This window comes from Triticum dicoccoides, chromosome 2B (assembly GCF_002162155.2).
Source record: "Triticum dicoccoides isolate Atlit2015 ecotype Zavitan chromosome 2B, WEW_v2.0, whole genome shotgun sequence".
Classification (NCBI taxonomy): domain Eukaryota; kingdom Viridiplantae; phylum Streptophyta; class Magnoliopsida; order Poales; family Poaceae; genus Triticum; species Triticum dicoccoides.
The window spans coordinates 103,897,805-103,969,893 of NC_041383.1; the positions used below are offsets into that span (position 1 = coordinate 103,897,805).

Consider the following 72,089-nt stretch of genomic DNA (forward strand, 5'->3'; position numbering starts at 1 on the left):
GGTCCGAAAATAACTTGTTCAATTTTTGTGATATAGCATGAATAGAATTTGAGTCAAGAAGAGCATAGATAGCTAGAGGAGGTTCTTAGGCATTCTTGTACATACATTTGGCCAATAAAATCCAAGACAGACAAAACAACAAATGGATGTCCTTGAAGAATGGAGAAAATATGCAACCAACATGCTAACAGAATAAAACGTCGAATGAAATATGTGGCGAACATGCACAAACAATTCTAGCATCTATCAAGCAATTGGTGATGACTAGGTCATCTATATATGAGTATATTGACTTAGGAGTCAAATGAGAACATTTGATCATAGGTCACTTTTGTTGGAAATATGCCCTAGAGGCAATAATAAAAGTATTATTACTATATTTCCTTGTTCATGATAATTGTCTTTTATTCATGCTATAACTGTATTATCCGGAAATCGTAATACACGTGTGAATACATAGACCACAATATGTCCCTAGTGAGCCTCTAGTTGACTAGCTCGTTGTGATCAACAGATAGTCATGGTTTCCTGGCTATGGACATTGGATGTCGTTGATAACGGGATCACATCATTAGGAGAATGATGTGATGGACAAGACCCAATCCTAAGACTAGCACAAAAGATCGTGTAGTTCATTTGCTAGAGCTTTGCCAATGTCAAGTATCTCTTCCTTCGACCATGAGAGCGTGTAACTCCTGGATACCGTAGGAGTTCTTTGGGTGTATCAAATGTCACAATGTAACTGGGTGACTATAAAGGTGCACTACAGGTATCTCCGAAAGTATCTATTGTTTTATGCGGATCGAGACTGGGATTTGTCACTCCGTGTAAACGGAGAGGTATCTCTGGGCCCACTCGGTAGGACATCATCATATGCGCAATGTGACCAAGGAGTTGATCACGAGATGATGTGTTACGGAACGAGTAAAGTGACTTGCCGGTAATGAGATTGAACAAGGTATTGGATACCGACGATCGAATCTCGGGCAAGTAACATACCGATAGACAAAGGGAATTGAATACGGGATTGATTAAGTCCTTGACATCGTGGTTCATCCGATGAGATCATCGTGGAACATGTGGGAGCCATCATGGGTATCCAGATCCCGCTGTTGGTTATTAACCGGAGAACGTCTCGGTCATGTCTACATGTCTCCCGAACCCGTAGGGTCTACACACTTAAGGTTCGATGACGCTAGGGTTATAAAGGAAGTTTGTATGTGGTTACCGAATGTTGTTCGGAGTCCCGGATGAGATCCCGGACGTCACGAGGAGTTCCGGAATGGTCCGGAGGTAAAGATTTATATATGGGAAGTCCTATTTTGGCCACCGGAAAATGTTCGGGATTTTTCGGTATTGTACCGGGAAGGTTCTAGAAGGTTCCGAAGTGGGGCCCACCTGCATGGGGGGACCCACATGAACGTGAGTAGTGGGGGAAAGGCCCCACACCCCTGGTCAAGGCGCACCAAGATCCCCCCTTAGAAGGAATAAGATCATATCCCGAAGGGATAAGATCAAGATCCCTAAAAAGGGGGGATAACAATCGGTGGGGAAGGAAATGATGGGATTTCTTTCCTCCCACCTTGGCCAACGCCCCAATGGACTTGGAGGGCAAGAAACTAGCCCCTCCACCCCTATATATAGTGGGGAGGCGCATGGGAGCTTAACACAAGCCAAGGCGCAGCCCCTCCCCTCCCCAACACCTCTCCTCCTCCGTATATGCTTGGCGAAGCCCTGTCGGAGTACTGCTGCACCAACTACACCACGCCGTCGTGCTGCCGTTGGAGCAATCTTCCTCAACCTCTCCTTCCCCCTTGCTGGATCAAGAAGGAGGAGACGTCTCCCGTCCCGTACGTGTGTTGAACGCGGAGGTGCTGTCCGTTCAGCACTTGGACATCGGTGATCCGAATCACGTTCGAGTACGACTCCATCATCACCATCCCCTTGGCTAGCTTCCGCTCGTGATCTACAAGTGGTATGTAGATGCAAACTCTCTCCCTTGACTCGTTGCTTAGATGAACTCATAGATGGATCTTGGTGAAACCGTAGGAAAATTTTTAATTTTCTGCAACGTTCCCCAACAGTGGCATCATGAGCTAGGTCTATGCGTAGTTCTCTTTGCACGAGTAGAACACAATTTTGTTGTGGGCGTGGATTTTGTCATATTACTTGCCTCTACTAGTGTTTTCTTGCTTCGGCGGTATTGTGGGATGAAGCGGCCCGGACCAACCTTACACGTACGCTTACGTGAGACCGGTTCCACCGACTGACATGCACTAGTTGCATAAGGTGGCTGGCGGGTGTCTGTCTCTCCCACTTTAGTTGGAGCGGATTCGATGAAAAGGGCCCTTATGAAGGGTAAATAGAAGTTGACAAAATCACGTTGTGGTTATTCGTAGGTAAGAAAACGTTCTTGCTAGAACCCAATTGCAGCCACGTAAAAGATGCAACAACAATTAGAGGACGTCTAACTTGTTTTTGCAGCGATTGATCATGTGATGTGATATGGCCAGAAGTTGTGATGAATGATGAATTGTGATGTATGAGATCATGTTCTTTGTAATAGGATTCACGACTTGCATGTCGATGAGTATGACAACCGGCAGGAGCCATAGGAGTTGTCTTTATTTTTTGTATGACCTGCGTGTCATTGAATAACGCCATGTAAACTACTTTACTTTATTGCTAAATGTTAGTCATAGAAGTAGAAGTAGTCGTTGGCGTGACAACTTCATGAAGACACGATGATGGAGATCATGGTGTCAAGCCGGTGACAAGATGATCATGGAGCCCCGAAGATGAAGATCAATGGAGCTATATGATATTGGCCATATCATGTCACAACTATATAATTGTGTTGGAAATATGACCTAGAGGCAATAATAAAAGTGTTATTATTATATTTCCTTGTTCATGATAATTGTCTTTTATTCATGCTATAACTGTATTATCCGGAAATCGTAATACACGTATGAATACATAGACCACAATATGTCCCTAGTGTGCCTCTAGTTGACTAGCTCGTTGTGATCAACGGATAGTCATGGTTTCCTGACTATGGACATTGGATGTCGTTGATAACGGGATCACATCATTAGGAGAATGATGTGATGGACAAGACCCAATCCTAAGCATAGCACAAAGATCGTGTAGTTCGTTTGCTAGAGCTTTGCCAATGTCAAGTATCTCTTCCTTTGACCATGAGATCGTGTAACTCCTGGATACCGTAGGAGTGCTTTGGGTGTATCAAACGTCACAACATAACTGGGTGACTATAAAGGTGCACTACGGGTATCTCCGAAAGTATCTATTGTTTTATGCGGATCGAGACTGGGATTTGTCACTCCGTGTAAACGGAGAGGTATCTCTGGGCCCACTCGGTAGGACATCATCATATGCGCAATGTGACCAAGGAGTTGATCACGGGATGATGTGTTACGGAACGAGTAAAGTGACTTGCCGGTAACGAGATTGAACAAGGTATTGGATACCGACGACCGAATCTCGGGCAAGTAACATACCGATAGACAAAGGGAATTGAATACGGGATTGATTAAGTCCTTGACATCGTGGTTCATCCGATGAGATCATCGTGGAACATGTGGGAGCCATCATGGGTATCCAGATCCCGCTGTTGGTTATTGACCGGAGAACGTCTCGGTCATGTCTGCATGTCTCCCGAACCCGTAGGGTCTACACACTTAAGGTTCGATGACGCTAGGGTTATAAAGGAAGTTTGTATGTGGTTACCGAATGTTGTTTGGAGTCCCGGATGAGATCCCGGACGTCACGAGGAGTTCCGGAATGGTCCGGAGGTAAAGATTTATATATGGGAAGTCCTATTTTGGCCACCGGAAAATGTTCGGGATTTTTCGGTATTGTACCGGGAAGGTTCTAGAAGGTTCCGGAGTGGGGCCCACCTGCATGGGGGGACCCACATGAACGTGGGTAGTGGGGGAAAGGCCCCACACCCCTGGTCAAGGCGCACCAAGATCCCCCCTTAGAAGGAATAAGATCATATCCCAAAGGGATAAGATCAAGATCCCTAAAAAGGGGGGATAGCAATCGGTGGGGAAGGAAATGATGGGATTTCTTTCCTCCCACCTTTGCCAACGCCCCAATGGACTTGGAGGGCAAGAAACCAGCCCCCTCCACCCCTATATATAGTGGGGAGGCGAATGGGAGCTTCACCCTTGCCCCTGGCGCAGCCCTCCCTCTCCCAACTACTCCTCCTCTCCCATGGTGCTTGGCGAAGCCCTGCTGGATTGCCACGCTCCTCCACCACCACCACGCCGTTGTGCTGCTGTTGGATGGAGTCTTCCTCAACCTCTCCCTCTCTCCTTGCTGGATCAAGGCGTGGGAGACGTCACCGGGCTGTACGTGTGTTGAACGCGGAGGTGCCGTCCGTTCGGCACTAGGATCATCGGTGATTTGAATCACGACGAGTACGACTCCATCAACCCTGTTCACTTGAACGCTTCCGCTTAGAGATCTACAAGGGTATGTAGATGCACTCTCCTTCTACTCGTAGCTGGTTTCTCCATAGATAGATCTTGGTGACGCGTAGGAAAATTTTAAATTTCTGCTACGTTCCCCAACAGTGGTATCAGAGCTAGGTCTATTGCGTAGATTCTTTGCACGAGTAGAACACAAAGTAGTTGTGGGCGTTGATTTTGTTCAATATGCTTGCCGTTACAAGTCCAATCTTGTTTCGACGGTATTGTGGGATGAAGCGGCCCGGACCGACCTTACACGTACTCTTACGTGAGACAGGTTCCACCGATTGACATGCACTTGGTGCATAAGGTGGCTAGCGGGTGCCAGTCTCTCCCACTTTAGTCGGAACGGATTCGATGAAAAGGGTCCTTATGAAGGGTAAATAGCAATTGGCATATCATGTTGTGGTTTTGCGTAGGTAAGAAACGTTCTTGCTAGAAACCCATAGCAGCCACGTAAAACATGCAACAACAATTAGAGGATGTCTAACTTGTTTTTGCAGGGTATGCTATGTGATGTGATATGGCCAAGAGGAATGTGATGAATGATATGTGATGTATGAGATTGATCATGTTCTTGTAATAGGAATCACGACTTGCATGTCGATGAGTATGACAACCGGCAGGAGCCATAGGAGTTGTCTTTATTTATTGTATGACCTGCGTGTCATTGAAGAACGCCATGTAAATTACTTTACTTTATTGCTAAACGCGTTAGCCATAGAAGTAGAAGTAGTCGTTGGCGTGACAACTTCATGAAGACACGATGATGGAGATCATGATGATGGAGATCATGGTGTCATGCCGGTGACGATGATGATCATGGAGCCCCGAAGATGAAGATCAAAAGGAGCAAAATGATATTGGCCATATCATGTCACTATTTGATTGCATGTGATGTTTATCATGTTTATGCATCTTGTTTACTTAGGACGACGGTAGTAAATAAGATGATCCCTTACAAAATTTCAAGAAGTGTTCTCCCCTAACTGTGCACCGTTGCTACAGTTCGTCGCTTCTAAGCACCACGTGATGATCAGGTGTGATGGATTCTTACGTTTACATACAACGGGTGTAAGACAGTTTTACACAGCGAAAACACTTAGGGTTAACTTGACGAGCCTAGCATGTGCAGACATGGCCTCGGAACACGGAGACCGAAAGGTCGAGCATGAGTCGTATAGTAGATACGATCAACATGAAGATGTTCACCGATGATGACTAGTCCGTCTCACGTGATGATCGGACACGGCCTAGTTGACTCGGATCATGTGATCACTTAGATGACCAGAGGGATATCTATCTAAGTGGGAGTTCATAAGATGAACTTAATTATCCTAAACATAGTCAAAAGACCTTTTACAAATTATGTCGTAGTTCACGCTATAGTTCTACTATTTTAGTTATGTTCCTAGAGAAAATATAGTTGAAAGTTGACAGTAGCGATTATGCGGACACTAGAACGCTTATGTCCTTAATGCACTGCTTAGTGTGCTGAACCCCAAACGTCGTTTGTGGATGTTTCGAACATCGAACATACACGTTTTGATAACTACGTGATAGTTCAGTTAAATGGTTTAAGTAGAGGCACCAAAGACGTTTTCGAAACGTCGCGGAACATATGAGATGTTTCGAGGGCTGAAATTGGGATTTCAGGCTCGTGCCCATGTCAAGAGGTATGAGACCTCCGACAATTTTCTTAGCCTACAAACTAAGGGAGAAAAGCTCAATCGTTGAGCTTGTGCTCAGATTGTCTGAGTGCAACAATCACTTGAATCGAGTGGGAGTTGATCTTCCAAATGAGATAGTGATGTTTCTCCAAAGTCATTGCCACCAAGCTGCTAGAGCTTCGTGATGAACTATAACATATCAGGGATAGATATGATGATCCTTGAAATATTCATGATGTTTGACACCGCGAAAGTAGAAATCAAGAAGGAGCATCAATTGTTGATGGTTGGTGAAACCACTAGTTTCAAGAAGGGCAAGGGAACAAAGGGATACTTCATGAAACGGCAATTCAGCTGCTGCTCTAGTGAAGAAACCCAAGGTTGAACCCAAACCCGAGACTGAGTGCTTCTGTAATAAGGGGAACAACCACTGGAGCAGCATTACCCTAGATACTTGGTAGATGAGAAGGCTGGCAAGGTCGATAGAAGTATATTGGATATACATTATGTTAATGTGTACTTTACTAGTACTCCTAGTAGCACCAGGGTATTGGATACCGGTTCGGTTGCTAAGTGTTAGTAACTCGAAATAAAAGCTACGGAATAAACGGAGACTAGCTAAAGGTGAGCTGACGATATATGTTGGAAGTGTTTCCAAGGTTGATATGATCAAGCATCGCACGCTCCCTCTACCACCGAGATTGGTGTTTGCGTTGAGCATAGACATGATTGGATTATGTCTATCGCAATACGTTTATTCATTTAAGGAGAATAATGGTTACTCTATTTTTTGAATAATACCTTCAATGGTCTTGCACCTAAAGGAATGGTTTATTGAATCTCGGTCGTAGTGATACACATTTTCATGCCAAAAGATATAAGATAGTAATGATAGTACCACTTACTTGTGGCACTGCCATGTAAGTCATAATGGTATAAAACGCATGAAGAAGCTCCATGTTGATGGATCTTTGGACTCACTCATTTTTGAAAAGTTTGAGACATGCGAACCATGTCTATTGGTGTATATGCATGAAGAAACTCCATGCAAATGGACCGTTCGGACTCACTTGATTTTGAATCACTTGAGATATGCAAATCATACCACATAGGCAAGATGACTGAAAAGCCTCGGTTTCAATAAGATGGAACAAGATAGCAACTTGTTGGAAGTAACACATTTTGATGTGTGCAGTCCAATAAATGCTGAGGCATGCAGTGAATATCGTTATGTTCTTACTTCACAGATGATTCGAGTAGATGTTGAGAATATTTACTTGATGAAAGACAACTCTGAATTATTGAATGGTTCAAGTAATTTCAGAGTGAAGTAGAAGATCATTGTGACAAGAGGATAAAATGTCTATGATACGATCATAGAGATGAATATCTGAGTTACGAGTTTTGGCACACAATTAAGACATTGTGGAAATTGTTTCATAATTAATACCGCCTGGAACACCATAGTGTGATGGTGTGTCCGAACATCATAGTTGCACACTATTGGATATGGTGCGTACCATGATGTCTCTTATCGAATTACCACTATCGTTCATGGGTTAGGCATTAGAGACAACCACATTCACTTTAAATAGGGCACCACATAATTCCGATGAGATGACACTGTATGAATTATAGTTTAGAGAAACCTAAGTTGTCGTTTCTTAAAGGTTTGGGGCTGCGACGCTTATGTGAAAAAGTTTCAGGATTAAGCTCGAACCCAAAGCGGATAAAATACATCTTCATAGGACACCCAAAACAGTTGGGTATACCTCCTAATTCAGATCCGAAAGCAATATGAATTGTTTCTAGAATCGGGTCCTTTCTCGAGGAAAGGTTTCTCTCGAAAGAGTTGAGTGGGAGGATGGTGGAGACTTGATGAGGTTATTGAACCGTCTCTTCAACTAGTGTGTGGCAGGGCACAGGAAGTTGTTCCTGTGGCACCTACACCAATTGAAGTGGAAGCTTATGATATTGATCATGAAACTTCGGATCAAGTCACTACCAAACCTCATGGGATGACAAGGATGCGTTCTACTTCAAAGTGGTGCGTAATCCTGTCTTGGAAGTCATGTTGCTGGACAACAATGAACCTACGAGCTATGGAGAAGCGATGGTGGGCCCGGATTCCGATAAATGGCTCGAGGCCATAAAATCCGAGAACGGATCCATGGACTTTGGTGGACTTGCCCGATGATCGGCAAGCCATTAAGATAAATGGATCTTTAAGAAGAAGACGGACGTGGATGGTAATGTCACCGTCCATGAAGCTCGACTTGTGGCGAAAAGTTTTTCACAAGTTCAAGGAGTTGACTACGATGAGATTTTCTCATCCGTAGCGATGCTTAAAGTCCGTCGGATTCATGTTAGCATTACTGTATTTATGAAATCTGGCAGATGGATATCAAAACGAGTTTCCTTACCAGTTTTCGTGAGGAAAGGTTGTATGTAATACAATCAGAAAGTTTTTGTCGATCCTAAGGATGCTAAAAGGTACGCTAGCTCCAGCGATCCTTCTAAGGACTGGAGTGAGCATCTCGGAGTTGGAATGTATGCTTTGATGATGATCAAAGATTTTGGGTTTGTACAAAGTTTATGAGAAACTTGTATTTCCAAAGAAGTGAGTGGGAGCACTATAGAATTTCTGATGAATACATGTTGATCAGAAATGATGTAGAATTTCTGGAAAGCATATGGGGCTATTTTGAAAGTGTTTTTCAATAGAAAGCCTGGATTAAGCTACTTTAACATTGAGCATCAAGATCTATAAGGATAGATCAAAATGCTTAATAATACTTTCAAATGAGCACATACCTTGACATGATCTTGAAGGTGTTCAAGATGGACCAGTCAAAGAAGGAGTTCTTGCCTGAGTTGTAAGGTACGAAGTTAAGACTTAAAGCTCGACCACGGCAGAATAGAGAGAAAGGACGAAGGTCGTCCCCTATGCTTAAGACGTAGGCTCTTCAGTATGCTATGCTGTGTACCGCACCTGAAGTGTGCCTTGCCATGAGTCAGTCAAGGGGTACAAGAGTGATCCAAGAATGGCTCACAGGACAGTGGTCAAAGTTATCCTTAGTAACTAGTGGACTAAGGAATTTTCTCGATTATGGAGGTGGTAAAAGAGTTCGTCGTAAAGGTTACGTCGATGCAAGCTTAACACCTATCCGGATAGCTCTGAGTAGAGAGACCGGATACATATAATGGAGCAATAATTTAGAATAGCTCAAAGTAGAACAGTTATTTGGAATAGCTCCAAATAGAGCGTGGTAGCTGCATCTAGGAGATGACATAGAGATTTGTAAAGCACACACGGATCTGAAAGGTTCAGACCCGTTGACTAAAACCTCTCTCACAAGCAACATGATCAAACATAAAACTCATTGAGTGTTAATCACATAGTGATGTGAACTAGACTACTGACTCTAGTAAACTCTTGGGTATTAGTCACATGGCGATGTGACCTGTGAGTGTTAATCACATGGCGATGTGAACTAGATTATTGACTCTAGTGCAAGTGGGAGACTGTTGGAAATATGCCCTAGAGGCAATAATAAAAGTATTATTACTATATTTCCTTGTTCATGATAATTGTCTTTTATTCATGCTATAACTGTATTATCCGGAAATCGTAATACACGTGTGAATACATAGACCACAATATGTCCCTAGTGAGCCTCTAGTTGACTAGCTCGTTGTGATCAACAGATAGTCATGGTTTCCTGGCTATGGACATTGGATGTCGTTGATAACGGGATCACATCATTAGGAGAATGATGTGATGGACAAGACCCAATCCTAAGACTAGCACAAAAGATCGTGTAGTTCATTTGCTAGAGCTTTGCCAATGTCAAGTATCTCTTCCTTCGACCATGAGAGCGTGTAACTCCTGGATACCGTAGGAGTGCTTTGGGTGTATCAAACGTCACAACGTAACTGGGTGACTATAAAGGTGCACTACAGGTATCTCTGAAAGTATCTATTGTTTTATGCGGATCGAGACTGGGATTTGTCACTCCGTGTAAACGGAGAGGTATCTCTGGGCCCACTCGGTAGGACATCATCATATGCGCAATGTGACCAAGGAGTTGATCACGGGATGATGTGTTACGGAACGAGTAAAGTGACTTGCCGGTAATGAGATTGAACAAGGTATTGGATACCGACGATCGAATCTCGGGCAAGTAACATACCGATAGACAAAGGGAATTGAATACGGGATTGATTAAGTCCTTGACATCGTGGTTCATCCGATGAGATCATCGTGGAACATGTGGGAGCCATCATGGGTATCCAGATCCCGCTGTTGGTTATTGACCGGAGAACGTCTCGGTCATGTCCACATGTCTCCCGAACCCGTAGGGTCTACACACTTAAGGTTCGATGACGCTAGGGTTATAAAGGAAGTTTGTATGTGGTTACCGAATGTTGTTCGGAGTCCCGGATGAGATCCCGGACGTCACGAGGAGTTCCGGAATGGTCCGGAGGTAAAGATTTATATATGGGAAGTCCTATTTTGGCCACCGGAAAATGTTCGGGATTTTTCGGTATTGTACCGGGAAGGTTCTAGAAGGTTCCGGAGTGGGGCCCACCTGCATGGGGGGACCCACATGAACGTGGGTAGTGGGGGAAAGGCCCCACACCCCTGGTCAAGGCGCACCAAGATCCCCCTTAGAAGGAATAAGATCATATCCCAAAGGGATAAGATCAAGATCCCTAAAAAGGGGGGATAGCAATCGGTGGGGAAGGAAATGATGGGATTTCTTTCCTCCCACCTTTGCCAACGCCCCAATGGACTTGGAGGGCAAGAAACCAGCCCCCTCCACCCCTATATATAGTGGGGAGGCGCATGGGAGCTTCACCCTTGCCCCTGGCGCAGCCCTCCCTCTCCCAACTACTCCTCCTCTCCCATGGTGCTTGGCGAAGCCCTGCTGGATTGCCACGCTCCTCCACCACCACCACGCCGTTGTGCTGCTGTTGGATGGAGTCTTCCTCAACCTCTCCCTCTCTCCTTGCTGGATCAAGGCGTGGGAGACGTCACCGGGCTGTACGTGTGTTGAACGCGGAGGTGCCGTCCGTTCGGCACTAGGATCATCGGTGATTTGAATCACGACGAGTACGACTCCATCAACCCTGTTCACTTGAACGCTTCCGCTTAGCGATCTACAAGGGTATGTAGATGCACTCTCCTTCTACTCGTAGCTGGTTTCTCCATAGATAGATCTTGGTGACGCGTAGGAAAATTTTGAATTTCTGCTACGTTCCCCAACAACTTTTACATAAAGCATTAATGTGTTCACACCAATAGAGTTGCTTTAGCTCAGTTTTTAGATCAAAGCTCCCCCTAGATGTGATATCCCCCCAAAGAGGGATAAACTAACCTTGGGTTTTGTCAATGATGACTTCATGTAGATAGTGAAGATGTGGAAGCTCATTGTTGATGTAGATCATTTGGAGCAATCCTTTGGAGTGTTGCACTTTCAATACCTACATGGGTTAGTCCCATAAGGAACATACAAGGATGTCCATAGACATAGAGTGAATTTCATATATGATGATGTTGATGAAAGCATTAGGTTACCTTGTCCCTTGTGTTACCAACAAGAGGGTTTGTGACTCCATGAACTAGTGTAAGATATGAAAGTTGGTTGCACAAGTCCTCGCCAAAATGAAGTGAGTGAAGTATGTTGGCGGAGTCACCCTTAAGAACACTCTAGTTCTTCTACTTTGGGACCCACATCAACCTGATGGGAATCCTTGGAGCTGTAGTTGACCTTCATGAAATAGAGTTTGACGTAGTCTTGTGAACCCACTTGACCATGGCCTTAGGAGCTTCTTCAAATGAGTCAATCTCCTCTTCAAGCTTGTCCTTGCCTTTTAGCTTGAAGTCTTGTGGTGGAAGATCATCTTGAGCTTGTGTTTCCTCAAAATAAGTGGGGTCATACTTCTCTTGTCGAGGAACAAACTTTGTCTTAGGGTATTGATCTTCTTCCCATTCAACTCCATTGGCATTGAACTTTTGTTCAAAACCAACACCTTGATTCTTCTGGTGCCTTCCTTGCTTGCATAGAATTTCCTCAAATTGCTTACTCCCGGCAAAGCTTCTGTAAACACCTTTCTCTATAATTACCTTCGATACGCTATTTTCTTGCTCAAAGTGTAACTTGGCTAAGATAATCATTAGTGGAATCAAGAGAATTACTAGAAGCAACAACATTGGATTTAGCATGGTAATTATTACTGCTAGAAGAAGTATCTTTCTTGCTCTTGTTGCTAGATTTTACTTGTGGCATAAAAGTAGACAAGAGGAGATGTTTAGCAATGTAAGAAGAACTCTTCTTTTAAAGATTATCAATGATTTCTTTTAGGAACTCATGCTCTTGCTCTAAATTTAGCTTCTCAAAGTGTAGCTTCTCATGAGTTCTTAGGATCTCTCTATGATCCTCTTGAGTTGTTTCATGAGCTAACATAAGAGTGTTTAGTTCTTTAGTTAGATGCTCAATCTCCTTATTATCATGTTTGTCCGTTTCATATTGATTAGCATGATTACTAGCAAGTTCATCATAGTTTTCATCACTAGTTTTGTCAACAAGTAAATCATCATCACATAGCAAATCATCTTCATCACTATTGAAATCAAGATACTGACGGTGTGATACCTTGGGGCCTTTAGCCATGAAGCATCTTCCAATTCCTTCATTTGGTGAATCAAATATTTCGTAGGAGTTGGATGGCACTAGTGCAAGACCGGCAACACCTTCTTCTTGAGTATATTCAGAGTCGGAGTGATAGCTTATCTCGGAGTAGTTGTCGGAGTCGGAACCGGAAACCCATTCACCAACATGAGCTCGATGTCTTCTCTAGTGTAGCTCTTTTATGACTTGTCCTTCTTTTCCGAATCTTTGCTTCTTTGACAGGGTCTTTCGTTCAATATGATCATCTCTACTCCTTCTCTCTCTTGGAGGTGATTCATCCTTTCTACTTATCCTTTTTGGTGAGTCTTCTCTTTTCTTGTAGGGAGTCGTACACTCATTGGAGTAGTGTACGGGTCTTCCACAATTGTAGCAGTTTTGATCACGACTAGAAGATCTTTTGTCATTGTAGGACCTTGACTTGGAGCTTCTCACTTTGCTTCTACTCATGTAGAATTTGTTGAAGTTCTTCACCATTTAGCTCGATTCTTCATTGGAGACTATCTTGTCACCTGATGTTGTAGGAGCATCACTTGAAGCTTTGTACGCACCACTTGACTTGGTGTGTAGCTCTTCCTTATCCTTGAGTGACATCTCATGAGCAACAATTCTACCAATGACTTTCGTGGGCTTGAGATCTTTGTAATTGGGCGTCATTTGGATCAATGTCCACAAAGTATCATATTTTCCATCCAAGGCTCTAAGGATCTTCTTGATGATGAATTTGTCGGCATCTCTTCACGTCCTAAGCCGGCAACCTCATTTGTGATGAGAGCAAGCCTAGGGTACATTTCGGCGACTCCTTCACCTTCCTTCATCTTGAACTTGTCAAGTTGACTTTGAAGCACATCCAACTTGGAATCCTTGACGGAATCAGTACCTTCATGCATATCAAGCAGAGTATCCCAAATTTCCTTTGCATTCTCAAGGCGGCTAATTTTGTTGAACTCTTTAGGGCATAATCCATTGAAGAGAATATCACAAGTTTGAGCGTTGTATTGCAACATCTGCAATTCTTCCGCGGACGCTTCATGATCTGGTTCTTTACCATCTTAAAAGTATTCACCTTGCAAACCAATACGAACAATAGCCCAACGGCGGGGTTATGACCAAGAATATGCATTTTCATCTTACGCTTCCAACTAGCAAAATTTGTACCATGAAATTAAGGACCTCTACAATGATTGTTTCCCTTGCTAGACGCCATACTCCCCTAGGTTGTGAAACCAAGGCTATGATCACCAAAGATATGGAAATCATGGCTAATTGAGACCAAAGCTCTTGTACCACTTGTAGGATTGAAAGTATATCTAGAAGGGGTGTGATTAGACTACTTGACCAATTAAAAATCTATCCTTTTCCCAATTATAGTTGTGGCAGATTATAGCAATTATGACAAGTCAAGCAATCAACCTACACGTGCAATTCTAAGAATATAGCATCGGAAAGTAAAACAATGCATATGAAGGTGAAGGGAAGGGTTTGGAGAAGGCAAACACAATGGAGACATGGAGATTTTTGGCTTGGTTCTGATAGGTGGTGCTATTGTACGCCCATGTTGATGGAGACTTCAACCGACGAAGGGTAATGGCTACGCGAGTCCATGAAGGGCTCCACCCATGAAGGGTCCACGAAGAAGCAACCTTGTCTATCCCACCATGGCCTCGCCCACGAAGGACTTGCCTCACCTGGGTAGATCTTCACAAAGTAGGCGATCTCCTTACCCTTACAAACTTCTTGGTTCAACTCCACATCTTGTCGGAGGCTCCCAAGCGACACCTAACCAATCTAGGAGACGCCACTCTCCAAAAGGTAATAGATGGTGTGTTGATGATGGACTCCTTGCTCTTGTGCTTCAAATGATAGTCTCCCCAACACTCAACTCTCTCTCACAAATTTGGCTATGGTGGAAGAAGGATTTGAGTGGAAAGCAACTTGGGGGAGGATAGAAATCAAGGTTTAAATGGTTGGAATGGAATATCTTGATCTCAACACATGAGTAGGTGGTTCTCTCTCAGAAAATGAATGGTGAAAGTGATAGCCCTCTCTCTTAGGCAGAGGGGGTGGAGGGGTATATATAGCCTCCACACAATATCCAACCGTTACACACTTTTGACTCATCTCGATGGCACCGATTAGGGAACTTGGTGGCACCATTCTGTTAAAAAATATGAACATTAGGAATCTCAATGGGACCGATTGGAACAACTTAGTGGGACTGACGTGCTAGGGCTTAGGGAAAACTTCATCTCGATAGTGCCGATTGCATCAACTCAGTGAGACCGAAGTGAAGCAATAAGCAATAGAGAATTTGTCAAGCCAACTCGGTGAGACATATTGCATAAACTCGGTGAGACCGAATTAAATGCAACAAGTCACGGAGCGCTGGCACGACCATCTTAGTGAGACCAAGATCCGTACTGGTGTGACCGAACTGTTAGGGTTTCTGGCAGTGGCTATGTCAAGATGAACTCGGTGGCTCCGGGTAGAAAGTATCAGTGGGGCCAATTTTAGAATTAGGTTTTGGACATATTTGGATGGAGAAAGTGCATGAGGGTTTCGGAGCAATGTCACTAAGCACTTGAGCAAGTAGACCATTAAGCAACACCTCATCCCCTTTTAATAGTATTGGCTTTCCTATGGACTCAATGTGATGTTGGATCACTAAAATAAAGATGAGGACTCTTGAGCTTTTGCCAATCCTTGCCCTTAGCATTTTGAGGGGTCCACATCTCTAGTCCATGCTTTGTCAATAATTGAACATCCTGAAATATTTATCTTGAATGGATATTAGTTCAATGAGTTATATGTTGTTATGAATTACGAAAACCCCCGGGGACTAGTTACATTTTTAGTCTTCTTCTGACAGGTAATCATTCAGAGGACAAACAGATTTCTCTCATTCTTTCATAGTTTTGAATAAGCATCACAGCGGACCTAAGCATCGAGAACCTATACCCCTCTTAATATTATGGAGGCCCTATGACTCAAATAAGAAAAAGAAGAACAATGAAAGGAATGATATGTCTTCACTTCGTTTTCAACTTCTCAAATGCAGTTATTTTTCCTCGAACACTCCGAATGAATATTGCTTCATGTCAGTGATAATTTTAAGGGGTCGATTCCTTCAATGCAGACTTTCGCCTTCACATATTCTCAACATGTCGCTCTTCCTTCTCTACAAAGCAGATAATCTTCGGTGAAGTTCTTCGAACTTCTCTCCGAATACAACATTCTTCTCGGGCTTGCATGGACTCTTTCTCACTATGTGCACTAGCAAACAAAGCAGTCCATGCCTCTTTCTAGCAACAATCTACAAAACACATGGGGCAAACAATTGCACCAAAACTTTCATCCCACATGCATCAATTTCTATGTTTTGGTGAGGTAATTCTGTCACTCCAACCACCATACGCATAATCCTATCAACATACTACTAACTCTAAGGTGTGATCCATGCGCTCACTTATCTGATGGGCACCAAAGGACAACAACATAATAGCATGCAACTCAAATCAACCATGGAAATTCACCAATAAACCCATCAGACAAAATAATGTACTCAGACATATAGAAGATGCAAGAAACCCTCATATAATATTTAATACCATCCAACACCATGTTCAAATAGGGGACTACAACGGGTTGTCGAAGAGTGGACACTAAATAGAGAGAGAGGAAGGTGATGGAGATGTTGATGAAGCCATTGAAGTTGATGGAGACGATGGTGGTGATAATGGTTTCCCCGACAGCGCTCTGGTGCCACTAGGAGAGAGAGGGGGGAGAGGTCCCCTCCTTCTTATTCTTCAATGCCCCGATTTCTTCCTTTGTACCTTGGCCTCTCGAGCTCTCGGAGGGCGAGAGCCCCTCCAAGATTGGATCTAATATCTCCCCTTTTTTGGTACTTTTCTGAGGTCGATCACCATTTCTTTTATAGCCGGAGATTCATAACTCTGACGGGGCTGAAATTTTAACGGGAATTTTACAATTTCAATAGCTTTCTTGCGATAAAAGTAGAGCCCCAACCAACTTAAGGAGAAGCCACATGGGCCCACCACACGACCAGGGGGAGCTCGTCTGGGCAGGCCGTGTGGAGCCCTCATGGCTCCCCCGGCTTTCATCTTCTGGCTCCAATAGTCGTTTATTCCATAAAAAATCACAAAAAATTCAGTTCAATCCGATCATTGAATTATTCACCTAGGAACTAGCCTCTCGCACTGGTTTGTATGCCAGTACAAATAAATATTATATATGGTTGTGCGAAAATCATATACTCCGTCCATATTAACTGTTGTTCAAACAGATGTATTTAGCACTGAAAATACGTCTAGATGCATCCGATAATTGATATGGATCAAAGAGAGTATAAATGATGTGAATATAGCATGAATACTTCATAAATTATAGCTACATTTGATATGTATCATCACTTTGTGTGAGAAGAAGCCATTCAATTTAAGCCATTGTTGGAAGAAATTGAATGGCAAACGAAAATGGCAACACTTGCTAATGACCTCAAGAATAGCAACTAGAGGTGGAAGAAAAATTATGGCTCCGGCTCTCAGCAATCCATTGGATTGGACGAAGAAGAGGAAAAGTTGTAGGGGATAATGGATGAATCATCGTGCCCACGAAGAATCGCCTAGTGAAGGAAAACAAGTGGAAGAAGGGGACGGTTGCCTATGAAGTTGCATCGAGTAAAATGTCGGCCAAATGGACGGTCATTTTTTCCAAAGGGAGGAGAATAAATAGGACAGATATAAGATTATGTTGGATGTGCAAAAAGAGGTGATGTACAGAGACTGGGAGAGGGTGAACAAGAAGTTGCAAATTGAGAGGGAGAAATAAAATGCGTTTGTCAAATGGGAGTTCAAGAATGTCCGAACTTGAGAAGGAGAGGTTGCAACTTACTTGGGACATGGAGGATTTAAGGAAAGTGTTAGCGGTCGCAAGCCTCTTAGACCCGGAAGTCGAAAAGTGGCTTGAAGGAAGGAATGAGGAGATAAACATGCATAGAGCGGCAGCCGTAGCAACGAATGCAGTATGGATGGTGGTCGGCGAGTGATTCGATCATGTTGGCCAGTCATGACTGGCACCCATGTTTGAATTGTTGATTGCGATTTATTTTGCTTCTTTTCATTATTGAATTGTGATGAAGTTATGCCATATGATCAATGTGCAAGGATTTAAGGGTTTTGATATGAAGAGTGTAGTTGTCCAACATGACTTCTGAGAGGCCGTCTCGCGCTCTTCAGGGACGTGCCCGAGGGCATCCACAATCATTTAAGGAGCCGTATCTATCAAAGTCTGACTGTAGATGACGTAAGTAGTCAATTGACTCAACTAAGCGCAACTCCAAAGCGGCGACCCATTTCGTCCGTGCGCGTCCGTTTGGGTCACGGCGGACGCAAAGTCGACCCAACGTGCCGACCCAAAGGGACGCACGTTAGCTTTTCATCTGCCTGCCGACCCATTCCTGGCCCATTTTTAGCCACATTTGCGTCAGCACAGACACACACAGATGCGCACAGCGCCCGCCTGCTCCCCTGGGCCGCCAGTCGGTGGCAAAGCCTCCACCATTTCCCTCCACTTTCCCCAAAACCCACCTGCCCCCATGCGCTCCCACCGCTCGCCATGGATGATGACCTCGATGCTGCCACCAGCCTCACCTCCTTCGCCTCATCCGGCATCACGACTGCCCCTTTCGGCAAAGGCATTCCCCGCGCCCCCCGCAAGACCGCCACCATGCCAAAGAAGAAGAAGAAGCGGACGCCCGAGGAGCGGGCCAGGGAGTCGGCAAAGAGAAAGGACCGAAGGAACGCGGCGGATGCAAGGGACGAGGCAGCGGCCGTTGCGGCCATAGCCGCCGCCGCACAGTAGGAGGACACCGCCGCCCGCGTCGCGATGGCAATGAGGGAGGCGCTATTGTACCTAGGGTTAAACCCTGGCCAGCATGGGTTCGTCCACACCGCCCTAACCGCGGCCAACACCGGCTAGTCTGTGTTTCCTTGAATGGTGCTGCTAGAGTCACCCCGCCCGTTGGTGACTCACCCGATTCCCGGCTTTCACATCTACCCGCAAGCCTCCCGACTCTCCGAGGAATGCTCGTCGGAGGTGAGCGTGGTGACGCCTTGCACGCTCGCGCCCGCGCTCATCGACCTCAATGCCACACTAGTAGCCGATGGCTTGTCATCCGGTGGGCGTGAGGAAACATGCGCGGCAGATGCTTGCCGACTTGCTCCTCGATGCCCGCAACCTATTCGACAGAATGTCGGCGGCCTGCGAAGACGAGACGGCGAACTGTTTCATGGAGCGCATCATCTTCGAGGGTGGTATGGCGGCCGCTGGAAGTGCCACCGCGGCTGGCTCTCATCCTGATGAGACACAAAGCCAGGACGGCCGAGGGCCGTTCACGCCGTCGACCTTTGATCAAGCTGGCATGCAGGCCGCCTTCATGCAAGATCAGGTCGGCGTGGACTTGGACGACTTCCCGCTTGACCACGAGTTTCGGAAGGACTAGGACTGTCGGTGTCAAAACCGGCGGATCTCGGGTAGGGGGTCCCGAACTGTGCGTCTAGGCAGATGGTAACAGGAGACAAGGGACACGATGTTTTACCCAGGTTCGGGCCCTCTTGATGGAGGTAAAACCCTACGTCCTGCTTGATTAATATTGATGATGTGTGTTACAAGAGTAGATCTACCACGAGATCAAGGAGGCTAAACCCTAGAAGCTAGCCTATGGTATGATTGTTGTTCGTCCTACGGACTAAAGCCATCCGGTTTATATAGACACCGGAGAGGGCTAGGGTTACACAGAGTCGGTTACAATGGTAGGAGATCTACATATCCGTATCGCCAAGCTTGCCTTCCACGCCAAGGAAAGTCCCATCCGGACACGGGACGAAGTCTTCAATCTTGTATCTTCATAGTCTTGGAGTCCGGCCGATGATGATAGTCCGGCTATCCGGACACCCCCTAATCCAGGACTCCCTCAGTAGCCCCTAAACCAGGCTTCAATGATGACGAGTCCCACGCGCATGTTGTCTTCGGCATTGCAAGGCGGGTTCTCCCTCCGAATAATTCATAGAAGATTGTGAACACTAGGATAGTGTCCGACTCTGCAAAATAATTTCCATATACCACCGTAGAGAGAATAATATTTATGCAAGTACAATCTGCTGACGTATTTGATGGCGTGACGTCACACCGTTACCAAGCCTTTACTTAAATCGTCTTTATTATACCACCTCAGCGCATTTAGCGAAGCGGTTTCCTTGGCACGTCTTGTCGAAGCAGAGATCGTGTTCCCCTTATTCCGGGATTCCCATAAATACAGACGTGGGTAACCCAACCGCACCCGTTGTCACGCCCCCTCCATCGAAGGCGGGTTCCAAACGGTCACGAGGACGGCTCTCGGTATTCTTCCTCTTTATAATGAGACCAAGGCCAGTTCCTTTTCTTCAATCCTCAATCGAATCCGCCCCTCGCCCCCGAGTTCCAACACCCAGGGCTCCAGATTCGGGTACCTTCAACCTTCGACAATGTCCGGCTCCGATCTACAGGGCCGGTGGATGCCCTCCTTCGTCACGGGAGAGGACGTGTTAAAGCTGAGAGACGCTAGGTACTTGACCTACGAGATTTCACATAGGTTGCCTGCCCGAGGGCAAGTTATTCCTACTCCCGAGCCCGGCGAGAGCGTTGTGTTCGTGTCTCACCTCCGTCGGGGTTTAGGCTTCCCGATGGACCCCTTCATGAGGGGGCTCAAGTTTTACTATGGGCTGTTATTCCATGATTTGGTTCCGGAGTCCATCCTCCACATCTCATCGTTCATTGTCGTTTGCGAAGCCTTCCTCCGCACTACCCCTCACTTCGGCTTGTGGCTCAAAACCTTCAATGTGGAGCCGAAGATGATCAAGGGGCGTCAGGCAGAGTGCCGAGGGGCGATCATAAGCAAGAGGGCCGATGCTCCATGGCCCGAGGGCTCTTTTCAAGAGGAGCTCGGCTTGTGGCAACAGGAGTGGTTCTATATCACCGCTCCCAGGAGCAGCAGGCAGAGGCCGCCGCCCGTCTTCCGGTCGGGCCCTCCACAACAGTTGACGTCATGGGTCAACAAGGGGCGTGACTGGGGGCCGCCCAAAGACGTACCCCTTTTGCAGGACCGGATTCGAGGCCTCCAAGAAAGGGAGATCAATCTAGTCGCAATAGTACAGGTTATGCTGATCCGGCACCTACTGCCCTGCAAACGTCGCCCCCTCTGCCTGTGGGAATTTAATCCGAAGGGGCCACGAGCTCTTCAACACTTCATGGGTTTGACACCCATGGAGATGTACAAACTGTTCTTCGGATCGCAAGAGATGCGTCCGCTCTTGACCGAGGACGCTAGCCTAAGCTGCAATCGCCCAGATACTCAAGTAAGTAGCCCTGTGTCCGGACACACTGTCCACTTATTTATCGTGGGTTTGCCCTTTAACCAGCTATCCCTTGGACAGGACTGGATAGCGCTAGCAAAACTGATACGATGTCTGGCCCCGCTCCCTGAGACCATGCAGGATCCCGTGTTAATTAAAATGTTGGAGGTTGCGCCCTCGGAGGAGGGCGAAGGGGGGCACAGGGGAACTACCACCTCTGCCAAGGAGGCCTTCAGCAAGGGAGGAACCAAGAGTCCCTCCTTCCCAGGGGAGAAGAGGACAGCTTCCGAAGACCCGGAGGCCAAGGCCTCGAAGCGGGGAAAGAAATCTGTATCGGAAGGTCCTGTGCCAGGAAGAGTCTTGGCCGTACTGTCTCCTCGGAGGAATCAGCCCTCTAGCGAGCTGTAAGTAAAAAAGGAGGAATTTTGTAATAGTGGATACCCCTGCTTAATTTTTAAGGGTAACCGAAGTTTTCACCTTGTAGTTCGGATCTCAGCCCGTCTCAGCACAGCTCATCTTCGGGAGACCTTCACCCGGAGATGATGGAGAGTGAAACGCCTCCATCTGCCGCCCCATCGTGCGGGGCGGACGACCCTGAGGTGTCGTCACAGAGGGTCTCCTCGAGTTCGGCGGGGCCAGAGAGTTCGGCACCCATTGGAGTACGGTCGGTAGAGCTGCAGGATTTGCTTAAGAGGGCGTCCATCTCGGAAGATCACCGCACATTAATGAGTACGGTTATTGAAAGGATCTCATCCGCCGAGAGCGGGTTGTATGAGGCCGTTGGAAGCTTGCTGACGGGCTATGAGGTATGCAAAAAATGACATACCGTTTGACAGTTTTGCACATGAAGTGTGCCCTGTATAGATAGTAGCCCCTGAGACTTGGTATGCTGTCGAAAGCGATAGCGTGCCAAGGGTCATAATCTCAGTTATAGAATGTCGCCTTTCCTATGCAGGTGGCAGAACGTCCGGTGGCCAGCCGGACTGATGGATTTGCCGAGCTGAGAAGGCAACTCAACGTTGCGGATGCGGACATCTCGCTAGTCAATAAACGACTTGATGAGTCACAAGGTATGTGGTTGCTCCGCGGTCGCCTAGTAAGGGAGCTGACACCCATTCCTTACCATTTGTATGCTTGATGCAGATGGTGCTGCTGCTATGGAAGGCCTTTGAGCAGAACTTGCTCGGGCCAAGGAGCAAGCCAAAAAAAGCGAGGCGGCTGCCTCGAAGGCAGCGGAAGAGCTAGAAGCCGAGAAGGCTGCTCACTGCCGAAGCAGGGAGGAGATGGCCGGAATGGCCGCGAAATTAAAAGTTGCTACCGACCGCCAGGAGGTTCTTGAAAGAGAACGTCGAGCGGAGCAAGAGGACCTGAAGAAGGTCGACGCCGAAGCCAAGGATGCCCGTAGTGCGATGCGGGCTATGAAGGAGGAACTGCGTCAGGTCCGAGACACTGTGGCTGGAAAGCCCTTTATGCTGCACAGGAAGTTCACGGATCCGAAGTATGCTCAGCTGGACCGATTGTATGGTGCGGAGGATCCTTATCTGGACTTGGCAGCGAGTGCGGCGGACGCAGTCGTGCACTTCCGAAGCCAGAAGGATCACGAAATGGAAGAGCTTTTCTGGTCTCAATTCCATAGTCCGGAGCGTCCACTTCCGTTGAGTGATCGGCTGGTTGAGTGGGCTGAGCTAAATAGATTGTCCGGACTTGCTATGAAGGATGTGGTCGCTCAGCTGTGGCCGGGAAGGCCCAAGCCGAAGAGTTATTTTGGCTTGTTGCAGCAATTCCTTGGGGCGGTGCCGCGTATTGGGGCGATGAAGCGGTCGGCGTGTATAGATGGTGCGCGGATGGCTCTCGCCCGTGGTAAGACATACTGGGCTGAGATGGATGCCACCGCTGTTGCATCCCGGGGTTCGGATAAAAGTCGGTTCCCCACCGAGCACTATTTTGAGGAAGTCCTGCAGGGCGCTCGTTTAATAGAGTCGCAGTGCTCGAAAAATGTTATGTTTGAATGACATGTATGATTTCTGAGATCATGTTTATAATACAATAGCTTTTTATACTTGTGCGTTCAAGTATTGAACTATCTCCTGTGCGGCCGTATGTTTATGTATAATCTGAAAGATGGCGGTCTTTGGCTTCAGCCCCCACGCACATGGTGCGGGGGTGTTTGCAAAAAGAAAATTGCTTTTTCACACTTAATCCAACGTCTTGGTCCTTTTAAGGAGGTGATAGCGTAGCAAACTAGGCAACCGGACTATAATGCTTTATCACTTTCACTTAGCCATAGGAGCTCGAATGTGGGGCTACTATATAGCCCCTGGCGGCACCGCTCATATCCGAACTCGGGGTGCGTATGTGCCTGACCGGGAAGCGGTCCTTCATCAAAGCGGAGGAATTCTAAACATTCCAATGGTCCATCGAGTGGTTGACCAGTCTCTCGCTATATCATGACAGTCAGTTTTCGGCTTTCTCTACTGAGGTGCTCGCCCGGCCGAACCGGGGCACAATCGCAGTAGTTCTCCTGGTGCCGCATTAGCCGATGATACGGAACGTAAGGCAGCAAAACACAGGAGCCGGGCAAACCCAACATTTGACCAAAGACATGATTCGGAGCTGATGCATATAAGGCCTAACTCGAGACGCCGAACACTCCCTGAGGTGTTCGGTCTTTATGATACCGGGCAGAACAATGCCCTAAGCCCCTAGTGTCCAGGTACAGACGGGAACTTCTGACGCGGCCGATGCCAAAACGCCAGCCTCCTCCTCGGCTATGGTAGGAAACCGGGGGATGTGTATCAACAAGAGACAGTAAGAAAGGTTTACGCAGGGTCTTAATCTGAAAAGAATCCTTGCAACGGGTCCCTGCTGCACGTCTGCGCCTGTGTCTCCGTTGCGCTGTATCCTGGACGGGTGTAGCACGTGCTTCATCTGTAAAAGAGAAGGACTTAGTTTCTAAGAAATATCGTGCAAAAGTTGTGTTAAAATAAAGTATATTTTGGTAGGTAAAGAAAGTTGAGCTTTATTGGCTCTCATCGTTGAAATGCGCGGCCCCCTATAAAGGGGGGTATGCGGCTGGGAAGCCCCTTGTTTATTTATGCCGGACTCGCCTAACCGTGTCCGGGTCTGAATGACCTGTGTTTAGGGGCCTTGACCTGCAAGGTTGGAGTGGCTGTCAAGGCAGCCCCACGCTCTCCGTGGTCGAGGAACACTCATAGTTACTCTTTAATGAGATTATGCCGCGTGGACCGGGCATTGTAAGTATAGGAGACGTGTAGTGTGGTATGGCGTTAAAGCAGGCGAAAGCTTTGCGTCCCTGTAGTGCTTGATGGCCACTGTATGATGGGGTGCGACGAAGAGTGAGCCTTTCGCAACGGCGGTTGTCGGATGAACCGAACACAACCTCTAATGGTACAGAGCCCGTATAATTGGCTTAAAGGCCTGGCGTCACTCCTTTGAAGGGAGTGTTGTTATGGCGAATGTTGGTAGGGTCTATCCCCATTCTGCAGACAATGTCCTGATATGGCAGGAGCCGCGCTGTGTTGTCGTGTTATCACATGAAGTGAGTTCACTGTTTTGACTTCTAGTGGGAAAGTCTTCTGTTTTCCGGAGTGCTGCTTTTGGGGTTCGTCACTTTCGCTTGGTGTATCGAGCCCCTTGTGTTCGGTGTTAAGTCGGCCGGACTGCTTGAAGACCCAACAATCTCTGTGGGTATGGTTTGCAGGCTTTCCGGAGGTACCATGTATTTGACATAGCCTGTCTAGAATCTTGTTTAGGTTGGATAGCTCGTCGTTGTTGTCCTTGAGGGACAGCGTTTTGTTGTTCGGCCGAGAGTTTTTGAATCCGGCGTTGACCGCCGTACTGTTTGGGCCATTTTCCTTATTCCGGCGCTGATCCTTTCTGCGTCGAGATTTCCCATTTCCATCCCTGACTTCGGATGTACTCGGGCTGCTGGTGCTGCAGCTAGCCAGCCAGCTGTCTTCCCCCACGCAAAAGCGGGTCATGAGGCTTGTTAGTGCGGCCATTGTTCTTGGTTTTTCCTGGCCGAGGTGTCTGGCGAGCCATTCGTCTCGGACGTTGTGTTTAAAGGTTGCTAAGGCTTCAGCGTCCGGACAGTCGACTATTTGGTTCTTTTTAGTGAGGAACCTGTTCCAGAATTTGCGTGCTGACTCTCCGGGCTGTTGAGTTATGTGACTTAAATCGTCTGCATCCGGAGGGCGGACATAAGTCCCTTGAAAATTTGCTCGAAACGCGTCTTCAAGCTCTTCCCAACTTCCAATGGTATTTTCTGGGAGGCTTTTAAGCCAATGCCGAGCTGGCCCTTTGAGCTTGAGGGGTAGGTATTTTATGGCATGGAGATCATCTCCTCTGGCCATATGTATGTGTAGGATATAATCCTCAATCCAGACTCCGGGGTCTGTCGTTCCGTCATATGCCTCTATGTTTACGGGTTTGAATCCCGCTGGAAATCCATGATCCAGTACCTCGTCGGTGAAACATAGTGGGTGTGCGGCGCCCCTGTATTTGGGTGTGTCGTTGTCTTCAAATGCTCTACGGGTTATGTTGCTTCCTGGAGTCTTCTTTTTTGGCCCATAAATAGATCTGACTGGGTCGTCCTTTTTCTGAGGATCTTTATGCTGATCGTGTGCCGGCTTGTGTGCGGCGCCCCTTATTGCTCTTGGCCTGTCATCTGGTCGTCTATCCGGCCAGGCGGCTTCTTTCTTTTTTGACTGCGGGGGCTCTAAGGCCTCCTCGTCAAATTCGGGCAACAGCTTGCGCTTCGGGTAGCTCTTTGTCTGGTGACTAGCGCCATGTTTATCTGCGCTGTTGAGTACTTTGCTCCATCTCATTCTGAGTGCGTCCTCCGCTGTTTTGAGCTTCCGCTTTTGCTTCTTCAAACTTCTTGCAGTGGCGACGAGCCTTTTGTGAAGGTTCGTATGCTCTGGTGATGTGAGATCGTCTTCGCCGGGGATGGGTTTCTCGTCCAGTTCATCATGTTCGGATGGCTGCTTGGTGACGTGTGCGTCGTCCACTGCTTCGCCCTGCTCTAGGGCCGGGTCCGTATGGGTGCCGTTTTTATCGAGGCCGGTCTTCGGGCAGCGCTTGCGTCGCCGTTTTGGTTGTTTGCTGGGGAGTTGTCCTTCGCCACGTCCAGTTTTTCCTCATTATCGCTTCCTTTTGGTGTATCCACCATGTATACGGCGTGAGGTGGGGTGGCTTTCCCGTGCCCGGTAGGCGTTGGTTCTTGGTCGTCTCCGGCATCGTCGTCCATACCGTCGATGTCTTTGGAGTCATAGTTTAGCATGTCGGTTAGATCGTCGACAGTGGCTATAAATTGGGTGGTGGGTGGGCTTTGAATTTCTTCGTCGTCCGCATCCCAGCCATCCTGGCCGCAGTCCGGCCAGGGCTCTCCTGATAATGAGAGATACTTTAGTGAACTCAGGATGTCGCCAAAAGGTGAGTGTTGAAAGATGTCCGGGGCCGTAAACTCCATGATCGGCGCCCAACCGGATTCGATTGGTGGGGGCGCGGGAGGTTCGGAGTCCGGCACCTCGGAGCTTCGAGCTTCGTGAGGGACAATATCAGTGTTTGGCTCTATCGCCGTAGAGATTGCAGCCCCTGAGGCGGTGTCTAGCCATCCGTCGTCGATCTGCGCAGCCGGCTCCGAATTGAAGATCGGAGCGGGCTCAAGTGCGGCCTCCAGGGTACTGTCCGGCGGTAGAGCTAAATCATGCCCGTCGTGACAGTGCGGCACGCTCAGCTGTGGCTCGAATTCGTCGAAGATCAAGTCCCCACGGATGTCGGCCATGAAGTTCAAACTTCCAAATCTGACCTGACGGCCAGGGGCGTAGCTTTCGATCTGCTCTAGATGGCCAAGCGAATTGGCCCGCGGTGCAAAGCCGCCGAATACAAAGATCTGTCCGGGGAGGAAGGTCTCACCCTGGACTGCATCGTTGATGACGATCGAAGAAGCCATCGAGCCTATCGGCGACGACACAGAGGAACTCTCAATGAAAGCACCAATGTCGGTGTCAAAACCGGCGGATCTCGGGTAGGGGGTCCCGAACTGTGCGTCTAGGCGGATGGTAACAGGAGACAAGGGACACGATGTTTTACCCAGGTTCGGGCCCTCTTGATGGAGGTAAAACCCTACGTCCTGCTTGATTAATATTGATGATGTGTGTTACAAGAGTAGATCTACCACGAGATCAAGGAGGCTAAACCCTAGAAGCTAGCCTATGGTATGATTGTTGTTCGTCCTACGGACTAAAGCCATCCGGTTTATATAGACACCGGAGAGGGCTAGGGTTACACAGAGTCGGTTACAATGGTAGGAGATCTACATATCCGTATCGCCAAGCTTGCCTTCCACGCCAAGGAAAGTCTCATCCGGACACGGGACGAAGTCTTCAATCTTGTATCTTCATAGTCTTGGAGTCCGGCTGATGATGATAGTCCGGCTATCCGGACACCCCCTAATCCAGGACTCCCTCAACGACCTCGAGGAAGAGATGAGTTGGACATCGACATCGAGCCTTTGTTCAAGGACGAGCTCGCCAGCCAAGCCGACGGGATGAAGCCGAAGCGCAAGAGCAGGCCGACGAAGGCATACACGGTGGCCGAGGACAAGCTCCTTTGTGAGTGTTGGAGGGATATTGGGTAAGACCCCAATGTTGGCGCCGAACAAAAGGCATCAACCTTTTGGACTCGTGTCCATCGTGAGTTCCATGAACGCCAGAAATTTCCGCTATACCAAATGCAAAGCACGTGTGGGTGGGTGTCCATTTCGAAGCAATGAAAGGTGATCCAACTAGAGTGCAACAAGTCTTGTGCCACTTTTGAAAGCAGCAAGGCACGCCCCGTGAGCGGCATCGGCATGCAATAAATGGTATGCATGCATGCGCCCCTCTTTGTGTCATTCCGTTTATGCTTGCACATCCATTTACATATCCATTTGCCAATATGCTTGCATTCAATTCATTTGTAGGCATTTAAGGTCCAACATGATGGCAAGTCCTTCAACCTCTCTCATTGTTGGAGGGTCATCAAAGATGAGGAGAAGTTCAAGGCGCAATATGCTGCCCTCATGACGCATGGGGGGAGGAGGAGGTTGGGAAGGGCGAGAAGCCACGACCGCGGGGGAAGACCAACTCCAAGAAGGAGGACAAGTGGGATGCGGCGTCGATCGTCTTGATCGCAACCGTGGAGGGCATGATGACCAAGAAGGACTCAAGGGAGGAGAAACGTCGGCAAGACAAGAAAGAGCAAATGAACGCCTTCATGGAGATCCAAAGGAGGAGGCTTGAGATGGAGCGGAGAAGCAAGTCAAGATGCTTGAGATGGAGGCGGAGAAGCAAGCCAAGATGCTAGAGATCGAGGCCGCCAATGCCAAGACCAAGGCGAAAGAAGTGGCTCTCGCTAGCGTGATGACGGGGGTGGAGGTCATGAAGGTGGATCTCAACACCGTGTCGCCAAGGAAGAAGCCGTGGTTCAAAAAGATGCAGGCTGACATGCTCAACTTCGACGACGAGTGATCTCTAGCGGTGAGCATCATCCTATTTTGTATGTTGGCATGACCACAACCACGATGTCGTGGTCAAACTCCCGCCCCTTTTTGTGTACTGGTATGTGTGCCGACGCTGGCAAGTGCGCCAGCATATGAACCGTGTGATGTTTTTTTAAAGTTGGCATTGTATGCCGACCGCTGGCATGGTGCCGGCATGAACTTTGGGCGATGACATGGCCGCTGGCATGAACTACGGCCGCGGGCCTTTTCATATTTGTGCGCGGACATGAAATGGATCGCAGGCATTGAGCGCACTGCCGACACAAATGTTAAACAGGACGGATGCCAAGCGGGCGACCGAGCCAAATGGACAAAATGCGGACAAAACTATCGTCCGTTTAGGTCGGCGCGTTGGAGTTGCTGGTCAATCGGAAAATGACTAAAATAATTGCAAGATCAACACCAAGTTGAAGCAAGATCGCCCTACATACACAAAGCGTTCTCCGGTAACAAGTACATCAAAAGTATTACACCACTACTAACCGGAACCCAAGAATAGTTGCAATTTAATACGGTCCCCAGTTTGGTTTGGTTTGGTTCGCTGCCGGCCGTGCCAACAAGGTCCATGTTCTACCAACTCAGGTATTCATACACCTTGTGTTTTATGAGGACCAATCTATGAACACAGCCATGTTTTCATCGAATCATCTCACACGCGGCGGACGGTACAAGCTTCAATGCAAAAGATGAGCCTTGGGCTCCTTTCTCAGCATTGATATGCTCACAAATTTCCGGACATGTTGTTAGAAAATCATACCTACTACGTAAAAACTCAGACGTCCAACATAAGCTCGTAGATCGTCCTCAATACTATGGACCACAGATACACCTCACACCAAATGCATGCACCGTATCTCGACCAAGATGCACCAAACCCCAAGCAGACCAAAAGATTCAGGTACGTTTTCATCAAAATTCGCTTGCTGTTTTCGGAGAACGACATGCTTTTTTGTTCTCGCGTGTGCTAATTCGCAGGCCAACAGAGCCACGGAGCATATTTTCGCCAACACAACGAGAAAAAGAGTAAGGAAGAAGAGAGCAAGTGGGTACTTGGTCGGAACAGCCGATGTGACTGACACTCGATCCGGCCACAAACCCGCCCACACGGCGACGCGGCACACCGGATCGGGACAGGCCACGCCCTCCTCCCTCCATGTGAGGCTCTGAAACTGGGAGCGCCTTTCTCCCTTTCCTTTTCGTACGCGCCGGTGGGCCCCACGCTCCAATCTACTCCCCACGTACCGTAAACAAGCAATTTTTACGTGAACGCTCACGCGTACGTAGACTGCGTGGTGTGTCTGACAGCGTGACGCGAATCATAGACTAATCGAAAGCAAGATCTATCCAGTTCAAAAATACCACTCCACCACTCCTCCTACAATTTGAACTGCGCTAGAGGACAAGCGATCGTGGCCCGTCCGTCTCGCTGTCAGACATGGCCATGCACAGAGCGGATTCAATACGGCATGTGCCATGGCCACAGCCCACAGAGCGGCGAGGCGCTGTCGACGGGCCGCCGTACATTTGACGAATGACCAGTGTACGTACCTACGACCCGAGTACGTATGGTTGCGCGGTAGCGGTTGTGCCCCGTTCCGTCCAGAAAGGTGACATGACGTGGTCACGCGACGTCGTATTTCCCCCAGCTGTGGCGCGGCCGGCGTACGTGCTAATTCTGGTAGTTTACTGGTCACCGAAAGATTGTTCCTACTTACTCGTAAGACATTTCCGCCAAGTTCAATCATTGCTACTTCCATACGGTATGAGCGGGAAGCGAAGAGGTGAAAGAGACAGAGACGGCGACGTGGCGCTCCAAAATCCTATAAAAACACAGCACTACTGGCTTCCACCATGATTGCATCAGTGAACTCGTTTTTGCTGCGGTTGGTAGAAAACGGAATGAAGCGTACTCTCAAAAAAGAAAACGGAATGAAGCCAGGCAACGGAAAACGATGGACCCGCGAAAACAACCGCGGGCAGGGCCTCCATGTGCGCGCGCACGGGATGCCACTCCGCGCCATGCCGTGCCGTGCCTGCGCGCGCGCAGGGCAGGGCAAAGGGCACTGCGCGTGCACGCGAAAGGCGGTGAAAAGAGAGCGGGGGCCGGGCAACGGCGACCAACCAGGCGCGCGCGCGCGGGGCAAAAGCCGGGCCAAAAGCCCCCGTGCATTCGCCCCCAGGGTCGTCGCTTCTTTTCGCGCCATATCACCCCTCATCCGTGGGCATCGGCGCCAATCACATTTGGCTTTCGGCTTTCCCCTGCCCCGCGACCAAGTTCACGGCCTCGACCACGATCGTGAACGCCGGGCGCTCCCGGCTCTCGCCGCGCGCGGCCGCGCCAAGGGATGATGATCGATCACCCGCGCGACCGGCGTCGCGATCGGCCGGGAGACCGACCCGCACGGTCGCGTGTCAATCCGATTGGGGTAGGAGCACGTAACACGAGCTGACGCGGCAGCAGCAGGGGGACAGACAGCGCCCGTCGCGCGCCCAACAACAAGTAAACAGAGCACGCCGGGCCCGACGGAAAGTGACGTGGAAATTGCGGTTTATCCCCATCATTTTTTTCCTTCCACGTATGCTCCATTATTCGACTGAGCATCATGAGAGAGTATTTTACACTCGAAATTTTGGGTTTGATCCGTGGCCAGTGGAGGCCGAGGGAGGAGCAAGGAAAGCGACGCCGAGGGAGGATGACGGGGAGCGCGCTCGCGCGCTCGCACGCCCGACGCCCCGATATGCACGCTCCGCTCCGTGCGGCTCCTCCCAGAAAAAGCTACTCGTTCGTTTGCAGAAGCAAAAAATTTGGCGTTAATTAGGGCCACTAATAAGATTAGTACTTACTAACTAGAGAACAATAATCATCTGGAGCAGCAAAAGGAGAAGAATAATCGAGTTTACACAGCAGTGGGGCAAACGACAAGGATCTGGGAGTAAACAAACGATGTGAAGCGACGGAAAGGCGAACGCGGCTAGCTTTAGCAGTTTAGCTCGGCTACGGGTATCAAACGGAGGAAAGGAGTATAAAAATGCCGGGCCGGGCCGGGCGCCATTCTTATCGCGAAAGGCCGCCGCAGTGGGCAGCGGCAGCAGCGGCCAGCGGCGACGAGGCAAAGGACAAAGCGGGACGGGACGGCGACCGGAGTGGGCGCCGCCGCGTGGGCCGCTGGGCCCCGGTCCGGTCAGCACCCCAGATCGCGGCCGTTCCAGTCAATCACACACAGACAGATCCACCCCGGCCGCGCAGCGGTAACAACAGTAAAAACTCAAAATCACAGCACACTGGTGCCGTTTTTTACCGCCAGATTGATTGATCGGGTGACGGTACTATTGGTAATTTCAATTTGGCATTCCTATCCATGCGTCAGGAGAGCACAGGAAGAATGCAGAGAAAAGAAAGGGGGGAAAGAGGCGGTGACAGAGGCGGTGGATCGAGTTTTTATAAATGGGGGCCACGGAGATCCAGATCTATCTATCCCGCCTCCCTCCCTCACTCTCTCCTGAGACGACGAGCGAGCGGGGAAAAACATCACAGCAGCAGCAGCAGCAGCAGATAAAAACACCGCAGGACAGAACGCGGCAGGCGCATTTTGCAGAAACCCCCTCGTGAGGTTTTGCCAATCGCCGGCGGCACCCTCGTCCTCTCGTCTCCTCCCGGGAAAAGGGACGGCGGGCGGCCAGCTTATACATAGGGAGATTGGGATACAGCGCGAGGGGGACGGAAGGGAAGGGAAGGTGCGCACCACCCTCGTGCTGCCGCTGCCTCAACTAGTATAGCTCGCTAGCTAACCCACGAACGAGCTCTGGGGATTCATGGAGTCGCTGGTCTCCGGCTCGAGCTCGCTCTCTAGCTAGTGGTTCGTTGTGCTGTGCGAGGACGGGAGGGAGGGAGGAGGAAGAAGGGGTGTGAGGTTGTTTGCAAGTTAGGTTTGGTTGGGTTGGGTTGGGCGAGCTTGGTCGATCGGCGGCATGGACGCCTACGAGGCGACCAAGGTGGTGTTCGCGCGGATCCAGGGGCTGGACCCGGACCACGCGGCCAAGATCATGGGGCTGCTGCTCATCCAGGACCACGGCGAGAAGGAGATGATACGCCTCGCCTTCGGCCCGGAGGCGCTGCTGCTCGCCGTCATGGCCAAGGCGCGCAAGGACCTCGGCCTGCTCCCGGGGTCGGGGCCGGGGACGCCCACCTCCGCCGCCCACTCGCCCTTCATGCTGTCGCGCCAGAACTCCGGCCGCGGCGGCGGCTGCGGCGGAGGCACGGCGCCCTCGCCGCTGTCGGTCTCCTCGCCCTCCTCGTGGGCCCCGCCGCCGGTGTTCTCCAGGAGCAACAGCGTCAGCAATGGCGCCGCAGAGGAGATGGCGGGCGTCGGGGAGGAGCAGCTGATGAGCCCGGCCAACGGCGGCGGGGGCCCGCAGTCGCCCTTCTTCGGCGGGGACTCCTCGCTGATCCTCGACGAGCTCCACCTGCAGGACCAGCTCGCGTTCCTCAGCGAGGGAGGCATGGGCGGTGGGGGAGGGCGTCAGCTCCCGCTCTTCGACAGCGGCGAGTGCCGCAGCCCCAGCGGCGACGGCGGGCTCTTCCCTTACGGCGCCGGCTGGGCCAACGGCGGGCCCGGGCACCGCAGGAGCGCGTCGGTGAGCGAGCTCTGCTTCGGGGGCAGCGACGGCCTCGGCTGGAAGCCGTGCCTCTACTACGCGCGCGGGTACTGCAAAAACGGGAGCGCCTGCCGGTTCGTGCACGGCGGTCTCCCTGACGACCTCGCCGGCGCGAAGATGGACCAGGCCGCCGTGGAGCAGCAGTGCCAGGACTTCCTCCTCCGCTCCAAGTCCCAGCGCCTGGCCGCCGCCGCCGGCTTCGCCTACTCCCCCACCGGCTCTCTCCCTGGCTCTCCCTCCGCGGCGAGCAAGTGCCTGAGCTTGCTCCTGAAGCAGCAGCAGCAGCAAAACGAGGGCCAGAGGTAAATACCCACCCCCCTCGCCACCGACGAGCTTCTCGCTCTCGTTTCTACCAGCCGGCAGCTCACCGATTGCTCTCCGATTCGCAGGGCGGCGGCCGCGGCTGCCGCAGCGGCGCTGATGCTGGGCGGCGACGAGGCGCACAAGTTCATGAACCGTCCCCGTCTCGACCGCGGCGACTTCGCGAGCATGATGAACCCGGGGTCCCGGCAGATTTACCTCACCTTCCCGGCGGACAGCACCTTCCGCGAGGAGGACGTCTCCAACTACTTCAGGTACCTCACCGTGCTCGCTCGCACACCGCAGTTCGACCTCCGCTCTGCCTGAAAGTTCCACCGGGATTAACCGTGCTCTTCCCCTGAACCGCAGCATCTACGGCCCTGTCCACGACGTGCGCATCCCCTACCAGCAGAAGCGCATGTTCGGATTCGTCACCTTCGTCTACCCGGAGACGGTGAAGCTGATCCTGGCCAAGGGCAACCCGCACTTCATCTGCGACGCGCGCGTGCTCGTCAAGCCCTACAAGGAGAAGGGCAAGGTCCCCGACAAGTTCAGGCAAGCCCACGGCGATCTTTGCCGCTTGCTTCCGGCAGCAGTAACTAACAACAACGACAACATCCCCATGACCATTTATTTCCGCTGTTGCTCTGCAGGAAGCAGCAGGGCGAGAGGGTGGACTTCTCCGGCTGCGGGTCTCCCACCGGGCTGGACGCCAGAGACCCCTTCGATCTGCACCAGATTGTTGGTTCGTCATTGTTGCAACTTCATGTTGATTGTTCATGTTCATATGCATGATGAGTGAGTGTGTGCTGAGCTGAGATTCTTGTGTTTGATTTGGATTTCAGGTGCGAGGATGCTGCAGCACTCGAACAGCGCCAACGAGATGCTGCTGAGGAGGAAGCTGGAGGAGCAGCAGCAGGCGGTGGAGCTGCAGCAGGCGATCGAGCTCCAGAGCCGGCGCCTCATGGGGCTGCAGCTGCTCGACCTCAAGACCCGCTCCGCCGCCGCGCCGACCCCCATCGGGAAGCCGTTCAGCCCCACCCACACGACTGCCGCCACCCCGACCCTCGAGTCGCCGCCCGATTCCGGTATTACTTGTGTGTGGCCAACAGAGAACACATCTTATTATTACCTGGTCACAACAGATGCAGTGTTGCTCACATTTGCTGTGCTGATCTTGTGTTAACAGGGGAGCAAGGCAATGGCTGCGGCTTCCTTTTTCCTCATAAGAATGCGGTCAACGGAGCTGATAAGGATGAAACCTCAGGCGATTCCACCACCAGCCCTAACACTGACAGTGACCAAAGGTGGAATTTAACGCTAAACAAATCACCATCATCATCACCATTTGTTCCTTTCATCACACTTAGCTTTCGTCCAGCAGTGCTGGGAAGTAAGCATTTCACCAAACTCATCTTTTAGACCCCTTGTGCTAATATGCAGCGCGGAGCATAACCTGCCGGACAGCCCGTTCGCGTCGCCGACCAGGTCGGGGGCCTTTGCCCGTGATCCTTTCGCGCCTACTGAGTCGGAGATCGCCGCCGCGTCGACGGGTTGCAACGCGGCCTACAACGGCGGCATCAACAGCAATGGTGCAAGGAACGGCGGCATTAACCACCATCTCCTACCTCCAGCATTGGACATACCCTCACCAAAACCTTACTTCTTCCCCATGTCCAGGTGTGCTTAACACCATCTCTATCAATGTCCCATGCATAGTTCCATTTACTATTGCAAATTTGCATGATTGGTGTGCTGAAGGTATCATGGATGCAGGCTGTCCTCCGATCACGGCGCGGTCGGGATGTAAAGTAGCGCTGAATGGAAGTGAGTGATACTACTGCCTAATCATAGTAAGCACCCCCTCTCTTTTTACCAGCCCATCAACACCTTGCTCCCCAGTAAAATCATGCCATGCCTTTTTCACTTATTGGAATGATGGTGTCTTAACCTCGGATCCTTCTGTGTGTTTTGCCTTGTCTATGTTGTGCAGGAATACTAGCAGCAAAGAAAAAGGAATAGTGCAACATAGGAAAGAAAAGAGTGAAGAAGTTGCAGCATAGTTTTAGTTTCAGCAGCCCCCTTTTTTTTACTTTCTTTCCCTTCACCTCTGCTCAAGCTGATGGCACCAGCTTATTCAGACCACAGGAGGCGAAGGACAAAAAATACTACCACTACTAGCAACCCCAAGGCTTTAAAAACAGTGTCAGATACGTTAGGGCCCCTCCTATTATTACCATTACCATATGCATTAGTTACTGTTAGTTGATTACTCCTGCTACTACTAGTACCACCACCACCACCAACCCCCCATTGATGTGCCACCAAGCTCCTGGCAAGGCAAGCCACCGCCAATATAATACCCACTAGTAGTAGTTCTCATGTAATAGTAGCACATTAGGTGTGATGTTTAGCCAAAAAGTACAGAGGAATACTACCACAATGTATGACATACACTAGTGCTCTGCTCGCTGTATTGCAAGACAGTGCAACAAGATACGGAAGTGACGGACAGGCAGGGAGGCATAGCTAGCTAGTTGTGTTGGCGTTTACGTATGTATAATTTCACTGGATGAATGAAGATATTGAACAGGTCCGTCATGTCTCGGTGCTGTGGGCGTGTCGTGTCAGGGTGAGGGGTGGACCGCTCACTCACTGCCGTGCCCGTGCAGCTGCAGCGGTAGGGCGGAGTGTCAGCGTTGGCCGTGGATCATGGTCCCTTCTTCCTCAGCAGCACCATTCAGTTCACCACAGAAGCTGTGTTTTTTTCTTCTTGGTTTTTCACTTTCTACTTCTTGTTCGGTCTGTGCTGTTGCTTTCCGGCATTGTAGCAACGCATTGCCGGACGGGGTCAGCGACGGGATGGAACGGACGGAGCCACGGAGGGGACATGCTTTTCTTGCGACGCGTAAAAAAAACGACGGATGCCCACGCCGTCCGCGTCCGGAGATCGGATGAAACGGATACGAGTGCGACGTCGGGATTATTATCATCACCCAGAACAGAAAAACCGAGCGCTTGAAAAGAAAAAGGCGATGCCGGTAGTCACGATTATTCCCCTCCTTGGTGATGAGATTAGATTAGATTAGATTAGACTGCTGGTTGCGATTACGTACGGCTGCTAATCATGTCAGCAGCCAAAACGAATTCGGCCGGGTGTAATCTGTAGGGAGGAGGAGGAGGACGATGCTCGTTGCTTTTTGGGACGGGATGGTGGTGGTGCGTTCCCGGCGGCGTCGCTCTCCGGAGGCGGAAAGGCGCCGCGCCGTGGTCGGATTGGAGGCTGGGAGCGGCTCCAGATGTCTGGGCGCCGGATACCTTTCTTTTCTAATGACGGGTGATTAGGGTAAGTGCTTGCCGTTTTCAGGTGCTTTGGCTCCGGGATTAGAGCTACTAATCAGCCGGAATAATTGCTAATGGCTATGGCCATGCATTTTTGCTTTTTTGGGGGTCTATGGCGAATTTTCTCCAAGCAAAAATGGTGGTTTGTAAAAAAATAATGGAACAACTTTTTGTGTAAAGAATTCAGACCTATTATACATTATAAAGTTCATAAAAAATAGTACGAATCATCTCAAACACGATAGAAAAAATACATCAAGCTTCGTAAGATCACCAAAGAATCTTCGAAACAAAAGCTGTCAATGCGTCATTATCGCTTATCATATACTGGATCTGGCCTGCCCTTGTCGATGACAATCATAAAGTCTTCGCTCATGTGTCCTCGAAGAACCAATGCATATACTGGATCTGGCCTGCCCTTGTCGATGACAACCAGAAAGTCTTTGCTCATGTGTCCTCGAAGAACCAATGCCCAGGTGTCACATTTGTCACCTTTGAGCCCTTGAATCACTGAAGAGCCTCACACCAAGTCTTGACCTTTTCGCTCCAAGGGGCCGGTAGGAATCTACACCGAACCTACGTCAAACTCGTCCCGACGGACAAACTCGACAAGGATTGAAACCTAGAAAACTGATCTTAAGATGAAGCGTCATCATCCGATCGAGCGCCGTCTATAGGAGGACTAAATCTCTAACCTATCTACTAGCCATAGAGAGACACCAAAAATCATCTCCCTGCCATTGACAGCCCCAATGGCTGAAAGAAGGGAGGCGAATCCATGAACTCACTCGGGGTAATCGAGGGTAGAAAGACCATGCCATAGCTGTCGCGCACCTGTGATGGGAAACAAAACCATAACATAAAATAATTGAACCTCATAGCAGCAACACTGAGAGACCTGTGCGAATGGAGCATATCTCATATGGCTAGGTTCTTTGTGATGGAAACTCCCTTGAGAGTTCAAGTCCTTGACTAGATATTGGTGCTCGAATTTTGTCTAGATTTATTTCAGTCTTTCCGGCGATGTTCGTTCAGTGCTAGGAGATGCTACTGTCGACTATGAAGGCGTTTGTAGTGACTTTATTAATCTCAACATGATTTGTCGGTTCTCGGAGGTGCATTTTTTAAAATAAAAGGGTTCCCACCAACCCAACTTTATTAAGCCAAGGCTAAAGCATAGCACACAGACTGTTTAACAGCTCTCGATGATGACCAAAGTAGCTGCCACAGACCAAACACCACAGTGTTCATACGCTACCCTATTACATTTTTCCTTGCAAAACAAGAGAGAAGTGCAAAGAGAACAATTTCAGTTGAGCACACAAAACAACACTCTCCCTGTCCAAATCGGGCATGCCATGCTATCCTAAGCAATTCCCCTCTTCGATGATAAAAAATCCTTAAGCACCAAAGAAGAAGAGCACCCTGGACGTCTCAATACTGAATTTTGCACTGCCTGATCATAGCTCCCAGCCTCCCACCATCCATGTTGTAATTCTCGGAGGTGCGCTTATGTATGACCGTCTGCGTGTATACAGTGTTAGAAAAAACAACGAGTGATCTGTCACGCAAAGTCGGACAGGGCGGGTAGGTCAGCGCATACAAATTTTACAGCAAAAACGACAAAATTAACCTATGGACGAAATCAATTCACAAACTGAACTGCTTTAAAAAAAATCGCTCAACTGACCCTTTTGTGGCGCCCGACGTTAAGGCGCCACACTCTACTGTGTAACCCCTAGCTATCAGGCGTTGCACGTCTGGCTAGCGTGGCACCCTCGAGGCCCGCACCGAGCAGTGCATCGCCTAAGAGCTAGGCGCCACACATGTTATGTGCAGCGCCTATCTCTTAGGCGATGCACGTCCTATTAGTAGTTGGTAGGCTGGCCCCCCTCTCCCACTCCCCCCCACACCCCCAGCCCCACCCACCCGTGATTTCCCCCCTCTCCCCTCTCTCCCCCTTTCAAATCCTTCTCCAAATATTCCAAATTTGAAGATTTTGTTCGTGGATTTTGAACTCAATCCCTTCCTCAAGGTAATCTCCTCTAATCCCCTTATTTTGATCCAAAAAATGCTAACATTTGCTCATTTGTTGCTAGTTTCGGGAAACCCAAGTTTTTATGGTCTTGAAATTTGTATGGACATTGAGATGTTTGTTTGCCAATTTCCTAGGATTAGGGTTGTTACCATGTTAGGGTTATTGTTATGGGTGTTGTTTTGTTGGTGCTAGGGTTAGGCTTGTTAGTATGTTAGGGTTAGGGTTATGGGTGTTGTTATGTCGGGGCTAGGGTTAGTGTTAGGGTTGCTAGTATGTGAGGGTTGTGTTTATGGTCATTGTTAAGTGGGGGTTAGGGTTATTGTTGTTTATGAAAGACATGTTATGTTTTGTTATTTTAATGCTTATTGGGATGGGACGAACATATGCGTATGTTCATCATGTGGACAAAGACGCCTTTTTAAAAGGCAACATTGAACCGGACCCGGATGAGCTTGACATGGTGTTTGATAGTAGTCCTAGCTATGACGAGGTCTTGGAACAAGTGATATCGTCGAGTTTGAGGGAAGGCATAATGTTGGTTTCAGAATGAACATCCGTTGGAAGACCATGTGTTTTGATGTCTACTACACAACTTGTTCTTGTAGACTCGTGTTGGGCCTCCAAGCGCAAAGTTTTATAGGACAGTAGCAAATTTCCCTCAAGTGGATGACCTAAGATTTATCAATTTGTGGGAGTTGTAGGATTAAGATGGTCTCTCTCAAACAACTCTGCAACCAAATAATAGAAAGTCTCTTGTGTCCCCAACACATCAAATACAATAGTAAATTGTATATGTGCACTTCGGCAAAGAGATGGTGATACAAGTTTAGTAATGATAGTAGATATTGATTTTTGTAATAGTAAGATTAAAAAAATCAAGGTAGCAAGTAACAAATGTGAGCACAAACAGTGTTGAGGCCTAGGGTCCGTACTTTCACTAGTGCAATCTCTCAACAAGGCCCGGGGTCCCAATTTTTTGGCGTCGTTTTCACACGAATATGGGCCTCACGGGGGGCCACTATCCACCAGAGCGCGCCAGAGGGGGGTGGTGTGACCTGGTGCCTTGTGGGTAGCAGGGGGCCCCTCCAGTGGTTCTTTGCGCTAGTATTTTTCTTTTCTTCCAAAAAATCGGTCAGCGGTCAAGAATATCCTGAAGTACCTGAAAAGGACCAAGGATATGTTTCTCGTTTATGGAGGTGATGAAGAGCTCGTCGTAAAAGGTTACGTTGATGCTAGCTTCAACACAGATTCGAGTGACTCTAAGTCACAAGCTAGATACATATGTATATTGAATGGTGGAGCTGTCAGTTGGTGCAATTCCAAGCAGAGCGTCGTGGCGGGATCTACTTGTGAAGGAGAGTACATAGCTGCTTCGGAAGCAGCGCATGAAGGAGTCCTGATGAAGGAGTTCATATCCAATCTGGGTGTAATACCGAGTGCATCGGGTCCAATGTCAATCTTTTGTGACAACACTAGAGCAATTGCCATAGCCAAGGAGCCCCGGTTTAACAAGAGAACCAACACACATCAAGTAACGCTTCAACTCCATTCGTGAATATGTCAAGGATGGAGACATAGAACCTTGCAAAGTACATACGGATCTGAATGCAGCAGACCCGTTGACTAAACCTCTTCCACGGGCAAAACATGATCAACATTAAGACTCCATGGGTGTTAGATTCATTACTATGTAATCTAGATTATTGACTCTAGTGCAAGTGCGAGACTGATGGAAATATGCCCTAGAGGCAACAATAAAGTTGTTATTATTATATTTCCTTATTCATGATAAATGTTTATTATTCATGCTAGAATTGTATTGGCCGGAAACTTAAATACATGTGTGGATACATAAACAAATACTGTGTCCCTAGTAAGCCTCTACTAGACTAGCTCGTTGATCAAAGATGGTTAAGGTTTCCTAACCAGACATGAGTTGTGTCACTTGATGACGAGATCACATCATTAGGAGAATGATATGATGGACAAGACCCATCCATTAGCTTATCATATGACCGTTCAGTTTATTGCTATTCCTTTCCTAATGTCAAATACATGTTTCTTCGATCATGAGATCATGCAACTCCCAGATACCAGAGGAATACGTTATGTGTTATAAAACGTCACAATGTAACTGGGTGATCATAAAGATTCTCTACAGGTATCTCCGAAGGTATATCTTGAGTTGGCATGAATCGAGATTGGGATTTGTTACTCCGTATGACGAAGAGGTATATCTGGGCCCTCTTGGTAATATAGCATCATAAGAAGCTTGCAAGCAAAGTGACTAAGGAGTTAGTTACGGTATGATGTATTATGGAACGAGTAAAGAGACTTGTCGGTAACGAGATTGAACTAGGTATGAAGATACCGATGATCAAATCTCGGGCAAGTAACATACCGACAAACAAAGGGAAATACGTATCTTGTCATAAAGGTTCGACCGATAAAGATCTTTGTAGAATATGTAGGAAACAATATGGGAATCCAGGTCCCGCTATTGGTTATTGACCGGAGAGGTGTCTCGGTCATGTCTACATCATTCTCGAACCCATAGGGTCCATACGCTTAATGTTCGTTGACAATATAGTGTTATATGAGTTATGTGAATTGGTGACCGAATGTTGTTCGGAGTCCTGGATGAGATCACAGACATGACGAGAAGCTCTGGAATGGCCTGGAGGTAAAGATCGATATATAGGACAATAGTATTTGGTCACCAGAAATGTTTCAGATAGTACCGGGTATTTATGGGAGTGCCGAAAGGGGTTCCGGGATGCCACTGATAAGTGGTGGGCCTTATGGGCCAAAGGGTGGAAGTCACTCCAGCCCACAAGGGGGATGGTGTTCCCCTCCACCCTTGCCCACACACCAAGGAGGGAGGGAAGGAAAGGGGAGGCACCATAAGGCAGTCACCCTCCCTTTTGTTCCCCGCATGTCCATAAATGGAAGGGGGTGCGACTAGGCAGGCCATAGGGCTGGCCGCCGACCCTTTGGGGCGCCCTAGGCTGCCTCCTCTTTCCCCCTCCACCTATATATATGTGAGGGGGAGAGGGGAAACAAACACCACGAGGCCCAAGCCGTATGCGGCGCCCCATCTCCCTATAGTTCTAGTTCCTCCTCCGTCCACGTCCGCTGTGCTTGGCGAAACCCTGTGGATAGTTTCACCACCAAAGTCACCATGCCATCATGTTGCTGGAACTCATCTACTACCTCGCCTCTCTTGCTGAATCGAGAAGGCGAGGACGTCATCGATCTGAACGTGTGCTGAACGCGGAGGTGTCGTGCGCTCAGTACTTGATCGGGAGGATCGTGAAAGTGTACGACTACATCAACCGCATTGATAAATGCTTCCGCTAAACGGTTTAGAGGGTAAGTAGAAACACTCCCCCCTTCCCATAGCTATGCATCTCCATGGATAGATCTTGGGTGTGCATAGTTTTTTTTTGTTTTCCATGCAACTTTCCCCAACTGTGGCATCGTGAGCTAGGTCTATGCATAGATGATATGCGCGAGTAGAACAAAAAGGAGTTGTGGGCGGTGATGTTCATACTGCTTACCACCAGTGTCTTATTTTGATTCAGCGGTATTGTGGGATGAAGCGGCCTGGCAACCTTACATGTCCACGTACATGAGACCGGTTCCATCGACTGACATGCAACTTGTTTTGCATAAAGGTGGCTGGCAGGTGTTTGTTTCTCCTACTTGAGTTGAATCAAATTTGACTACGGCTGGTCCTTGTAGAAGGTTAAAACAACAAACTTGATAGCCACCTCTGTGGTTTTGCGTAGGTAATAACGGTTCTTGCTAGTTGCCCATAGCAGGCACGTAAAACTTGCAATGACAAAGTAGAAGATGTCTAACTTGTTTTTGCAGGGTATGTTGTGACGTGATATGGTCAAGACATGATGTGATATACGTTGTTTTATGAGATGATAATGTTTTGTAATATCAACAACCAACATAAGCCTTAGGGTTGTCTTTTAATTATTGTATGACCTGCGTGTCATTCATTAAGCGTCATGTAATTGCTTTACTTTATCGCTATGCATTAGCAATAGTTGTAGAAGCAATAGTTCGTGAGATGACCTCGACACAACGATGGAGATCAAGGTGTCATGCCGATGACGATCAAGATCATGACATTGCTTTGGAGATGGAGATCAAAAGCACAAGATGATGATGGCCATACCATTTCACATATTTTGGTTGCATGTGATGTTTATCCTTTATGCATCTTATTTTGCTTAGAACGACGATAACATTATAAGATGATCCCTTCACTTAATTTTAAGATAAAAGTGTTCTCCCCTAGTATGCACCGTTGCTAAAGTTCGTCGTTTCAAAGCACCTTGTGCTGATCGGGTGTGATAGACTCTACGTTCACATACAACGGGTGTAAGCCAGTTTTGCACATGCAAAATACTTGGGTTAACTTGACGAGCTTAGCATGTACAGACATGGTCTCGGAACACTAGAGACCGAAAGGTCGAACGTGAGTTGTTGGGGATATAACTATTAGGTACGACCCGCCAGGAGGGGCCGGGTTATACCTATAAGCATTCTTGAAGCCCAACGCTCAAGGTTGAAGATGGCGGCTTAGTAAGGGCCCAAGGCCCAGAGGCGACTTAAGGCCCATAGTGATAAACCGCCGTATAGGTGTGACTTGTATTGTAAGGCAAGAAATATTAAGAGACCGAGTCGGATAATATTTGTAAGCCGGCCGGGACTCTGTAGAGCCGCTGGGCATCGACCTTTGTATATGAAGGGATGACCCGGCGGCGGTTCAGGCCAAGTAACAACAACTCGAGAGCTAGGTCAAGCGATTTTCTCCCTCGTTATTGAGACATAAGCAATCCCACTCAAAACTGGATCGTAGGCTTTTACCTTCACCGTAAGGGGCTGAACCAGTATAAACCTCGTGTCTCTTGTCCCGATTAACCCCTTCAAGCTTCCTAGTTGCGATGGCTCCACGACGAAGTCCGTTCCTTAGGACATCTGACGTGACAATTCCACGACAGTTGGCGCCCACCATGGGGCCAGCGCACGGTGGATTCGAGTTCTTGAAGGGCAGCTTCGAAGGGCTCAAGGGATACGCCATGGGCCGGATAAAAGAGTCATCGCGGCAAGCTCTACATCGACGATGCAGGCTGGGGCCCCGATGCCGGGTCAATTGAGTACGGGTACCGGGTACCCTTCGGCGGAATCCATGTCTTCATCGGCAAGATCGGCGAGTCGGGCCCTAAGCCGGATATCTGCACCGACCTCGTCGAGACGGCTCAGCATGCGAGACCCACCAGGGCTCCGCCGGCGGTGCAGCGTGCCTTTGTGGGATGCATCCACGGAGGACTCTCTGAAGGATCTTCCTCCGGTGGTGAGACGGCCATCTACTCCGATGGTGAATCGTCCACCGGTGAGACAGATTTGTTATATCAACTGCAGGATGGCGGGCTTGGGGGCTGTTCCTATGGCAGCAGTATTCCGGATTGCCTCGAGCCACCGAACAGGGTCAGGATCTTCATGGCTGGCACACAACCCATCCAAGACTCCACAACTGCAGCAGCCGTAACCTCCGGGTCAACGGCAGCCAGGGCGGGAGGCCCTGTGCGCTCGCCGACTCAGGTGTTGATGGATCTCACAGACAAGCTGACTACCCTATTGACCGCCGTAGTCAATCCGGCAGATCAGGTGCGCCATGATGCAGAGGTGGCACAGTTAAAATTGGATATGGCGCAGGCTAAGGAAGACCTGGCAGCAGAAGATGTCAGGATAACCGCAGAGCGAGCGGCTTTGGATCTTCAGGCTCAGCAGATCCAGGCACATACCTTGCGGCTCACGTAGGACCAAAACGCGACTAACGAGGTCATGAGGAGAAGGCATCAGAAGACTTAGTCTCGACTCCCCCCGGTTTATGATCCTCGGAATCTTTTTCACATGCCAGGGGCAGGGCCCAGTAACCCACCGTGGCTTTCCCCGCGTACAGGCAACCCGTCGTGGCTCCCTCCGTGCACAAGAGCAGACCATGTTGCGACACCCGGGGACGGCGCGCCGGTTCAGCCGCCGGTGATGGGACCTCCCCGCGTAAACATGGCACCGCCTCAGTATGTACCCACACCCCCGGGTCACTATTCTAACCCATTGGAGAACATGATAGCAGCAGTGACACGATTGGCGGCTCTCCCGATTGATGGCGACTCTACGGTGGCGGTTGAAACCCTCCGGGTCAGAGAACTTCTTCAGACGGCCTTGACACAGCAGGAGGCGTACTCATACAGTCGGGACAGGATCCACTCGACCCATCATCCAAGCCGAAGCCCAAGTTATAGCAGGCACACCCGTTTCAAGCAATGTTAGATGCCGTGACCAGCCAGGTGGGCTTAACCCGGCGCATCATGAGGCTGTTAACTTGGTAGATCAAGACAGACTATGGCAAGAGGCTGAACGGGCGGTTCAACAGGCGGCTGAGTAGGCGGCTCAATTGACGACTTACCAGCCGTATCCGGTTTATCCGACGACTTATATCGAGGCAGGCGTAGCCACCAGGACCGGAGGAGTCCCCTGTCTGGTGCCGGCTCTACGTAACGAGCGTTTACCCAATGACTTTAAGGGACCCAGGAAGGTGCCGAATTACACAGCCGACTTACAGCCCGAGGCATGGATTGAGAGTTACGAGATGGCTATGGAGCTGTTGGAGGTTAGTGATGCTGCAATGGCTAAGTACTTCATAAGGATGTTGGATGGAACCGCCCACACCTGGTTGAAAGGCCTGCCACCTAATTCAATCAGCTCATGGGCGGAGCTAAAAGCCCGGTTCATCTAGAACTTCAAAGATACGTGCAAGCAGCCCATGTCGATTGTGGATCTGACGAATTGCAAGCAAGAAGAGGGCGAGTCTACAACCCATTGGGTGCGCCGAGTTAAAGCCATAATACATTCCTCTGATAAGATGGATGCCGGTTCTGCAGTGTTAATGTTGGAGAAAAATTGCCGTTTCTTGCCTCTGAAACAAAAGCTGGGGCGGCTCAAATGCGAGTCTAATGATATAGGTACACTGATGGCAGCTCTAGTTAACTACGCTAATTCTGATAGTACCAAGGATCCCGAGTCTGATGATGACAAGGCAGGGAAGGGAAAGAAGAACGACAACAGAAGGGCCCTAAGCACAACCCGATAAATCAAGAAGGTTATAAACGTAAGGCTGACGGCAGTTTGGATTTCGTGGCTGACACCAGCGCGCAGGGTAATAACCAACGGCGCAAAGGGAGGCCACCTCCCCGATCTGGCGGGTCAGGCCCCACACTTGAGCAATTGTTGAACGAGCCCTATCCGAGACACGACACTCAGCAAAAGCCAGCTACCCATTTGTGGAAGGACTGTACGATCATGAAGGCCTTTAAAAATTCCAACATGTTTGATGGTAACAATGGGCAGGGTGGCGGCTCAGGTGGCGGCAGTTTTCATGGCCCGAGTGGCGGGTCAAATCCCAATTTCCAAAGTTCCCAGGGCAACCAAGGTGGATATAACCAATAATCTGGCCAGGGCGGTCAGCAACAGCAGCAAGGTGGATACCAGAGCAATCCAAATCAGCTGAACAGTGGGCAATATCATGTGTTTAGCACCAATTTATGTAAACGAGACCAGAAGCTTCATAAGAGGGCTGTAAATGCGGTTGAGCCAGCAATTCCTCGTTATTTGAGGTGGTCTGAGCAGCCTATCATATGGAGTAGAGAGGATCATCCTCCCCAGGTTGACAATTCGGGTCACTTAGCCCTGGTGGTGGCCCCTCAAGTGGGTGGATACAAATTCACCAAAGTGCTCATGGATGGAGGCAGCAGCATCAATATTCTCTATTACGAGACCTTCCATCGCATGGGGCTAACTGATAAGAACCTTAAGCAGTCCAACACTGTTTTCCATGGACTTGTACCCGGTAAGTCGCATATCCAGTCGGCAAGATCAAATTGGAGGTAGCCTTTGAGGATGAATATGACTCCAGAGCGGAGAAATTGACGTTTGAAGTAGTCAAGATCACGAGCCCGTATCATGCTCTGTTCGGGCGACTGGCTTACGCCAAATTCATGGCACGGTCGTGTTATGTGTACTTGCAGCTCAAGATGGCGGGTCATAAGGGAACCATTACGGTGCACGGGAGCCGGAAGGTGGCTCTGGAATGTGAAGAAGGTGACGCGGCTTATGCTAAGTCGGTTTGTGCGACGGAAGAGTTAAAATTTTACAAGGACAATGTTGACCCAGCAGACATGACATCTTTAAAAAAGCCAACTGTCGGTGTCAAAACTGGCGGATCTTGGGTAGGGGCTCCCAAACTGTGCGTCTAGGCGGATGGTAACAGGAGACAAGGGACACGATGTTTTTACCCAGGTTCGGGCCCTCTCGATGGAGGTAAAACCCTGCTCCTGCTTGATTAATATTGATGATATGGGTAGTAGAAGAGTTGATCTACCACAAGATCAGAGAGGCTAAACCCTAGAAGCTAACCTATGGTATGATTGTTGTTCATCCTACGGGCTAAAACTCTCCGGTTTATATAGACACCGGAGAAGGCTAGGGTTACACAGAGTCGGTTACAACGGGAGGAGATCTTCATGTCGAATCGCCAAGCTTGCCTTCCACGCCAAGGAAAGTCCTATCCAGACACGGGACGAAGTCTTCAATCTTGTATCTTCATAGTCCGGGAGTCCAGCCAAAGGTCACAGTCTGGCCATCCGGACACCCCCTAATCCAGGACTCCCTCAGTAGCCCCCGAACCAGGCTTCAATGGCGATGAGCCCGGTGCGCAAGTTTGTCTTCGACATTGCAAGGCGGGTTCTTTTCCAAATTCCATGTACCTGTCGAATAGTGTCCGGCTTCTAGTGCATGCTGTACTCCTCAGCTTCTGTGCCCAATAATGACCATCTTCCACGTGTCAAACGAATGCGAAAAGCCAGGGAGTCTTTTCATTTACCCTCCTAGCCGCGTAAATGAGCCGCCCATAAAAGAGACAGGGATTTAGATCCAATTCACACCATCTTCCCTCCGCGAGCATTCATCAGAGCGCCTTCGACAGAGATCCATTCCACCATGGCCGGTCGATGCAACCCCTCCTCTTGCCTCTCCAGCCCTCGGCCCGGAGATTGGGAGTGGTGTTTCGTCCAGCATAGCGAGCTAGTAGTGCTCCAATCCAAGGGGCTCCTCCCCCCAGCATATATGGTCCCAGTTCGAGCCGGGATTGCAACCTATAGCGGCGGAGAGCAAGCGGAGAGCGTCCCCAATCCCTCCCAAGGAGAGCGGGTATGCCTGGTCCCTTATTTAATAAGAGGACTCGGATTTCCAATTCATCCGTTTCTCCGAGGGCTACTGGAGTTCTACGGCCTCCAGCTACACAACCTCACGCCTGCCTCCATACTGCATGTTGCGGGCTTCGTGGCCCTCTGCGAGCTGTTTTTGGGCATCGAGGCCCATTTCGCGCTGTGGAAGAAGTTGTTCTGCCTTGTACCCCGTTCTCAGGAGGGGTCGATTTATCAAGTGGGCGGAGCCGAACTATGGAGCATCGCCGGGACCGGATATCTCTCCGGAACCCCAAAGAAGGCGTCCGAGGACTGGCCTTTAGAATGTTTTATATAGATGACGTCCCCCTGCCAGACCCTGTACGGATCGGCCTCCCTGAGTTTAATAACGCTCCGTTGAAGAAACGCCTGAGCTGGCGCCCACGGAACCCTCAAAGGGAAACTGATAGGGACGTCCTTTACCTGATGAGCCGGATAAGATTGTTGGCTCATTCCGGATTGACCATGATCGAGGTCATGGCCACATGCATTATGCGGGGGGTGCAGCCGCTTCAGCATAGAGGCCACCCCATGTGGGATTTCAACGGGGAGGACGATGCCACCCGGTGCGGTCGCAAGGGGCCGGATTCGGCTGCCACTCTAACGAAGATCTTATCCGCTTTGTAAAAGGGAGAAGAAGAGGAATTCCTCCGTGTCAACCCACGGGGCGGATTCTCCATGTACATTCCTCCAAGCTGGGTGAGCGAACACTTTCACTTGCCTACCCGCTTTCGAAATTCCCATAATTGAGTACTTAGTCTAGCAATGTTAACGCAGGAGCTGCGCCAGACTGTGAAGGAGATGAACAGCCCTCCTCCACAACCCGAGGACCCAGAACGGTCCCTCGATCCGGACTCCCAAGAGGACCCGGACTTATGTGTGGAGCTAATTGATGGGGTGTTTCATCAATTGAGTAAGGACAACACCTTAGTGGCTATTACGGCCGATTATCCCGGACTACTTCCAGCCTCAAAGGTAACCGAGACCGAAATCCCAGTACTTTCAAGAGGATCCATCCATGCTTATTTTGATTGCCGTAAACCAATAGTGTTTCGTTTTGCAGGGGAAATCCTTGAGGCGGAGGGCCGGGCCCGTGGTGGGTAGCCAACAAGGGCCATTGAAGCCAGGCGGGCTAAAGAGAAGTGCGGACTGGATCGAGACGCCGGTGCAACGGTACGGCGTGCAATTTTAACGCCTAGGGTTTATGCCCTCACGGCATACTAACGCTCATGCTCCCCCAGGAAGAAGAGCGCCCGCTGGACTATATCCACCGGCCAGGCCTCAAGGCCAGGTCCGGAAGCGGAGGCGAACACGAGGCATGCACCGGACGTTCCTCCGACAAAGGACGCGGACGGGCTATCTGCCACCCATTCAGAGGTGGAGAGTGCCATGAACCACAGGCGTCGCCGGACTGTTCTTCCTGACGCATGCTTTTCCCAAGAGGCATTGGACGCCTTTAATACAGGAGATGCGTACCTCTGTGCCGCTCAAAATGGTCTAGCCAGAGCCACAGAGCAGTATGTGAAAGACATATGGGTGAGTAAATCTGATGGTTATATATGTCAGTAGCCCCCGAGACTTGAAACAGTTAAGATAACTGATTTAAGGATCATATGTTATGCAGGATCTTACAAAAAAGAATACGCAACTGTCCCAGGAGCTGGAAGAGAGCAAGGCCCAACTTGAGGCCGCAATGGTCGCTTCAGAGAATGCCAAGGGAACCCCCTCAGGTAATATATGCTTCGAAAGATAATTCTGTTGTGAAGTGCGGCATGTGTGCAATTCTGACAATAACAATGCAGATGGGGCCGGAGTGAATCCGAACAAGCAATAACTCCTATGCCAGTTCAAGGCCGGCGAGAGCATGCTGACGAGGGTGAGGTAAGAGAAGAACAAGCTTCAAGACACCAATACCCAGCTGAGCGAGGAACTAAAGGATGTTCGTGCTCAGCTGTCTGATTCCGTAAAGGAGAATCGGCGACTTCAACGCGGCATTTTTAGTAAGTGCTTAAACGAATCTTCAAAAAAGAGTTCGGCGAGGAAGTCGATTGACAGAGCTATGTCTGCAGATATGCTGACAGGTCGGCCTGCGAAGGAAATGCCCGGTTCTGCGGGGGACCTTCTCCCCGAGCTATTGCAACTACACGAACGAGTTCGGTAGGCGATGCAAGGCGTCGTCCAGGCTTTGTGGCCATCCCTCTCCCTGCCCGAAGGCCTTGGACAGCTTGCAAAGAAGCTGAAGGGAGTGTGGCAGCGCGTCCGATTATGGAAGATATCAGCCTGCCGTCAAGGCGCCAGGGAGGCCTGGGCCATGGTGAAGACGCGGTACACGAAGGCTGACCCAAACCACATGGCCGTGGTCGGCCCTGTGGGGCCCGACGGGAAGGAGATCCCTGTCAGTTTAGTGTATGGCCAGGTAGAGCTAGCCGCCAAGTATTCCCAACAGGACTGTAAATTAGACGGCCTGTTGGATGGTATTGAAGAAGAATATACCCAGTCAAATTGACTATGTAATTTAAAATGACATGTAAAATGCCTTCTAGCCGGATTGTAGATCATTTGTCATTGCAGACCTTTTCGCTTCAACCTCTGGACCCGATAGTCCGGAGTGTGTCCGAATACCCTCTCGGTTATGTAAGAACCGGGGCATGCATGGAGACCAGGCGTAGGGGTCATAAGTGCTTTAGCAGACAAGTGCCCAACTAGTTATGTTATATTACATGGATAGTAAGAAACATCTTCCAGGGAGAATAGTTCCGTTAGGGGTTCCTTTCCCTGGGAGGCATGCCCTAAAGTGCATATCCGGACTGCGTAAAAAAGCAGAAAAGCATCTGGGGGCAGATAAATAAATAAGTGAAAAATCATCTTTTAGTTCGCCGACCGAATATTCCCTTAAGAACGCTAGCTTTCGGCTTCACCTAGTCTGAGGTACACATCCGGCTGACCCGACAGTAACAATCGCAGAGGTGCTCCCTTTACCACTTAGCCGAACAAACGGGAACGTAGGGGTAAGCACAGGAGCCAGGCAACCCAGCTTGGCCAAAACTTAAGTCATATTGATGCATATAATGGTGCATAAAAGGTTCATGCAAAAGTGACACACATGTTTTGGGCATGAGGCCTGTGTATATAAGCTTCTGATAAAGAAGCCCCCAGGTATAATGAGCGCGGGTGGCGCGTCAATTATGTGCGAACAACACGCAAGCAAGCCCCTAAAGGCTTGGGAGAAAAAGGGAGGAAGAAGGAGAGAAATACCAGGTAGCTAAATTTAAAAAAAAGGAAGGTGAGAGAGGAAGGAGACGAACACAGAGTCCGGCGCTAGGCGTAGAATCTTCGTTGGCGTGCTGCGTTCCATGGGTTCGGCTAGAGTCGGTTGTCCGATGTGTTTCGCAGACGGTACGCTCCACCAGTCAGGACTTGGTCGATTATGAAGGGACCCTCCCATTTGGGCTTGAGTTTGTCCTTTTTCTTGTCCGGCAGGCGTAGAACTAGTTTGCCAACATTGTAAGTTTTGGCCCGTACTTCTCTGCTTTGATATCTTCGAGCCTGCTGTTGATAGAATGCGGAACGAGCTTTTGCCATGTCGCGCTCCTCCTCCAATGCGTCCAAGCTGTCCTGCCGATCGAGCTCGGCTTCTCTTTCTTCGTACATGCGCACGCGAGGTGAGTCATGAATTATGTCGCAGGGCAGGACTGCCTCTGCGCCGTATACCATAAAAAATGGCGTGAATCCGGTAGTGTGATTCGGCATGGTCCGCAGCCCCCAGAGTACGGAGTCGAGCTCCTATACCCAGTGCGTGTTAGATTCCTTGAGGGATCACACTAATCTGGGTTTGATGCCGCTCATGATTAGACCGTTGGCTCGCTCGACTTGACCGTTAGTTTGTGGGTGATAGACTGAAGCGTAATCGAGCTTAATGCCCATGTTTTTGCACCAGAGTTTAACTTCATCGGCCGTGAAGTTTGTGACGTTGTCATTAATGATGCCGTGGGGGACGCCGTAACGGTGTACAACCCAGGATATGAAGTCTATCACCGGTCCGGATTCGGCCATCTTAACAGGCTTGGCCTCTATCCATTTGGTGAATTTGTCCACCATGACCACTAGATACTTTTGCTTGTGGGTTCCTCCTTTAAGGGGTCCAACCATGTCAAGCCCCCAGACCGCAAAAGGCCAGGTAATGGGTATGGTTTGTAGGGCGGTAGGCGGCATGTGGCTTTGATTAGCGAATAATTGGCAAGACGCATCACTGGACCAAGTCCTGAGCGTCTGCCCGGGCCGTCGGCCAATAAAATCTGGTATGGAAGGCCTTGCTCACAAGGGCTCGGGCTGTGGCGTGGTGCCCGCCGAGTCCAGTGTGAATTTCAGCCAGAAGGTTCCGCCCTTCCTCTTCGGAGATACACCTTTGAAGGACTCCGATGGTGCTTTTCTTGTAAAGCTCTCCTTCATGGACTTTATAGGCTTTAGATCGCCGCACTATGCAGCGTGCCTCATTTTGGTCCTCGGGAAGTTCCTGCCTAGTTAAGTAGGCTAAGAATGGTTCTATCCACGGGGCAATTACTGCCATTATTACGTGGGCTGAGGGTGTGACCTCATTGACGAAGTCTTCCGTTGTGTCAGGGTGTTCGGGGTCAGGTGATGCGGCCATGTCCGGATTGTTATTTCCGGAGTCCCCTTCCCACTGTACGGATGGCTTGAGTAGCCTTTCCAGGAAAATGTTGGGGGGGACTGCATCTCGCTTTGCGCCGATGCGTGCCAGGACGTCTGCTGCCTAATTATTTTCCCGGGCTATATGGTGGAATTCCAGCCCTTCGAACCGAGCTGACATATTTAGGACGGTGTTGCGATAAGCTGCCATTTTCGGATCTTTGGCATCAAAGTCTTCGTTTATTTGGGATATTGGGAGGTTTGAATCCCCACGCACCTCTAGGCGTTGAATGCCCATGGAGACTGCCATCCGGAGGTCATGTAGAAGGGCCTCGTATTCGGCTGCATTGTTGGAGTCCGTATACATTATCTGGAGTACATATTGGACTGTATCTCCTATTGGGGACGTCAGGACGATGCCAGCCCCCAGACCCGCCAGCATTTTGGAGCCGTCAAAGTGCATGGTCCAGTTGGAATATGTGCCGTACTCTTTAGGGAGTTCTGCTTCAGTCCATTCAGCGACAAAGTCGGCCAAGGCTTGCGACTTGATGGCTCGCCGTGGCTTATATGTTATGTCGAACGGGAGGAGCTCAATGGCCCATTTGGCAATCCGGCCCGTTGCGTCGCGGTTGTTTATGATATCGTTAAGCGGTACTTCGGAGGCTACTGTTATCGAACACTCTTGAAAGTAGTGTCGTAGCTTCCGGGATGCCATGAACACTGCGTATGCTATCTTTTGGTAATGCGGGTACCGGGTCTTGCATGGAGTGAGGACAGTGTACACGTAGTACACTGGTTTCTGGACAGGGAATTTGTGTCCGTCCGTTTCTCGTTCGACAACGAGGACTGCGCTTACAACTTGGTGAGTTGCCGCGATGTATAACAACATTGGTTCGCCGATGTTAGGCGCGGCCAAGACAGGGTTTGTTGCCAGTATGGCTTTTATTTCTTCGAGTCCGGCCGTGGCGGCATCCGTCCACTCGAAGTGTTCGGTGCGCCGGAGGAGGTGGTAAAGGGGCAATGCCTTTTCCCCCAATCGGGAGATGAAGCGGCTTAGAGCTGCCACACATCCAGTCAATTTTTGTATTTTCTTGAGATCTTTTGGAATATCCAATTGTGACAGAGCTCGGATCTTGGCTGGGTTTGCTTCAATTCCTCTAACGGATACGATGAAGCCCAAGAGCTTTCCGGCTGGTACGCCGAAAACGCATTTTTCCGGGTTAAGCCTAATGTCATATGTCCGGAGGTTATCGAACGTGAGCCTCAAGTCGTCTATTAGAGTTTCGACGTGCTTGGTTTTAACGACCACATCATCCACGTACGCTTCAACCGTTTTGTCAATCTAGTTGGCCAGACATGTCTGAATCATGCGCTGATGTGTTGCGCCGGCCTTTTTGAGCCCGAAGGGCATTGTGTTGAAGCAGAATGGGCCGTATGGGGTGATGAATGCCGTTGCGGCTTGGTCTGACTCTGCCATCTTGATTTGGTGGTAGCCAGAGTATGCATCGAGGAAACACAATGAATCATGTCCTGTAGTGGCGTCGATGATTTGATCAATGCGGGGGAGGGGGAAGGGATCCTTTGGACAGGCCTTATTTAGGTCTTTGAAATCGATGCATAGGCGCCAGGATTTGTCCTTCTTTGGTACCATTACCAGGTTTGCTAGCCAGTCCGGATGTTTTATATCTCTGATGAATCCGGCTTCCAGTAGTTTGGCTAGCTCCTCTCCCATGGCTTGTCTCTTAGGTTCAGAGAAACACCGAAGAGCCTGCTTAACAGGCTTGAATCCTTTTAGGATGTTCAGGCTGTGCTTGGCCAGCCTGCGTGGGATTCCTGGCATATCTGAAGGGTGCCAGGAAAAAATGTCCCAATTTTCATGTAGGAATTCTCTTAGTGCGGCGTCTACATCAGGGCTTAATTGTGCCCCGATGGAGGACTTTTTGTAGTGTCCGTTGGATGGACTTGGAACTTGACTATTTCGTCTGCCGGCTTGAAGGAGGTGGACTTGGATCTTTTGTCGAGTATCACGTCGTCCCTGTCCATCGTGGAGCGCAACACAGTTAGTTCCTCGGCCGCTAGGGCTTCGGATAATGCCTCAAGGGCCAGTGCGGCTATCTTGTTTTCGGCAAGCGCTGTGTCCGGATCACTAGCAAGAGTGATGATTCCGTTGGGTCCGGGCATTTTGAGCTTCATGTACCCGTAATGGGGTATAGCTTGAAAAATTGTGAATGCTTCTTGCCCTAACAGAGCGTGGTATCCGCTGCTGAACGGGGCCACTTGAAATGTGACCTCCTCGGATCTGTAATTATCCGGCGTGCCGAACACCACATCTAGTGTGATTTTTCCTGAACAACATGCTTCCCGACTGGGGATTATCCCTCTAAAGGTTGTGTTGCTTCGCTCAATGCGGCTCCAATCTATTTCCATTTTTCGCAGGGTTTCCTCGTAGATGAGGTTCAATCCACTGCCACCGTCCATGAGTACCTTTGTAAGTCGAAAGCCTTCCACTATTGGACTGAGGACCAGTGCAGCTGGTGCTCGGGCTGTCCGGAATTTAGGTTCGTCACTGGCATTAAAGGTAATAGCCGTGTCACGCCATGGGTTTATTGTCGCTACTTGGTAGACTTCGGTAAGGCTGCGGAGCGTTCGTTTCCTCGCATTGTTTGATGCGAAAGTCTCGAAGACTGTTGACACCGTACTGGCGTTTCTGGGGTGGTGCTCTGTGGATTCTGGAGTTAGAAGCTCCTCGCCACTTCTGGCCACCTGCCGGAGTATCCAACATGCTCTAAGGCTATGAGTTGGTGTGACATCTTCTGTACTATGAATTTTACAGGGTCCATTGAGCCATCCCTCCAGTACAGTTCCATACCCTATAGAGAGTTTTTGTTTTTTGCTGTTTGGCCAAGGTGCCTGGCGATGATGCGCCCTTTTGTTTCGGACTGGGATTGTATTCAGGGTTGGATTGTCCCAGAATTTTGATTTGGTTTTTCGAACGCTTTCTGTCGCACAGTACTTTCGTACTATGGATGTCAAGTCGGCGAAGCGTGTAATTTCGCAGCGACTTATGGCGTTGAGGATTCCGATGTCCGTGCAGTTGTTACATAAGAATGAAATTGCATCCCTCTCATGGCAGTCCTTTATCCTGTTCATAACCAGGAGGAATCTGGCCCAGTAATGGTGTACTGTTTCCTTGGGCTCCTGCCGAACTTGGGATAGATCCCTTATATTTGGGTGGGCGGGTGGATTTAAATCCGGAACCTCGCCCGATCTAAGACTCAGGGGCCAAGAAATTTCCGAACTCGAAAGCTTGTTTTCTTGGACGTTATCCAATGAATCAGGACCGCTGCCTGACTTTAGGTTCAGGGCTTGGGCGACGTCCTCCCCTCCGCGGATGTCCGGCTTGGAGGGATCAGGAATCCGGACACATCTGGTCCTTAGGATGGGTGAAGATTCGCCGCATTGTTCCTCCACCACTTCAACGTGGTGGGTGACCTGGGGAGAGTCAATCTCTCTCAGATCGGGTTTAAGCCCAATCTGGCCATAATCTGTAGCGACTCCTAGGGCGGCGATGCGATCCAAGAGCTCGTTTAAGGAAAAGAGCTCCATCGGATCTAACTACTCGGTAAGTTCCGAGCTGATATGGAGATTGCTTTCAATGACCCGAGAGGTCATCGTCGGCGCGGCGGCCGAACATGCGGTCATTAAAAAACTGCCTAGCCGGAGAGTTTGGCCGATAGCCAAAGCTCCTTTAGCAACAACACCGTCTTTAAAGACGGGGTGCGGCATCCTTCCTGACGGTGATGACACAGAGGAACTCTCAATGAAAGCACCAATGTCGGTGTCAAAACCGGCGGATCTCGGGTAGGGGGTCCCGAACTGTGCGTCTAGGCGGATGGTAACAGGAGACAAGGGACATGATGTTTTTACCCAGGTTCAGGCCCTCTCGATGGAGGTAAAACCCTACTCCTGCTTGATTAATATTGATGATATGGGTAGTACAAGAGTTGATCTACCACGAGATCAGAGAGGCTAAACCCTAGAAGCTAGCCTATGGTATGATTGTTGTTCGTCCTACGGACTAAAACTCTCCGGTTTATATAGACACCGGAGAAGGATCGGGTTACACAGAGTCGGTTACAATGGGAGGAGATCTTCATGTCGAATCGCCAAGCTTGCCTTCCACGCCAAGGAAAGTCCTATCCGGACACGAGACGAAGTCTTCAATCCTGTATCTTCATAGTCCGAGAGTCCGGCCAAAGGTCATAGTCCGGCCATCCGGACACCCCCTAATCCAGGACTCCCTCACCAACCACAGAGCATGAGCTGGTCATGAAGTTTAAGTCGGCCGATGAGACTAAGCTTGTTGATTTTGTTCCAGGCGACTCATCCAAGCAGTTCAGCATAAGTGCTAATTTGGATCCCAAATAGGAAAGCGCGCTCATCGAGTTCATCCGTGAGAATCGGGACATTTTTGCATGGAAACCATGTGACATGCCGGGTGTACCGAGATACTCGCTGAGCACACTCTTAATATTGATCCAAAGTTTAAGCCGGTCAAGCAGTTTCTTCGACGGTTTAATGAAGAGAGGCGGAAGGCCATTGGTGAAGTAGTAGCCTGGCCTTGGCAGCAGGGTTTATCATCGAAGTCTTTCATCCCGAGTGGTTGGATATCCCGGTGCTTGTGCTTAAGAAAAACGACACTTGGCGTATGTGTGTGGATTACACGGACTTAAACAAGGCTTGTCCAGCTGATCATTTTGCTCTCCCTAATATTGATCAAATCATTGATGCTACGGCGGGTTGTGAGCGTTTGAGTTTTTTTGATGCTGACTCTGGTTATCATCAGATCAAGATGGCGGTTAAGGACCAGGAGAAAACAACATTCGTTACTCCATTTGGAGCCTTCTGCTATGTTTGAATGCCTTTTGGGCTCAAAAGTGCCCAGGCAACTTACCAGCGATGTGTGCAGAATTGTCTTCATAATCAAATTGGGCGCAATGTTCATGCTTATGTGGATGACACAGTGGTTAAATCCAGAGAAAAGGAGACCTTGATTGATGATCTCAAGGAAACCTTTGACAATCTTCGGGTTTACAAGATGATGCTTAACCCGGCCAAGTGTGTGTTTGGTGTGCCTGCAGGTAAGATTTTGGGTTTTCTGGTTTGTAACAGGGGCATCGAGGCTAACCCGGAGAAGATTAAAGCCATCACCTCCCTGTCCAAACCAGGATGTATCAATGGCGTTCAACGTTTGGCAAGGAATACCCGGTTCATAAGCCGGTTAGGAGAGAAGGCCCTGCCATTATATCAAATGATGAAAAAGACAGATAGCTTTATCTGGAGTGACGCTGCAAATGCTGCTTTTGAAGATCTGAAGAGAGAGTTAGCTGAGCCGCCAGTTCTTGCTGCTCCCATTGACAAGGAGCCCTTGTCATTATATGTGGCTGCTAACACGCGTTCTGTCAGCGTGGCCATCATGGTGGAGCGCAAGGAGGCTGGCAAGGAATACTCGGTTCAACGGCCGGTTTATTACATCAGTGAGGTACTGATTGAGTCCAAGCAGCGATATCCGCATTGGCAGAAGCTCATCTATGGGGTGTTCATGGCAAGCCGGAAGCTTAAGCAGTACTTCTTGGGCCACCCCATCACTATGGTTAGTTCTGCCCCTTTAGGGGATATCATTCAAAAAAGAGAGGCCACAGGACGAATCGCCAAATGGGCTATTGAGCTTGGGCCTCATGGCCTAAAATATATGCCGCGCACAACTATCAAGTCTCAAGCGCTGGTGGATTTCATCAATGACTGGACAGAGCTGCAGATGCCTGAAGAAAATCCGGACAACACGTATTGGACAATTCATTTTGACGGGTCTAGGCAATTGGAGGGCTCGGGGGCTGGAGTTATTTTGGCTTCCCCTCGAGGTGATAAATTTCGTTATGTGCTCCGGTTGATGTTTCCATGTACTAACAACACAGCTGAGTATGAAGCCTTGCTCCATGGTCTCCGGATGGCTAGAGAGATGAGCTTAAGCCGGGTAAGATGTTTCGGCGACTCAGATCTAGTGGCTTAGCAGGTATCTGGCAAGTGGGATTCGAAGGATCCTCTCATGGTGGCTTATCGTCGTGAGGTTGATGCAATTGCAGGACACTTCAAGAGTTATCAGGTGGAGCACATTGACCGTAGAAAGAACGAGGCGGCTGACGCCTTAAGCCGGCTGGGATCGCAGCGTAAGCCGGTTCCGCCTAATACTTTCTTGGATATTCTGCATAACCCTTCCGTCAAGTTACCACAGAGGAAGACTTGGCTGTTCCTGACCTAGAATCACAGTTGGTGGTGGCTCTTCATGTCATTCCAGATTGGACGGTGCCGTACCTGGCTTATATGACCCGGGGTGAGTTGCCTGAGGATGAAACCTTGGCTAGGCAGAGAACCTGGCGGTCTAAGTCCATGACGATTATCAATGGCGAGTTGCATCATTGAAGTGTTACAGGGGCGTTTCAACGTTGCGTCTCCCCTGAAGAAGGCCAAGAAATTCTATGTGAGATCCATGAAGGGGATTGTGGTCACCATGCCAGGTCAAAATCCCTTGTGGCCAAGGCTTTTCGTCATGGGTTTTATTGGCTGACGGCTCATGCTGATGCGGAGGATCTGGTCAGTAAATGTGACGGTTGTCAGAAGTTCTCAAGACGGGCTCATGTGCCGGCTCAAGAATTGAGGATGATTCCAATTACTTGGCCGTTTGCAGTCTGGGAGCTTGACATGGTTGGGCCTTTCAAAAGATCCAAAGATAAAAAGACCCACCTCTTGGTGGCAGTTGATAAATTTACAAAGTGGGTTGAGGCAAAGCCAGTCAGTAAGTGTGATGCAGCTACGGCGGTTCAACTCATGGAAGGTGATATTTCGCTTTGGCTTTCCACACAACATTATCACTGATAATGGCACTAATCTGTCTAAAGGCGCCATGGAGGAATTCTGTCAACGTGAACATATCCGGCTTGATGTTTCATCAGTGGCTCACCCTCATTCCAATGGTCAAGCCGAGAGAGCCAATCAGGAGATCTTGAAAGGCATCAAACCCCGGCTTTTGATCCCCCTGCAGCGGACGTCGGGTTGTTGGGTTGAGGAGTCACCCTCTATGTTATGGAGCATTAATACTACTCCTAATAGATCAACGGGTTACACACCTTTCTTCATGGTCTATGGAGCTGATGCGGTTCTTCCTTCTGACATCCGTCACGACTCACCTCGTGTGGCTGCTTATGTTGAAGCAGACAATGAAAAGGCACGTCAGAATGATCTCAACCTGTTAGATGAGAAGAGAGACTTGGCAGCAGCTCGCTCGGTGATTTACCAGCAAGACTTGCACCGATATCACAGCCGCCGTGTTAAGTCCAGAGCCTTTCATGAAGGTGATTTGGTGCTCCGGCTCATCCAGGATCAAACTGATGCACACAAGTTATCACCACCTTGGGAAGGTCCTTTTGTGGTCAGCAAGAACTTGAACAACGGGTCATATTACCTTATTGACGTTCGAGAGCGCAAAGACTCAGATAAGTCGGAGGAAGAGACCCGGAGGCCGTGGAATATTGCTCATCTTCGGCCTTACTACACTTGAGCCATAGGCTCCCCTCATGTATATATTTTGCCAATGTATACATTGTAATAAATAATAAAGCAGGACCTCTGTCCTTTTTTCCTCCTCACAAGGTAAATTTGTCATTATCATTGTCATTATTCTCTCACATGATCACTTGGGGGCTGATCACATTTGATCCAGCTTAGCCCATTTTGATCTGGCTTACGATCGTATACGAATCTAGCCGTTAAAAATTATGATCACTAGGGGGCTTCCTGTTCAAACATAGGTCGTATTGGAACCAAAGAGAACATAGCTGTCGGTACCCTTTTGATTGGCACACTGCCGAGCTCACTTGGGGGCTTCTTGATCATATTCGAATCATAGCTTAACCCATTGAGAATCGACTTTGATCGTATTCGAATCAGAGTCGCTAAAAAACTCTCAAGGTCATTAGGGGGCTTCCTGTTCAAACATAGGTCGTATTCAAACCAAAGAGAACACAACTGTCGGTACCCTCTTGATCGGTGCAATGCCTAAGCCATTGGGGGCTACATGATCGTATTCGAATCCTAGCTTAAACCCCTCTGGAACGGTTCACTGATCGTATTCGAATCAGTAGCCTTGCCATTTTTTACTTCTCTTTTGATTTAAGTTGCCTTTGGAAACCCCCTTGTTTGACTTGAGATTTTTTCTGAGGTTTACAACTTTTAAGTATGATTGCTGTAACCCGGCTCATTATTGACTGATGAGTCACCGATCCATAAGCATCATTGTACCTTTGAAATTTTCGGGTATCCAAAGATTGGGTTATCACCCTTACTAATCGGGTCATATAAACCGGTGGTGCAAATTTGAGAAATCTTAAGCATAAGATCATAGTTGTGTTTTTTGCAACAAGCTAATCTATGATTGTTTTTAAATCCTTTTGACCCGCCTGGTTGTCCGATGTCAAGGCATTTTTTGCAGTCTGTTGAAGGACAACTTTCGAAACCTGATCAAGCATATTGTCAGAAGATGACAAGTAACACGGATGGATATAGCACAACGGCTTAATAACGTTAAGCATCAAAACATGCACGATGGCACGACCACAACAAAGTTATCTCTATCCTATTACAGGACTCATCGAGTCCAAATATTTCACATTGTTTTTTTACACCCCAGGTATGAGCCGCCATGGCAGGATCACCTTCATGATTGGCCTGACGCATCCGGGTTAGCCCTCTCCGCGCCTGTGCCCTGCTCCTTTTCCTGGAAGGTTGATGATGACCAGTCAATGTTGTTCAAGGCTTCAAATTCAGCTTCATCGTTAACAAGACCGGCCGGGTCAACTTCAGGAGCGAAGGTATGCTTACGAGGTGGAGGAATCAGACTGGTCACGTCATATTGAGGCGTTGGAATTCTTCAGTTTTCTTCATCGTAACCCGCCTGGTACTTGGTAAGATCTACTTCACTTGCTATCAGAGTCGCCATGGGGCGTATCTCTTTGACACAGGCGAGAAAATCCGTGTCTTCAAACGGCATGCCATCTTCCTTCAGGCTTGGGTAGCCAATGGTGATATCCGCCGGGTCTAGTTCCGATAACCAGGCCTTCGCCCGGCTTAGAGCATTTATCGCTCCGGCTCTTGCAGCTGACCGTCTCAGTTCATTGATCCGTTGCGGAAGAACCGAAAGCTTCCTCAAGACATGTGCCAGGAGGGTTGGCATTTCATTGGACAGGGCCACCGAAGCAATTGTACGTTGCGACCCGGTGTACAATTGTTCCACCAAGGTGTATACTGCCTTCAGCTTAGTCAGCATGTTTTGGTTCAAGTTTGCACTTCTGGGGCCTGTATAAGCATAATCAGGAGAATTAATTTCAGGCCTATGATCTATTGCACGGCTTAGATATTTAGACAATGGTAAGGCGACTTACCAAAGATGGCTGAGACCATTTGAGAGATATGGCGCTTTAAACCGGATAATTCACCATTGATTTCTTCCAGAGCCGCCTCTGCTTTCTCAGCCCGGCTTATTAGTGCGGTGTTTTCATCCGCCCATGCTTTCTTTTCAGCTTGAAGTTTTTTTTAGTTTCTCCCGTTCGGAAACACTAAATTCAAACTTGGTGTTGGCCTTCTCAAGTTCAGTCTCTTGGAATTCAAGGCGGCTCTTCAGATTAGTTACCTCAGACTCAAGTTGACTCGTGGTAGCCTATACAAGTGCAAAATTCAAATCAGGTAAGTTATTTATGCAATATTAAAGCCCCAAACATTTTGCCAGCAATAACACTTGGCACATGGGGGCTAATGTCTCAAAGAGCTTTCTTTTCCATGGCAGTTATCAGATGGCGATTTATAAGAGTAAGTCCCAAGCATTTTGCAAGCAATAATACTTGGCACTTGGGGGCTAATGCATACTGTTGTTCAAAGAACCATAAGAATTTCTCTATAAAGAACCGACTCAACCATATTGGTTAAGCCGCCTCTTGGGGACTACATGGTAAGCCGATTTTTTTTCTTTTCTTTATGTTGCTAAGTTTGTTTCTAAGTCTACATCATAAGCATCATATGCAGCATACTTGGGGGCTAACATACTAAAGGATAATGAACAAGAGAGAACGGGTTATACCTCGAATTTGTGGTGCATTTGCTTCACCATGTCAATCTCGAGGTTCCGGCTACTGTGCACTTGGCTCATATAGCCAGAGAAGATATCTCCAATGCTCATATGAGCATAATTAGTGACATCCATCTTGACTCGGTGCTGGTCCAGAAGTTCTTCCTTGGTGGAGCATTTGGCTAGCACAGTTGGCCTTCTCGGCTCAACATAGCCTGTTCTGGTAATCTCCACATCAGCATTGCAAGGATCATCTGTCTGGACTGGGCTAGGAGCCTCCGGATTTTCTGATTCATCGACAGCTTGATCAGTGGGCAGGTCGGTGGCAGGAGGAGTTAAGTCTTGAGCTGGTTCAAGCGGCGGTTCATGAGTGGTTGAGTCTGGTACGACTGTCTCAAGAACCGGTTCAGTTGTAACCCTGTCCTCAGTTGATTTGTTTTTTGTAGCCCTTTTGCTGGGCTTGGCTTGACCACTGTGCCAAAATAAAAGATTAATACAGGTGCAAGGGATTTAAATATACGCAAGATGAGCGGGTTAGTATACCCTGGAGCAGTCTTGAAGGTTGGAAGATTGGACTTCAATGACTCGCCGGAGGAAGGAGAAGTATCCTGATAATCCGAGTCAGAGGGATTGAGTGGTTGACAAAAGAGACCCGCCAAGGGATAAAACTTGCTTAAAGTAGAGGTAACCTCATTTCGGCATTTCCTTGGAGTGTTTGGTAAGCCGGAGGAGAGCTCCGCGTCCTTGCTGGTCCGGGTCTGCCTCCGGCTCTCATGAGTTTGCCGCTTCAAAAGAAATTGAGGATCGTGATGAGCTAGAGGATGAGAACATCTTACTTTCCGGGTCACTCTATGGATTTTCCATCTTGGCAAAGGCTCGGAGTCGGAGGAAAGGATAGTTACCTCATCAGCCTTGCTACGGCTTGTCCCGGTGTCCTCCTGCTGATGATAAGTGTCAATAAGATGGTTAAAAAATAAGCCAAGGGAGTCAAGGGCTACCTCCGACTCAGAAGAGTCCGCTAGCCAAAGAAGGTCAGAAGCGGTAGCTTTCTTGCCCTTCTTCTTGACAGCTTCTTTCTTGGCGGCTTTCTTTTCTTTTCTTGCTCTCTTGGCAGCTTCATGATCATATTTAACTTTCCAAAATTTATCACCCGCCTGCAAGGATTACGCATATTTATGAGTATGAGAGAAACATTAAGAAAATAAGATAACCATTTCATATGGGCGGTTTACCTTTGGAGCCGGGTTATCTTTGCAGAAAGGGGCTAGACCCACTTTGCCACAACCCGCCAGACTCTCATTGAGAAGAGATTTGGTCATGTCATCAACAACATGAGAAGGTAAGTCGTCCGGGCTATGGCGCAGGGGATCATTCTTGGCGCCGATATATTCGCACATTAAGATGGTGCGGTGGCTCAATGGAATAACTTGCCAGGCAAGCTAGACCCGAACCAGATCAATACCAGTCAACCCGTTCCCCAGCAGAGCCTTGATCTTGGCCAGGGTAGGAGCAAGGGACTTATGCTCCACGGCAGTAATTTTGTCAGGCAGAGGATGATTGGTGTCAAGACGAAGGGCGCGAAAGCCGGGCAGAGGGTTCTCGTTAGCCGGAGAGGTATCCTTACAGTAGAACCATGTCATGTTCCAATCTTTGGGATGGCTTGGCAGGTTAGCATAGGGAAAGATCACATCCCTGCGACGCTGGATTGAAACTCCGCCAAGTTCCAAGCTCTGGCCGCTGGCACACTTTGTTTGGTGGTTCAAGTAGAACATTTCTCTAAAAAGCAGTAAATTGGGCTCTTTACCAAGATAAACTTCGCTGAACACTTGGAAGTTGCAGATATTAGACACGGAATTGGGTCCAATGTCTTGTGGGCGAAGGTCAAAGAACTTCAGCACATCTCTAAAAAACTTTGAGCCGGGAGGAGTAAAACCCTGGTTCATATGACCTGTCAAAACAATAACCTCCCCGTCTTTGGGTTGAGGAAATTCTTCGTCCGGGTCAGGAGCACGATAAGGCATGATTTCTTTCTTTGGCTGATAGCCGGTTTTCACAAAGTCATTCAAGGTCTTGTCAGTGACAATGGATTTCACCCAGTTGCAAGAGGTATCTACCTTGGGCACCATTCTGTTTGAAAGCCTAAGACAAAGTAAAAGGGGCCGGCTCAAATTTAAGCCGGGCAGGATAAAAGTATTACTGTGAATAGCAATATGGCGACTTATGAAGGGGCCTAATGGTATAAGGATAATTACGTCCTGATTACTTAAGCCGCCATAGGTTTCGTAAGCCATCAACTTTATTTAAACCGACAGAGGTGGTTCAGATTATTAATTGATCATTACTTCCTTAAAAGCCGGCGATCAGAGTCGCCATGACTGGATAAATCTAGCAAACTATGGATTTTTGCCTAAGTGTTGTACAAACAGGTTTCACATTTTGCACTAGTTATTTTGGATCAAATAAAGATTCAGAAAAGAACTATTACTAGACCTAAAAACAGGGCGCAGAGAAGTTCATATGCTATGATGAGGTTTTCTTACAAGGAAAGGAGGTCTATTAATAATCAAAATGGATGCGGAACACTAACCGCATCAGATCCATGGGGTTCTTTGGATCAGGCGAAGCCATGCCAAGGAAAAAAAAGCAAGAGCTTTGATGAACTGTGCCCGTACGGAAGAACACACTAGCCCTAATATAGATCTATGGCGCGAAAAGGGGAAGAACTTACTGTGGAGGATCTGCGGAGGAGGAGCGCTGCCGTTTTCTGGTCAAGATCAGGTCGATGCAGCGGCCAAGCTCGATGAGGACGAAGGGCGCAGTGGCGACGGCGGTAGAGCTCCAGTGGCAGATGGGGGCGAGAGGAAGAAGATGCGAATGGAGAATGAGAAGAGACCTAGTCGGGTCTATTTATAAGGAAAAACCTGTTGAATGGGCACGAAAAACAAGGAGGCCAAAAAACATAGTTATCCAGCTACAAAGGCGCCTCGATTTTCGGATGGTCATTAAGACAGAGATCCGTTGAGATGTGTTGGACAAAACATGCATTTATGATAGGTGACGTCATGGCGGGTTACCACAAATTCGAAGGATGACGTCATGGCGGGTTACAGAAAATTTTATAAGCAAGGAGCAGAAGACTTCTCTTAAGTGACAAAGACTAACATGAACCAGTTCAAATCAATCTGGGGCCTAATGTTGGGGATATAACTATTAGGTACGACTCGCCAGGAGGGGCCGGGTTATACCTATAAGAATTCTTGAAGCCCAACGCTCAAGGTTGAAGACGTCGGCTTAGTAAGGGCCCAAGGCCCAGAGGCGACTTAAGGTCCGTAGTGATAAACCGCCGTATAGGTGTGACTTGTATTGTAAGGAAAGAAATATTAAGAGACCGAGCCGGATAATATATGTAAGCCGGCCGGGACTCTGTAGAGCCGCTGCGCGTCGACCTCTGTATATAGAGGGACGACCCGGCGGCGATTCAGGGCAAGTAACAACAACTCGAGAGCTAGGTCAAGCGATTTGCTCCCTGGTTATTGAGACATAAGCAATCCCACTCAAAACTGGATCGTAGGCTTTTACCTTCACCGTAAGGGGCCGAGCCAGTATAAACCTCGTGTCTCTTGTCCCGATTAACCCCTTCAAGCTTCCTAGTTGCGATGGCTCCACGATGAAGTCCGTTCCTTAGGACATCTGACGTGACAATTCCATGACATGAGTCATATAGTAGATACGATCAACATAGAGATGTTCACCATTGATGACTACCCCATCTCATGTGATGATCGGACATGGGTTAGTTGATTTGGATCAGGTATCACTTAGATACCTTGAGGGATGTTAATTTAAGTGGGAGTTCATTAGTAGTTTGATTAATTGAACTCAATTTATCATGAACTCAGTCTTAATAGTTTTTTGCATATCTATGTTGTAGATCAATGGCTCGTGCTTCCGTTCCCTTGAATTTTCATGCATTCCTAGAGAAAGAAAGTTGAAAGATGATGGTAGCAACTACATGGACTGGGTCCATAACTTAAGGATTATCCTCGTTACTGCACAGAAGAATTATGTCCTTGATGCACCGCTAGGTGGCAGACCTACTGCAAGAGCTAATGCAGACATTATGAATGTTTGGTAAGCTTGATCTGATGACTAGTTGATAGTTCACTGTGCCATGCTTTACGGCTTGGAACCGGGACTTCAAAAGCGTTTTGAACGCCACGAAGCATATGAGATATTCCAAGAGCTGAAATTGATATTTCAAGCAAATGCCCGGGTTGAGAGATATGAAGTCTCCAACAAGTTCTTTAGCTGTAAGATGGAGGAGAACAGTTCTGTCAGTGAACACATAATCAGAATGTCTAGGTACCACAATCACTTGACTCATTTGGGAATTGATCTTCCAACTGAGAGTATTATGGACAGAGTTCATCAACCATTGCCACCAAGCTATAAAGGCTCCGTGATGAACTATAATATGCAAGGGACGGAGAAAACAATTTCCGAGCTCTTCGCAATGCTTAAGGCCGCAGAGGTAGAAGTCAAGAAGGAGCATCAAGTGTTGATGGTTAACAAGACCACCAGTTTCAAGAAAAAGGGCAAAGGAAAGATGGGGAACTTCAAGAAGAACGACCACCAAGCTGACGTTGAAACGTCTCCAACGTATCTATAATTTTTTATTGTTCCATGCTATTATATTATCTGTTTTGGATGTTTTATATGCATTAATATGCTATTTTATATTATTTTTGGGACTAACCTATTAACCTAGAGCCTAGTGCCAATTTCTGTTTCCTTGTTTTTCAGTTTCGCAGAAAAGCAATACCAAACGGAATAAAACCTTTGCGATGATTTTTCTTGGACCAGAAGACACCCAGAGACTTGGAGATGAAGTTAGAAGAGCCGCGAGGCCGCGGCAAGGGTGGAGGGTGAGGGAGTCCTGGATTAGGGGGTATCCGGACAGCCGGACTATATACTTTGGCCGGACTATTGGACTATGAAGATACATGATTCAAGACTTCGTCCTGTGTCTGGATGGGACTCTCCTTTGCATGGAAGGCAAGCTTGGCGATTAGGATGTTAGATCTCCTTCTCTGTAAACCGACTATGTGTAACCCTAGCCTCCTCCGGTGTCTATATAAACCGGAGGGTTTAGTCCGTAGGACAACAACAATCATAATCATAGGCTAGCTCCTAGGGTTTAGCCTCTAAGATCTCGTGGTAGATCAACTCTTGTAATACTCATATCATCAAGATCAATCAAGCAGGAAGTAGGGTATTACCTCCATCGAGAGGGCCCGAATCTGGGTAAAACATCGTGTCCCCTGCCTCCTGTTACTATTGGCCTTAGACGCACAGTTCGGGACCCCCTACCCGAGATCCACCGGTTTTGACACCAACATTGGTGCTTTCATTGAGAGTTCCACTGTGTCATCGCCGCAAGGCTTGATGGCTCCTTCAATCATCAACAGCAACACGGCCCAGGGTGAGACTTTTCTCCCGGGACAGATCTTCGTGTTCGGCGGCTTTGTACTACGGGCCAATTCGCTTGGCCACCTGGAGCAGATCAACAGCTATGCCCCTGGCCATTAGGTCAGGTTTGGAAACTTGAATTACAGGGCCGACATTCGCGGAGACTTGATCTTCGACGAATTCGGGCCTGCGCCAGGAGCGCCAAACTGTCACGACGGGCACGACTTGGATCTGCCGTCGGATAGTATTCGGGATATCGCACCTGCAGTAGCCCCGAACCTAAATCCAGGGCAGAGCGCATCATCCGAGGACGGGTGGATGGTCCCCTCCACGGAGGCCACATACTCATCAGCGTTGGAGCCGAACACAGACTCCACCTCTAAGGAAATCTGTGTCGCCGGACCCCCGGACTTGTTTCTGGCTGTAGGTCCCGGACTGCGTGCACCCGTGCCCATCGAAGCTGATTGGGCACTAATCATGGAGTTCACCGCCGCGGATATCTTTCAGCACCCACCCATTGGTGACGTGCTAAACACTTTAAGGTCTCTCTCTTTGTCAGAAGACTCTTGGCCGAATTATGTCCGGCTCGAGGGGGACTCGGACGACGAAGAAAATCGCCGCCCACCCACCACCCATTTAATAGCCACTGTTGATGACCTAACAGACACACTTGACTTTGACTCCAACGACATCGACGGTATGGACGCCGATGCAGGGGACGATCTGGAACCACCGCCCACGGGGCGCTGGACTACCACTTCATCATATGATATATACATGGTGGACACGCCCAAGGAGAACAACGGCGACAAAAAGGACACAACGGAGGATAACCCCCCGGACAAAAGCCAAAATGACGGCGCAGGCGCCGCTCCAAGTCCAGTCACAGTAAAAATAGTGATAATAGCGAAAGGAAAATTGACACCTCGGTCGGCTCTGAAGGCAACAATGACCATATGGACCCAGTGATGGAGCAGGATGAGCCAGGTCACGCCGAACACAACCCAGAGTAGACGCCTGATCACAGCGATCCCGAGGGTCGAACCCACCAACCTGCCTCCGGAGAGGAGGACAGTCTGGACGACGACGCATTCATCATCCCGGAAAAACGCCTGGAACAAAATAACCTCCGCAGAAGGCTGATGGCCACTGCGAGGAGCCTAAAGAAGTAGAAGCAAAGGCTTAAGGCCACGCAGGCTACGCTCAACCGCAGGTGGAAAAAAGTGCTAGACACCAAAGAAAAATACGGCGATGATCGCCATCCAAAGAGGTACCCAAAGCGCAAGCTGCTGCCCGAATTCGACGATGAAGCCGTAGAGCCCATTCCGCCGAAGAACAATATGGCCAATCGGCCGGACCAACCACTTCATGGCCGCGATAAAGCAGCTATTGACGACGCACACGATTTACGTGAGCTCTTGAACAAAAAGGCCGGCTCGACCAGGTACATCCATGGATCTAGAGGACATGCTCCGGCGCGGGATTATGGTCACCAAGACAATCACACTGATCGCGTACCAGTTCGGAATCAACACCGGACACAACAACAGTCGACAACATGCCACGACATGTCCAGATACAGAGGGCGACGCACCTCTGTGCTTCACCGACGAGGTGCTGGATCACGAATTTCCACAGGGATTCAAACCCGTGAACATAGAGGCGTACGATTGAGGATTTTATCCTTCATATCCACATGGCTCATGGGGATGACCTCCACGCCATCAAATATCTACTCCTCAAGTTGAAAGGGCCAGCTCGACATTGGTTGAAAAGCCTCCTCGAAAATTCAATCTGAAGTTGGGAGGAACTTGAGGACGCTTTCAGGAACAATTTTCAAGGGACCTATGTCCGACCTTCGGACGCAGACGATTTAATTCACATAATACAACAGCCCGGAGAGTCAGCCCGTAAGCTTTGGAACAAATTTCTCACCAAGAAGAATCAAATTGTCGATTGTCCGGATGCCAAAGCCCTAGCGGCCTTCAAGGACAGTATCCGAGATGAGTGGCTCGCCAGACACCTCGGCCAAGAAAAGCCGAGGACAATGGCGGCCTTAACAAGCCTTATGACCCACTTATGCGCGGGTGAGGACAGCTGGTTGGCCCGTAGAGGCACCAATGACCCGGGCACATCCGAAAGCCACGACGCAATAAAAACAAGCGTCAAAACAAGGAAGACAGTCCGGACAACACATCGGTCAACGCCGGATTCAGGGGCTCTCGACCCGGTCAACAAAGGAAGACATTTAAAGGCAGCAAAGAAGGACCGTCCGGCCTGAACAAAGTCCTAGACAGATTGTGCCAAATTCATGGCACCTCCGAAAAACCTGCGAATCACACTCACAGAGAATGCTGGGTCTTCAAGCAGGCCGCCAAGTTAAATGTCGAACACAAGGGAATAGAAACACCAAGTGAAGACGAGGATGAGCCTCGCCAGCCGAACACTGGGGGACAAAAAAAATTCCCACCAGAAGTCAAAACAGTAAACATGATCTATGCGACTCACATACCAAAGAGAAGGCGCAAACACGCGGTCAGAGATGTATACGATGTAGAACCCGTCGCCCCCAAATTCAACCTCTGGTCGGCCTGCCCGATCACCTTCGATCACAGGGACCACCCGACTAGTATCCGGCACGGAGGATCGGGTGCCTTGGTGCTCGACCCAATAATCGATGGATACCATCTCACTCGCGTCCTCATGGACGGCGGCAATAGTCTTAATATGATATATCAGGACACTATCCGCAAGATGGGGATAGTCCCATCCAGAATCAGCCAAAGTAACACCACCTTTAAAGGAGTGATACCAGGCGTTGAGGCCCACTGCAAGGCTCCCTCATATTAGAGGTGACATTCGGTTCACCCGACAACTTCAGAAGCAAAGAATTACTCTTCGACATCGCTCCCTTCCGAAGCGGTTATCATGCACTACTCAGAAGAACGACCTTCGCTCGCTTCAACACAATACCGCACTACGCCTACCTTAAACTCAAGATGTCCGGTCCACGTGGTGTCATCACTGTTAGCGGAAACACAGAACGTTCCCTACATGCGGAAGAGTATGTGGCGGCTCTAGCAGCTGGACACTAAGCGGCCTCTCCTATCAGACTGCATGATCGGTCATTAAGACAACGGACACGGTTAGACGAGTCTAGCGCACCACCGTCGGTAACAGCCCAGATAGACCTGAGCTGGGTTCTATACATATTCCCCCCATAGATGGAACCAGGGGCTACGAACATGTAATAAGTCCCACAATTCGGCTTGACCTTACTAACATGCCAATGTTTCACATTTCTACTATC

The 72,089-nt window shown here is 49.0% G+C and overlaps 1 protein-coding gene across 2 annotated transcripts; it reads left to right on the forward strand.

The window, feature by feature from the left end:
- The first annotated feature begins 32,340 nt into the window (after positions 1 to 32,340).
- Positions 32,341 to 36,382, forward strand: LOC119362369 (zinc finger CCCH domain-containing protein 53-like). 2 transcript variants are annotated; one of them, XM_037627576.1, is made up of 9 exons: positions 32,341 to 33,788; positions 33,876 to 34,061; positions 34,156 to 34,341; positions 34,440 to 34,531; positions 34,632 to 34,883; positions 34,976 to 35,093; positions 35,230 to 35,466; positions 35,563 to 35,639; positions 35,780 to 36,382. In XM_037627576.1, exons 1-8 carry the CDS (start codon positions 32,800 to 32,802, stop codon positions 35,594 to 35,596), a joined length of 2,094 nt encoding a protein of 697 aa, XP_037483473.1. In that variant the 5' UTR covers positions 32,341 to 32,799; the 3' UTR covers positions 35,597 to 35,639; positions 35,780 to 36,382. The 2 variants fall into 2 exon arrangements, with proteins under 2 accessions (XP_037483473.1, XP_037483474.1); XM_037627577.1 differs by having other exon boundaries at positions 32,345 to 33,788; positions 34,632 to 34,874.
- The last annotated feature ends 35,707 nt before the right edge of the window (positions 36,383 to 72,089 follow it).

Bases quoted from the DNA above. Each gene is read 5' to 3' on its own strand.
- LOC119362369 (XM_037627576.1), top strand. From the start codon at position 32,800: ATGGACGCCTACGAGGCGACCAAGGTGGTGTTCGCGCGGATCCAGGGG. The intron at 33,789-33,875 runs GTAAATACCCAC...TCCGATTCGCAG, and splicing joins CAGCAAAACGAGGGCCAGAG to GGCGGCGGCCGCGGCTGCCG. The intron at 35,094-35,229 runs GTGGAATTTAAC...GCTAATATGCAG, and splicing joins AACACTGACAGTGACCAAAG to CGCGGAGCATAACCTGCCGG.